Below are 60948 nucleotides of genomic sequence, written 5' to 3' on the forward strand. Positions count from 1 at the left end.
TTACAGGTACAGGATTATCATCTGGTGTTAACTTTGCAGTACCGATCGACACCGTTGTTCGAACCGTGCCTTACCTTATTGTGTATGGAACATCTTATAAAGACAGGTTTTGATAATGTTTGTGAATTATATCAAACAAATGCTTCAGGTGGTCCTTGAGTTTGACTTCTTGCACAAAAAGATCCTGGCATAAAAATTCATTACCCTAGATAATTTGGAAACAAGCTCCAAGTTCCAAGGCTCAATAGGAACTAGTTATAATTTTCTCTTTTGTAATTAGATAAAGATTTAGTCGCAAGTTTCTGCAACCCAAAGTTTCAATCCTTCACCAAATTGTGCCTAATTTAATTGACACATGATGTGGCCTTTAGGCATTGTAAAGAATCATAGCTAGTTGATGAACTGCAAATAAGAGAAAAAATTTCTAGCACTATTTTTGGTGAATCTTGATATCTTCTTCCCTTCTCCTCCAAGACTATTGTTTCCCTCATCCAAGCCCATTTGTCCAGAAATTGAGGACTGCAATATGACTAATATTACCACTCATAATGTTTGAACTCTGGATGAATAAACACTGAGGTACTAGGGGTCTGTTTGGATTGGGTTTTTCAGATTAGCTTGTATTTGTTTCTCTGTTGTAATCTCTTTTGATTGAATGGATGTTCTTACCCAAAAAAAAAAAAAAAAACCTGCCAAAGTTCAAGATGCACATTAACCCAAGCTGCAGTACTTTGTGGAAAATTCAAGAGGGGAAGAGATATTCGTACTTAACAGTTTGGTCATTGTCACAAAAAAACTAATATTAGCCAGTTTTCCAGTGTTTGATCAATAGCATGCTCTAAATATTAAAGACTAATTGAAATTGGATAAAATTGATAGTAATTCGGACAATCCTATAGAAAAGGGGCTGCAGGATTCACCGTTCACTTGCCCTAAGTAGGTGCCCAAGGTAGGGCTTTTGGCAGATGAGCCTTGCTCGCTCACTCTATGAAGGTGCCGACATTCAAATACCCAAGTGCAACAAATCCTCATTCCAATGCAATATGTTATCATACCTATGAAATGTTTTCAGTGAAAAAGGAAGTACACTCACTGATAGTTTTCATCAAGCTCGTTTACATATAATGATAAGGTGATTTTTCTTTTCTTTTTTTGAGAAATAATCAAAATATCATTAAAAATGTAAGGCGACCCGTAATAAACATAAAATATATAAGAGAAGCTCACCTAGCTAGTAAGAGAAAATAAGAAAATCATGATAACTAATCACTAAAAAAATAAACAAAAGCAATTGCCAAAAATACAATGTGTTGAAAAATAAAAACTTAATTTCCTCTAAAGTCCTCTCATAGTCTTCAAAATTTCTATCACTACTTTCCTTTCATAGACACGAAAGTTGAAAGCACCATCTTTCACATAGTAACACACTAAATGTTGCCAACAATCTATCGTCAAGCATACAAATCGACTACTCATCTAGACATGACCCAAGACAACCCAAATTGGCTGAAAAAAAACATTTCAAATGGCACAAGCAACCTCACAATGATAAGGCGGAAAATAACCACCAAGAAAAATGTAAATTTAAGTGTCAACAAGGAACCCTTCAATTCTTCTCTCTTCAACGACATAAAACATGAAGTCAAATCATTATTTCAAATTCCTGCTTTTCATTGTTGTTTAGGACATCCTTTTTTAGTTTAATGATATATTATCTTCAAAACACTAAAACTGTTCCAAATATGAGACAAAAACCAAATCAATGATTTTCCTGGAAGGTGAATATATTTAAATCAAATTACAATACACACTGTTATAAAGATCAAATTCAGAAACTCAATTATAGAAGCAACTTTGCTTCAAGTATAATAAAGTTCACAATTAAACCATCGCTTAAGATACAAATTAAAACTCTTAAACACTCATATGCACCTGACCACATATGGAAAAGCAAAAGATAAAAGAACTAATCCCTCACATGCATGCAAACAGAGAACGCCTGGACAATCATAAGTTGAACTAACTCCCTGATTCATTACATCATTTCAGGCAAAAATTTATGGGGCAAAAATTTCTGAGCATTTGCGGTCCGATTAAGTTGAATTGTAGGAATGTTCATGACACGTGAATTCTCATTGTGAACAGTGAAGATTGGATTCTGAGCATTCTATATCAGTGTTTGAGCCTGTGGATAGCAACCTCTGCATTTTGGAACCGAATTAAGCCAACAAAAACTAACAAATAGGATTAATCACATTTTCCAATCTTGAAATGCAAAGTGTCTTATGGAGATGCGACAATGGCCCTAGTACTTTTTCCCCATAACAACTAGCTTTTTCAATAATTAGATGAGGCAATGTCTAGAGACAAGTTAATTTACATATTTGCGGAGACATTCCTTCCGATGCATTTGCTCCTCCAATGTTGAGATGTCGTAGGTTGACTAAGCTTCCAAACGTTGAAGGCAATTTCTTTAGAGAAGAACAATAGACCACTATCAATGTCTGAAAATTGTAAAGAGTGCCTACTGATTCAAGCAAGCTTCTTATTTGAGTATGAGAAAGGTTGAGGAACCTTAGATGCTTCAGATCACCAATTGATTCTGGTAGCTCAGATGTGTAATCTCTATTAAGAGAGCACCCTTAATCGTCTTAATTTTGGCAACAATTTAAGAGAAACATTATTAGTCAAGTAACAGCCCGCATATGAAAGCATAAAAGGCAGGAAGGTTCGTAAACATGTGAGATCATAAAAAACTTCAAACTTTTGAATGACTTAGTATATGTATATTTTAATATCAAAACTATTTTATTCCACCTTCTTCAATTTGTAGCTAAAGTTATTCTTTTTTCTAATGGAATACATATTTCGGGTAACAAACACACCCTAAATTTCAGTTGTTTTTAATTAGAATCTCGTACTTGTTTGTTTTCAATTGCAATTGCTAATTTTTGGGGGTAGAATCTGATGTCTTGATGCCAAAAGCTGAGTAAGCATTTTAACTTCTACGTGTGTTGTTGCAGGTCACATGGCAAGACAATGTTGATCCTGATAACATGACTTACGAGGTTGCTATATATATATATATATATATATATATATATAGTTTGTCATATCATTTTACTTACAATGTCGTTTATTTGCATTTTTTTAACCAAGTAATTGCAATTTTGTTTTTTTGTGTGATGATATTCTATTATTAAGCAGTAGAAGCACTTTCACTGGGCCTTGGTTTTACTGGATGAAATAAATTTGTTAGAAGTAGGAAAGTGTTCTCCCCTTCCCTTCCAAACCCCTATATATATGCAGTCACACACCAAACAAATGAAAGTTTCAACACTAAACTCATTTATGTTTATCTACTTAACTTAATTCATTAAATGATGAAAATTCAATATTCATGAAAGTTTTGAAGTTGAGAGTGAGACTATTGATGCTTAAAGAGCAACCACACCTGGTTGATTAAGATATGTAACACAAACTCAAAATATTGTTGAAGTTTCATGAAAAACAGATGGAATCCATACCCTGTATTCAAAATATTGCAATCATGGTAAGTGCAATATTTTTTTTCAGATATACCCAATTTGCAACACAGGAGTATTTGGCGAGGAATCAAGGCATTAAAGCATCAATTGGCAAAATTATTCAGAATCCAGAGTTCTTTAATCCATCAATTTTCATTTTTTTTCCTTTCTCTTTTGTACCCTTTTTAGGGATGGGGGTTAAGAACCACACTAGCTTCTTATTTCTTCATGCAGGTTTTGTTTTCTAGGAAAACCATATATTTTGGCTTCTTGAATGATGCAAGTTAGTGCTTATATATAACAATATAGCTGAGGATTCCTATTTAACATGACATTGGTCTGATCTTCTTTGCTTGTAAGCACATAGAATAGACAAGAATCAGAACTGACATAGAAATTTCATATTTTTGATACTTTCGTCTACATGTAACATTTAATTTGAAGACAAAACTCCTTATTTTTCAAATTAAACTCATGATGGTTGGAATATCAAACAAATTAAAGCATGTATATAAACTATAAAGAACAAAGCTTGTGTTCATTAAAAATTGTTGTTCCATTCTATCGAAAGCTCATTAAAGTCTAGCATACCAAGTAAATTAATGTCTCTTGGCATACATTCTCCAATTTTGACATGCAGAATATCCCTTGGAGATGCATGCCTTGTAATGAAGAATATCCTATCACTCATACTCTATTTAATTATTTGCTCTCAATTCATTTAAATCTCCGAAAAGTATTTGCAAACAAATAATCAGATTTTTTTTTTTTTTTTCTAATAGCAGAAGTTCTTTTGATTTCAACAATATCATTCAAAGAGTTCAGGAGAAGTCAAGATGGGCAAGCCCTTTGTTTATCTGATTGAGTAATACTTTTATGCAGATAAAAACATTGTACCACCACTGACAAAAAATAATTCACCAAAAAAATGTTTACAATATTCCTTTGTCCATTAATGCATCTCTTGGTTACTGAGAAAACAATACAAAGAGGGGGAAAAAGGACTAGAAAAACATACCAAAATTGGAAACCAATATTGCAAAATAAAGACAGAAGACAACACATTAGCAACAGAAGAACAAACAACGGTTCCACATGGGTATATCAGGTAGCACTTAGAAAGTTGTAAGAATTTGCACCAGCATTTTGAATCATCTGCAAGCATTGAAGATGGAGAAATAATCATTAGAGATGTACCTATAGATCAAAACTTCGTACTCCAATTATTGTCCTAGTGAGAATCAACAATGAAGAATATTTTCCGGATCAATTAAAATAGAATTTAATAATTTATGTATCTATTTGGATGCAAAAATTTCTTAGAAATTATAATAATTGAATGAGTAGTAATACATGCCTTTTTATATTCATAATAGGGTCAATTTGTTCGTGGGAATACAGCGTTAGGATCCTTCATTTTCTACTTATTCATCTAGAAAATTAAATGAATGAACATTAGCAATCCTGTTACTGAATATATGTGATAGTATGGCTGCTGTCACAACATGGATGCCAACATTAACAAATTAAGAATCAAAATCAAGTTGCATACCTATGATTGGTAAAATATGTAATAACCAGCAATATGCCAATTAGTAATGAAAAACTCAATATTTCTCCTTTCTCTTCGTGGTCACTTGGACATTTTATCAAACACCTGTGATCCTGTTGTGCAAACCTAAAAAGAATAGCAAGCCAAAATCAAATTAAGAACCCAAAAAGAATAGCAAGCCAGAATTAAGAAGAAGAAGAAGAAGAAGAAGAAATAAACTGACCTTTGAATTTATTTGATCAATTTATTTCTTGAAACTTGACTTGCATCTAAACGAAACTTGGATTCACCGACTCTCCTCTTCTAGTTTGTAGAAGGATGCATCATCAATCATAACATGAGGGATGTGAGCTATCTTGAACCACTCTTGTCCTTTGTAGCGTTCTGTCAACAGAGGACACTGACCAATATCAAGTTGCAGGAGTGAGAAAGGCAGTCCATCCTCTGGAAAGGATGTGAGCTTTTCACAGTGGTGGATATAAAGATACGTGAGTGAGGGAGAGAGGCCAAACTTCGGAAGTGACGTGAGCTTTTCACAGCTGTGGATAGAAAGATACGTGAGTGAGGGAGGCAGCCTAACCTCTAGAAAGGACGTGAACTTTTTGCAATTAGAGATAAAAAGACTTGTGAGTGAGGGAGGCAGTCCAACCTCTGGAAAGGAAGTGAGATTTTCGCAAAATACAATAGAAAGACTCACGAGTGACGGAGGCAGGCCATACTCTGGAAAGGACGTGAGGTTATCACAAAATCTGATAGAAAGACTCGTGAGTGAGGGAGGCAGGCCATCCTCTACAAAGGACGTGAGCTTTTCACAACACTCAATACTTAATTCTTCAAGAGAGGCGAGGAATTGAAAGCATTTGGAAGACATGCATTCCAGATCCGGGAAGTCTTTAATGGTAAGGCTCGTTAGAGAGGCAGGTAGCATCACCTCAGGAAAGGACACCAGATGCGAAGAGTCACCATGAATTACAAGTTCTTTAAGAGAGGCAAGCTCAGACAATTCCCACTCAAAAATGGCCTCATTAAACGACGCCATAGTATAGATAGTAAGTGATGTTAGGTTGGTGGGGAAACCTACTTCCGGAAATGATAAAATGCTTGGACAACCCCATATTTTCAATTCTTGAAGAGAGGTGAGGTTGTGCATGCAGTTAGGCAAAGCTTGCATTTTCTCACATTTGCGAATCGTAAGTGCTTTCAGGTTGGTAGGGAGCAGCCAGCCGTCCGGGAAGGAATCAAGAATTAGGCAACTTTCAATAAAAAATTGATGGAGATGGCTGAGGTTGTGTATGCCCATGGGTAAGGATTTAAGGCCATTACAACATGAGATCTTAATGACTTCAAGAGACGAGTTGTCATGGAAGCTCTTCGCTATCGACTCCAACGAACTACAATAATTAATTTTGAGGTGTTTAAGTGTTGCAGGTAATTCTCCACTTGAGTTTAAGGATTTGAGGGATGAACAATCACAAATATCCAAGTACTCAAGAAGAGATTTGCTGCTGCTACCGCATTTGTTGATATCTTCCCCATCCACCAAAATCTGCATGTTGCTGCACCGCTCTATCTTTAGCTGCTTTAGAGTTGGAGGTAGTTGCCCTATTGAAAAGTGAGTCAGTGAATCACATGATGAAAGATAAACCTTCTCAAGATGCATGCTGTTGTCCATCATTGCCTTGGGTAAAGATTCTAAGCCCTCGCAACTTGTTATCACAACTTCTCTCAATTTGGATGGCAAACTCAGGTGTAACTGCTCTTCTACTTCTTTTTCCACTAAAGAAACTAGTTTGGGACAATCATGAATCTTCATAACGCTAAGATACGGGAGATGTTGTAGTAATGCCACGTCACTTAACCACACATTTGTCAACTTCATACAGTTACAAATACATAAATATTCCACTTTTGTTAGTCCTCCCATAGTGAACTCTTCTATTTGACATGCAAATTCTGAAATTGTTGAAAGACATGAGAAGTATAGTGTGCTGAAGTCAACCTTATTTCCACGCACCACCCCTTTCGAACCCCCAATGTCTAGTTCACAAAGCTCTGGAAAGTTGGAAATTGAAAGCATCAATTGCCGACAATTATATATCACAATACTTTCTAATAGAGGAAGATGGTTTGGTAACTTATTCATCAATTTTGGACACGAATTAAAAGAAAGCTTATACAGTTTTGGGAATTCTTCACAAGGAATCCAGTTCTCCCACTGCTGCATATCCTCGAAATGCAAAGTTTCCAAGGATCTAAAAGGTTGTGAGCAATCTTCCCCATAAAACTCGGGACCAATTTTTTTCACATTGCACATGCCTTTAATGAAAACCTCTTTGAGTGATGGTAATTTGCCCACTGCTGGCAATGATGTGCACTTTGCACAACTTTCAATCTTCAAGAGAACCATATTAGAAAATGAAGGAACTCTTAGCCACATTGGAAATTCTGTACCACCATAGTTGCTGATGGTGAGCTCTTTCAACCCCTCATGAGGTTTTAACATGTTAAGTACTTCTAATCCTTGTGCTCTGTCGTGTGACTCATCTATGTTCTGATTCCATTCAAATGACACCCCAGAGAGATTTTTCTTTTCAAATAACTTAGCATCCCTTGCATCCTCATGATCAATCACATTTTCCAATCTGGAAATACAAAGTGTATCTCGAAGATGCAACAAAGGCCCTAATAATTTTACCCCAGAACAACTATCTTTGCCAACAATTAGATGAGACAATGTCTGGAGACAAGTTAATTTACTGATTTGCGGAGGCATTCCTTCCAATGCATCTGCTCCTCGAATGTTGAGATGTCGCAAGTTGAGTAGGTTACCAAATGTTGAAGGCAATTTCTTTAGAGAATAGCAACTCTCCAATATCAATGCCTGTAAATTGTAAAGAGTGCATACTGATTCGGGCAAGCTTCTTATTTTAGTGTGAGAGAGGTCGAAGAACCTTAGATGCTTCAAATCACCAATTGATTTTGGTAGCTCATATATGTCGTATCCATTCAAAGAGAGTACCCTTAATCGTCTTAATTTTGGCAACAATTTAAAAAGAACATTACGAGACAAATTTCCATTTGAAACCGCAAGAGGCAGGAAGGTTCGTAAACACGTGAGATCATTAAAAACCTCAAATTTTTTAATGCCATCATATTCACTACCCAAGTAAGATGAATGCCGAGCCTTTCTAGAAGGTTTCCCTTCATTATTACCCCCAACTTTGTCTTCCATTCTAAAGCATACGTCTCCTGCAACCTGTTGAGCCAAATCATTGATGAGGTCATGCATTACAAATCTTGATTCATCGTTGAACAATCGTTGGAAAAATGACCTCGACAATAGATTGCGAAAATCCTCCCTACCCAAATCTTCTATTTGCTTTCTCCCTTCCCGCGGCTTAATTAAACCTTCTGTCATCCATAGTAGAACCAACTGCTTCTCTTCAAATACGTAGTCCTTGGAGAATATTGAACAATACGCAAAACACCTCTTTAAATGTGAAGGGAGATGGTGATAGCTCAACATAAGAGGTGGAAAAATTTCATTTTTCACTTCTGTTACATCCCATATATTGCTATTCAATACGTCTTCCCACTCATCACGATCTACTTTATTGCGTAAGACGCCTCCAAGTACCTTCGCAGCCAAAGGAGAGCCTTTGCATCTTCTAGCGAGTTCCTCACCAATATCTTTGAGGTTCACATGTGCATTGAAATCTTCTGTAGCCAATGCATGATGGGCCAATATAGACAAACAAAAATCATTTGACAATTCATTCAAAGAGTAAGCTGGAATGGTACCCGTCTTTGATGAAACTCCATGATTGCGAGTAGTGATGAGAATCGTACTTCCCGGAGCCCCTGCTTCAAAAGGAGCACGTAGACGAGTCCAGTCTTGGTAGTTCTCATTCCAAAGATCATCCAGAACAACTAAAAACTTCTTTCCTTTCAGTTTCTCCTTTAGATTGACTTGCAACAAATTCAGATCATGGTCATCACTGCTTCCTTTGACAGATTGTAGAACTGTTTTGGTCACCTTAATAGCATCAAAATCTTCTGAAACACAAGTCCATGCTTTGAGCTCAAAAAAGCTTTGCACTTGTTCATCGTTGTACACAAGCTGAGCAAGAGTAGTCTTACCCATACCACCCATACCAAGTATCGCAAGCACAGAGAGTTGAGCATCACTACGTTTTTCGCCCACCAAAAATTGAAGTAAAGCCTCTTTATCTTTTTCCCTGCCATAAACATGAGCCTCGGTCACTACAGAAGTTGGGGCCACTGTCTGACTTCTTGCGGATGACCTCCTACTAACATTTTCACTCAACTTCAGATCATCTTTTTGCTTCACCATGTTGTCGAATTGAGCAGTGATCCCCTCCATCTCTGACCCCAGCCTCGTGTTGATCAAAACAGCACTTAGAGTGAAACTAGTTACTAAAGAAGCAAACTTGCGTTTGATTCCCTTACTTGTGGTGGCCTGATCATCTCCTCCCATCACCTTGCGTCGCAGAGCTTCCGTTGCACACTCATCCAGTACGTCGTCCGCATCATAAGCCAAGTCTCTGAGATCATCGAGCCACTTTTTCACTGCCACGCGATTATCTTGCTTCTCCTCCGCATCATCAAGCACTGCTTCAATTTTGGACAGCATTTTTCTCAACTTGTCAACCTTTTCTTCAAGTCCCTCTCGGCGAAAAAAGTTGAGCAACTCAGGAGACGCCAGACGGTCAAACAGGACGCCGAGTAACGCAGAAAAGACGGCCTCCGCCATTTTTTTCTGAAAGAATCAAGAAAAACGATGAAATGTGTTGCCAAGCACTCTCAAAGCAGAAGTATTTGGTTTCTTCTGTGAAAGCTTGATGAGATTGAGTGGTACTCTCAAAACTTGTTTTACTCCAAGACAAGTCAAATTGCTTTGACGAACATGGGTTGTTTGTGGGACCCTTGCTGGCTGTTTGGTGTAAAAGCAAAAGATAGACTGTTCACCATTATTATTTTTTTTCAAATCACCATTATTTCACTCTTTTTTTTTTAAAGCATGTTCATTAGATTATTATCCAGTTACTTTTTTTCTATTTTCTTTAAGTGGTAGGCCATGAACGACTCTATTTTTTTTTAAGTCTAATGGATAAGTATCTTCTACATCTCATATATTCATGATATAAAATAGAGCAATGCTAGAGAGAACACGCCTGTGTTTTTTAATATTAAAATAATATATTTTTTAATATTTTAATTATATATATATTAAAAAAACACCGGCGTGATCCTCTTTATCACCACTCTATAAAATAATATTATATAACTTTTTATTTATATAAAGACAATAAGTATGATAGAAAAACATTAAAGTAGGCACAAACTCAAATAAATCTTACCAGCAATTATAATAAATGAAAATAAAAACATTCTAGCATAAAAAAGATAAAAAACTTATTAAGAGAAATATCAATACAAATATAAAATATTATAGGGGAAAGTCCACTTAACCCCCTCAAACTACCACTCAATTGACAATGTCCCCCCCAAACTTTCAATTGTGACAATGTCCCCCCCCAAACTACCAAAAATTGTCAATGTTCCCCCCAATGACAAAATTACCCTTAGTAAAATAAAAAAAAAAAGAAAAAAAAAAACTAAAACTTATAGAAAAAACCTAAAACTAACAAAAAAGAAAAGAAAAAAAAATCCAAACGATGGCCAATTTTTTTTTTTTTTTTTTTTTTAAAAAAAAAAATCAATTTTATAAGAAAAAAATTAAAAAAATTTCGATTTTTTTTTTTAATTTATAAAAATTGAAAATTTTCGTTTTTTTTTTTTTTTTTTAATTTTTTTTTTATAATTTTATTTAAATAAAAATTTACGTTTAAAAAAATAAAATTTTCGTTTAATAAAATGAAATTTTTTGTTTTTTAAAACTAAATAAAAAAATTAGTTTTTTTTTTTAAGAATAAAAATTTCCGTTTAAAAAAAAAATAAAAAATTTTGTTTAATTTTTTTTTTTTTTAAATATTATCTTTCAATTAAAATTTTTTGTTTTTTAAAAAATCAATTTTTTTTTTGACTTTATAGGGGTATTTTTGTCTTATTGAGAAATCTATAGGGGCATTTTTGTCCTATGGCTAGTCTTGGGGGGACATTGACAATGTTTTGGTACTTTGGGGGGAACATTGTCACAATTGAAAGTTTAGGGGGGACATTGTCAATTGAGTGGTAGTTTGAGGGGGGTATGTGGACTTTACCCAATATTATAACTTCTTAGTTGTGATATGATATAAAAATAAAGAGATATGATAGAATCTAATAAAAATTTCATATTTTATTCATAAAAGTTCATGTGGCAAGATGCCACATCATCCTCTTTTTGTTTTGTCTTTTTTTCTCCACAAAAAATATGATGTGGGATCTTGTCACATGAACTTTGATGGGCAAAATGTGGAGTTTTTATTAAATTTTAACATTTCTCAAAAATAAAAAATAAGTTTTCGTATTTTGTATTTTGAGTTATTTGTTAATATTTTTATTTTTTTAAAAAAAATAATAATAATAACTTCCTTAAAAAGCATTGGCGAAGGAATCAATTCATTGTTTTTGACCATGCGTAGACTTTTTTTAAAAAAAATAAAAAAATAAAAAAGGTTGGAGTAGAGGTTAATTGTAGCTATTTTACTTGGGGTGACTATAGTAGCACTAATCCATGGAGCGCCGTTCAGGATGGGCCTAAACGGTAAAAATTACGAGTGCTCCCTTAAAATCGATTAAGAGTGGGTTCATTAGGAATTCGCACATAAAAAAATGTGATTTTAAATCAAATAAAATAAATAAATTATTTGAGATTATGTTTTTAAAAAATTACTATTTAAAAGGTAAAAATTTTGCGTTTCAAATTTTAAGGAACTGATGTATTTTTAAATATATAAATATATATATATATATATATATATATACTTTTAAAGGCTAAATTATAGCATTTTTAAGAAGCACCTTTTAAAATAGTAAAACCAAACTTTGTATTTCTCTCCATTAATTATTATTATTATTATTATCTTTTTGTAGGTTCTTCGATGAAATTGTTGGTTGCACACTTGCACGGTTTTAATGGCCTCGATAGACGAGATGTTTGACTAGGATGGTCGTTGTGTGCTGTGGACATCTTTTCATTTGTTCATTTTCTCCGGCTTATTCTTTGGATTCTCTGTTCTTTGGTGTTATCTCACTTCTCAGACTATGGATAGAACAAATAAATATTGGATTGAAATCTCTTAAAACTTTCTTTAAATTTCTAAGTAAATTTCTAAGAGATGTCTGTGTTCACTTATTCTTTGGATTCTCTGTTCTTTGGTGTTATCTCACTTTTCGGACGACGGATAGAACAAATAAATATTGGATTGACATTTCTTATAATTTTCTTAAATTTATAAATCTTAGTCATTCATCTAATTTAAGGATTGAGATTCCCTATAATTTCTTTAAATTTAAAATTCTCAAATTTATAAATTTTAGCCGTTTATCTCATCTAAGAATCTAAAATAAGTCATGTTTTAACATTTAATGAAAAAATTTAATGAGCAAGTTATCTTCAAGGAATTTAATAAACCATGTTTTCTCGTTAAATGCTGAACCATGACTTATTTTAGACGCTTAGATTAGATAAATGGTTGATATTATAAATTTGAGAATATTGAATTTAAAGGGAGTTATAAGATATCTCAATCCCTGGAGGAGTAATGTTAAAAAAAAGATTATTAAATTTGTGATAGATGATTATTGTCATCATCTCAAATTACTGTATATAATTGAATTTGTGATAAATAATTATTAAAATCAACTAGGGTGCATCACTTGATAGTGGTGGGCAAAGGATGGGCGTGGGTTTGGTAGTTCGGACGCATGAGGATGTGATACTAGCAGTTAAATGCACAACTAAACTCGGACGCATGAGGATTGATACTAGTAGCTAAATGCACAACTAAACGACTGATTACAGTACCCATAGCGGCAGAGGCAGTAGGAGCTTGGCTTGCGGTGGATATGTAACATCGCTGTTCCAAGTGGTATAATATTGTTTATTTTGGGCCAAATCTGTTCATCTTTTTTATACTTAGGTAATGTGGAACGTCACAATCATCCTTCTTAGGACCCAGCGTCCTCGCTGGCGACCCTCATGGGCTTGTGCATGCTCCTCCCATCTTAGGTTGAGCTATGACTTTGATACCATTTGTAACACCCCTGCTCCAAGTGGTATGATATTGTTCGCTTTGGGCCAAACTCGCATGGTTTTATTATTGGATTTATTCCAAAAAGTCTCATATCATTTAAAAAAATATATTTCATATAAACACATTATTTTTTTCATGCTCAAACAATATGAGACGTCACAGGATATGTGCAAGCAACTGGGCAAGAGTCGTGTCATATTGGAAGGGGATTCCCTAGAGGTGGTGAAAGCTGTCCAAAAAAAGGAGATGTGTTCGAGTAAGTATGGGCATTTTATAAATGACACTAAAACTCTTCTACAAGGGGCACACTAATGGGAGATTAAGCATGCAAAGCGATTAGCTAATAAAGTTGCGCATAAGTTAGCTCGCTTGGCCCTAGTTATTGGTGAGGAAATTCTAGATTGTAAGCCACGAATAAAGTTATTTTGGAGAAATGAAATCTGGGAATACCAATTTTTTTAAAAAAAAAGTAGCACCTTTTAGAATAGAATAGTAAAACGTACCTTTGTATTTCTCTGCCATGAATTATTATTATTATTTTTCTAGGTTCTTCCATGAAATTGTTGGTTGCACGGTTGTTGATGGCATCGATAGATGAGATGTTTGACTAACAAGGTCGATATGTGGTTTTGGCCATTTTTTCCACTGCTTTTTCTTCCACTTTTCCTTTTTCCATTTTCTCCACTGATTTTTCTTGGGATTCTCCGTTATTTGGCGTTATCTCACTTTTCAGACTATGGATAGAACAAAGAAAGATCAATAATGTGTGACACGTTAGCCATCACTGCACTTGCCCACTCGTTTCCAATTACTTTTCTCCCTCCTTCCTTCCTTCCTTCGTGTCCTTCAATTAATTATAAGTCATCTATTTATTGCACAATTATTTTCGTTTTATAGAGGAACGTCTACGGGGAAGGAGTAATGTTAGAAGAAAGATGAATCCGTGATAGATGATTATTGACATCATCTCAAAATTAATGTAACTTTTAAAAGTATTATTAAATTTGTAACAAATGATTATTAAATTTTAATTTAATAGTAATTTTTAAAAATAATATAAATTTTGAAAAGATATAAGGAGGGCATAAGCCTTCCTTCTAGCACTACTCAAACTATAAATATTGACGGTCTCACTCTCATATTTTTAAATATATATTCTCTTATATGAGCATGTACATAACATCTAAAATCACCATTGAATTCAAAATTTAATAAGAGAAAAATAACAATCAAGAAAAAGAGAAAGCAAACCATAGCTTATCTCGCAAATTTATTATTATTATTTTTAATAAGAGTTGATTTAAAGGTGAATTAATACTATCATAGTAAAATAATAAAGAGATAATGGTGTGATATATAATATTAGTAATCCGAAAAATGCAACTTGCCTAAGAAAAAATAGATGACAAAAGTCGCAGGCATTGCTCAGATAACGAAGAAGCCGGTCCCATGGCCGGCACACCCCCAATCCCCAACATCAAAACCTGTAACTCGTGTGCCCAGGATTTGTATGCGGGACCTTTAGAATGATTTTGGTGATAAATTGAATATTAAGTGTTTTGCTGATTGATATTTGTGTGAGATAACATGGGGAGTAGGAATGTGATATGAAACCAAACTGCTTAAGCTTGGCTTAATATTGGCTCAGTAATAGACCAATGCATGTTCACCTTTAAAGCCAAGCTCTAGATGAATGTGAATGTTTTAATAGGCTTAGCAGTGCTTTTAAGATTTTCCCAATGCAGTAATATTTGTTTTGTGATGGCTATTCAAACAGATGCCGCTATTAATGCAGGTAAATTTCATTTTCCTGTCAAATATATTTCATTCTTATGAACTTCTTGATTGTCGTCGTCTTTTCTTTCTATTAAGTGGAGAAGATCATATGCATTCGGTTCGGGCCATCATATAAAAGTATATGACCATTAATTTTTGCTATCACTGAGGGATGTTTGATGCTACCCTGCAAACAGTGAGGCATTGCAATTTGTTAAACTCAAACAAATTGTATTTATCAGACAATTTTCAAGCTTCTTTGATGGAATCTTTACAGGTAATTCAGGTGGGCCGTTAATTGATTCACACGGCCATGTTATTGGAGTTAATACAGCAACTTTTACTCGCAAAGGTGAATAGATGCTTCTTCATTTATTTGTTTCTTTAATTGTATTCTAGAAATGGAAGCCATGCATATGATTTCTCTCTCCTTTAGACATGAGAGTTAAAATTACATATATCATCAGAAAACTTTGAAATTATCAAACCTTATCTTCATGATGATATAAAATATAATGAAGATGCTGAAGCAAACCACTTTAGGTCAAAGTTTGAATGCTTTTGATTTTTCATTGTATTATTATAGGGACAGGATTATCATCTGGTGTTAACTTTGCAGTACCGATCGACACCGTTGTTCGAACCGTACCTTACCTTATTTTGTATGGAACATCTTATAAAGACAGGTTTTGATAATGTTTGTGAATTATATCAAACAAATGCTTCAGGTGGTCCTTGAGTTTGACTTCTTGCAGAAAAAGATCCTGGCATAAAAATTCATTACCCTAGATAATTTGGAAACAAGCTCCAAGCTCCAAGGTTCAAGAGGAACTAGTTATAATTTTCCTTTTTGTAATTAGATAAAGCTTTAGTCGCAAGTTTCTGCAACCCAAAGTTTACATCCTTCACCAAATTTGGCCTAATTTAATTGACACATAATGTGGCCTTTAGGCGTTGTAAAGGATCATAGCAAGTTGATGAACTGCAAATAAGAGAAAAAATTTCTAGCACTATTTTTGGTGAATCTTGATATCTTCTTCCCTTCTCCTGCAAGACTTTTCTTTCCCTCATCCAAACCCATTTGTCCAGAAATTGAGGACTGCAATATGACTAATATTACCACTCATAATCTTAGAACTCTGGACGAATAAGCACTGAGGTGCTAGGGGTTTGTCTGAATTGGGGTTTTTAAATTAGCTTGTATTTGTTTCTCTGTTGTAATCTCTTTTGATTAAATGAATGTTCTTACAAAACAAAAAAACACTGCCAAAGTTCAAGATACACATTAACCCAAGTTGCAGTACTTGTGGAAAATTCAAGTTTTGTCATTGTCACATAAAAACTAATGTTAGCCAGTTTTTCAGTGTTTGATCAGTACGATGCGCTAAGTATTAAAGAGTAATTAAAACTAAACCAAATTGATAGTAATTCGGACAATCCTATAGAAAAGGGGGCCGCAGGGTTCACTTGCCCTAAGCAAGTGGCTAGGGTAGGGCTTTTGGCAGATAACCCCTACTCGCTCACTCTATGAAGGTGCTTGAATTGTTAGCAATTTGAGCACCAAGTGTAACAAATCCACGTTCCAATTCTTTCAAATTGCAGCGAGTTTCTAGAGCTAACTGCTAAATTTTATCAAGAACTCGATTCTATACTGAAATTTGTCCAACTAGCAGCCGAGATTTTGACAAAATGCTCCAAAAGTGATATGCAAGAATGCCTAGGGAAATGTCAGGTCTCAACAACTCCATTGTTAAGTTCTCAACAAATCCATGTAGTTTAATTTTGTAAATGGCTTCCATTCATGAGCCGACCACGTCTGGTTTCCATCATCTTCAAATATTCTATAATAGCATAGATGATCAGGATTTTTTGTTGATAAAAGTATATAGATGATCAGGATTAGTCATCAAGGAAACCCTATTTAATTAATCAAGCAATTTAGATCTCCATCAACCTTTTGGATTGGTATCATACCTATGAAATGTTTCAGTTAAAAAAGGAAGTACACTCACTGATGGTTTTCATCAAGCTCGTTTCCATACAACTATAAGGTGAATTTTTTTTTTTTTTTTTTTTTTTTTTGGAGAAATAATCAAAATATCATTAAAAAATGTAAGACGACCCTTAATAAACATAAAATATATAAGAGAAGCTCACCTAGCTAGTACGAGAAAATAAGAAAATCATGATAACTAATCACTAAAAGAGAAACAAACGCAGTTGCCAAAGATACAATGTGTTAAAAAATAAAAACTTAATTTCCTCTAAAGTCCTCTCACAGTCCTCAAAATTTCTGTTACTACTTTCCTTTCGTAGACCCCACAAAAGACACGAAAACTGAAAGCACCATCTTTCACATAGTAATATGCCGAGTGTTGTCAACAATCCATCATTAAGCATACAAATCGACTACTTATCTAGGCATGACCCAAGACAACCCAAATTGGCTGAAAAAAAATTCCAAATGGCACAAGCAACCCACAATGATAAGGAGGAAAATAACCACCAAGAAAAATGTAAATTTAAGTGTCAACAAGGAACCCTTCAATTCTTTTCTCTCTTCAACGACATAAAACATGAAGCCAAATCATTATTTCAAATTCCTGCTTTTCATTGTTTTTTAGGACATCCTTTTTTAGTTAAATGATATATTTTCTTCAAAACACTAAAACTGTTCCAAATATGAGACAAAAACCAAATCAATGATTTTCCTGGAAGGTGAATATATTTAAATCAAATTACAATACACACAGTTATAAAGATCAAATTCAGAAACTCAATTATAGAAGCAACTTTGCTTCAAGTATAATAAAGTTCACAATTAAACCATCGCTTATGATACAAATTAAAACTCTTAAACACTCATATAAACCTGACCACATATGGAAAAGCAAAAGATAAAAGAACTAATCCCTCACATGCATGCAAACAGAGAACGCCTGGACAATCATAAGTTGAACTAATTCCCTGATTCATTACATCATTTCCGGCAAAAATAACAATTATAATGTTCCTTCTTTTACTCAAAGCGAAACTATTCAACAAACAAAAATATAATAATCACGTACAAGGAAAATGTAACATTTCTTATCACATTGATTCAAGCAGAAAAATTATCAAATTCAGAACTGCTCTTGATCCCTAAACTTTTAGCAGTGACAATTGCTCTTCAATAGAACAATCCACATGACATGAGGAACGACAAGAGGAAGGGATGAGAATAAGACCGAGGCACCGCTGTTCCATTGGAGAAGGAGAGGAGCGTCTTGTGCTACGATACTCCACGGTATCTTGGAGAATGATGTTTCCTTGCTTGTCAATGCAGTGGAAAGTGCCCAAGAAAAACCGTCCATCTTTAATTCCCACCAGCATTCGGCGATACAGCAGATTCCTTACACGAGTTACAAGATCCGAACTGTTTAAGTTAGAACCATCAGAACTTTCTGCCTGAACCATGGATTTCTCTGCTTCTTGTTCCATGTCCATGAACTTGAATTAATCACTATATCTGAAAAACAAAAAGAAAAGAAATTGCAAAATCTGTTGCTTGCTGATAAACCAAGTTCAGTAACTAATAACAGCTTAAGTTGTGTCACAAAATCAACAATGCTAATGTCCTGACCCCAAAAACTACCCTTCCAAAACAGATTATAGAAACCAACAAGTTCTATGATTTACTAGGACAGTACCTTTATTTTTTTTTTTTGATGAAGAAGTAAAATTTCATTCAACACTAGAAACAAACTAAACAACCCGCTAAAACAGCTTACACACAACAAAGGAGCCTACAAACAGGCTCCTTACAAACCCAACTAGAAACTCCTCAACCAGAGACCAACTAATACAAACATCCAGCTTCTAAACTCAGAAACTAGGACAGTACGTATCTATAATCTTTATGGAAAAAAGAAAGGTTCCCCTATTCTAAGATGCAAGCAACAAATTTACATTTTGCTCCTCATATACTATCCTTCCATGCAACACAAGAACTTAAACTTAAGCGTCAATTCAACAGGGATAAGGATGAACTTGGTTAAGGACAAGCACACACCAATGAAAACTTCATGAGATACAGTGGCTGACAGAAACTGAATAAATGTTGACATATTAAGAATAAGTTTTAAGCATACAGCCTCCTTTGCCACTCACTCGCAGCCACCTCAATTGAACAAATCTCATTTTTACAGCACCCTAATAAGCTAAACCATCCTGCACCATATAGCACAACTACCACAAATCTTCTCCTTAAACCAACACATTTATGGAAATTCAAACATCCAATATAACCATCCCCTACTACACGGACCCAGTTCTATTCCCATAGCAATATCCTCTCCAATCTCATTTTTACAGCAGCCTAATAAGCTAAACCATCCTGCACCATAGCACAATTACCACAAATCTTCTCCTTAAACTAACACATTTATGGAAATTCAAAAATCCAATATAACCATCCTCTACTACACGGACTCAGAGTTCTATTCCCATAGCAATATCCTCTCCAATCTCTCCCTCACTGGGATCTTTTCAAGCTGAGATAACATTGACTAAAATTTTTAATTGTCAACTTTTAGTGTATTAAGCAAATCCCCGTCCAACAATAAAAAGCTTAGATACCCAATTCACACTGAAAACGAAAACACAGAATGGTATAATTTTTAGAGTGCATTGGGCAAAATCTCCACTAAAATATACAGTACAAGCAGTGTATCAACCACATACTATAAATATACTTACCAATTAACAACATAAGAAACAAAACATACCCACAAAGCCAAAATAATAAAAAATTGTGGGTTTAATCCTATCACTGGTAGAAATTTAAAATTTAAAAGTTAAAACACATTAGGATAGACTTTTATACCTGTAGTTTTTGTAACGATAAGCCCTCGTGTTAATCCCAGAGAGGAAGAAGAGCCGGCAGAGTTTCGGTCATTCTAAGATATTTTTGGCCGACGTTTTTTTGAGTTGGCAAAATATCGTCGTCGTCGTCGTACCATCAACCTAGTATACCCGGTTCCACACGTGGAACCAACCGTCAGTAGGAGGTAACTACACGTGGAGCTATAATCCTCTGCTTTTTGAACAAAAACTGTAAACAGCCTTGAGGCTCTTAACTGTCTACACCTGTCAGATTTTGTAGGACCCACTAAGCCCATCACCTCAACGGTCCTGATACGTTGAACTTTGAACCAAACGACACGACCATGGCATCCGATCCCATAAAAGACAGTCGTAGAGAGAAAAAACAAAAGTAGGGTATCCAAAGAGGTTCATAGAAGAAGGCACGGCCTTTTCGCTATCTCTCGGATTGGGATTTTTCTTCGCCGTAATCATATTTACAAGGTATGCTTCTCTGAGAATCTCTGTAATTGGGTTTTCACAATTTTCATTTCAGTTATTTTCTCCTGCGAGGAAATATTCGAGGTAATAAACCCTTGGGAAAACCCTAATTACTCTCTTTTTTCATGGAATATAAGTTATTGAAGTAAAGATTGGTTCTTTAGTTTCGTGTAAATATTTGTGGGAAAGTTTTGTTTGGAAAGCTTTTGAGGTTTTCTTTGCCATTGATGTTCGTTTAGTCCCCTTGATTTCTGATTGTATTTGCTTACGATTTTTGTCAAGATTCCTCTGGTATTTGTAGATGTTATATTGGGTCTGTGTGTGTATGTGTGGACATTAAATTTGTGAAATTGTTACTCATGATCAATTAATTTGTTGTTGGTTTTCAATCGTTCGTGTTTGAAGCTTTGTTTTGATGCTGAGAAAAAGAATAGGAAAAAAACCTGTACGTCTATTGGACCCAGATTTTTTAATACTTATCAAAAAAGAAGTATTATAAATTTTGGTCCAATAGAAACTTAAGTTTTCACTAAAGTGGACTTTATATATCTGAATAAACGATTGTGCGTAATAAATGGAAGCAAGGGAAATTCGTAGTTCCATGATAATTTGTGAATTTTTTTTTTTTTTTAAGAAATAGACGATTTGAATATACCAAGTGGCTTGGGTGCATTTAGGTTGAGGAGTTGAGAAAAGGTTATAAAGTGCATACTAGTAACTGTGGATGTAGTTAATTTTGACCTTATTTTTCACTTTCAGGAGTTAATTTAAATTTGTAAAAATGGGTGAAACTGGGAAGCGATCTCGTTCCCAGAGGGGCCATGATGACAACAAGAATCAGAAGAGACGGGTGAACGAAAAAGATGACAAAGGGAAAGATGAACTGGTTATTTATAGAATACTATGCCCAGATGGGGTTATTGGAAGTGTCATTGGTAAGAGTGGGAAAGTGATAAATTCGATTAGGCAAGAGACGCGGGCGAAAGTGAAGGTTGTGGATCCATATCCAGGTGCTAAGGACCGAGTTATAACCATCTACAGCTATGTTAAGGAGAAGGAAGAGGTTGAGGTTGACGATGAGTTCAGTGACAGGGAACCTTTATGCGCTGCTCAGGATGCACTTCTCAAAGTTCATGCTGCCATTGCAAATGCTGTGGGTACTGTAGGAGATTCTGACAAGAAGCGGAAAGATAAGGAGGAATGTCAAATTCTTGTTCCGTCCAGCCAGTCTGCAAATATTATTGGTAAGGCTGGGGCCACAATAAAGAAACTGAGAAGCAAGACGAGAACTAACATTAAGGTCTCAGCCAAGGATGCCACTGACCCAACTCATTCATGCGCTATGGACTTCGACAATTTTCTCCAGGTTAGCATCTACTCTACCTTGGTCAATTGATTTTTATTTTAAGTTTATGGTAGATTGTTTATTTGACATATGTTGTCCTGATTAGTATGTACTATGGAACACTCATATTACATTTTTGGTTGCACATCACGGTTTAGTTCTGGTAATTGGATCTTATGCATAAAATAACATATATGTTTAGGATCTTCATATATTTTTTCACTATTCTCTCATCATGTGAATAGATTAGTGGTGACTCAGACTCCGTGAAGAAAGCACTGTTTGCTGTTTCTGCCATTATGTACAAGTTTACTCCTAGAGAAGAGATTCCTCTTGAGACGACTGTACCAGAAGCTCCTCCAAGCATTATCATCCCATCAGATGTCCCTATTTATCCACCTGGGGGACTATATCAAAGTGCAGATCCTATCATCCCTCCTAGATCCGTTCCTCAAATAATAGGTGCTACAAATGTACAGGATCTCCAGGGTTATGCAGATACGGGAAATACATGGCCTATTTATTCATCCGCCCTTCCCATGGTGTCTGGGTTTGGTGGTGCCTCACAGTCTGAGGAGTTAGCTGTAAGAGTATTATGTCCCTTTGACAAGATTGGGCGTGTCATTGGCAAGGGTGGGGGTACTATCAAAAGTGTAAGACAGGCTAGTGGTGCTCGTATTGAGGTGGATGATACCAAGAATGATCGTAATGAGTGTATCATCACGATTACTGCAACAGAGGTACAGTTCCGTTTTCTGGCCCTTCTTTTTTATTTTCATTGATTCTTTAAAAGTACTCGGACTATATGGAGCAATGGATGATCCACTTCTTTTCTGATTTATCTGGTTTTCCTTTGTATCATTTTAGAACTCTCATTACTGATGCTTCTATTGTATTCAGTTTGCTCTATCAATGTTTGGTACTTAAATGAAGAGGTTTTATGTTTCGATAAAAATTCACAGGAAAACTTGTGGAGGGCAATTTTTGGCAGTTATCTGTTATTCATATACCTTGCAGAGGGCTGGCACCTTTGTACTTTTGAACTTCTATTAGGCCAAACAGAAAGTAGCTATCTGCTGTATCCTATATGCGTCTAGTATCATAACATGATTAATCTTCTCTAATCTTAGTTAAATTACATCATAATATTTGGTTTATTGATAAATTACATTCACTCCGTTCTGACCATATGCTACACAATGGTATAATCTACTAATGCTTGTTGCTCATGCTTGCTTTTCAATTGTTTGGCAGTCGCCCGATGATTTGAAATCCATGGCGGTTGAAGCTGTTCTATTGCTGCAAGCAAAGATTAATGATGAAGATGATGACACTGTTAGTATTAGACTCCTTGTTCCATCCAAGGTCATTGGTTGTATCATTGGAAAAAGCGGCTCTATTATAAATGAGATCCGTAAAAGGACTAAAGCTGATGTCCGTATCTCGAAAGGCGAGAAGCCCAAGTGTGCTGATGTAAATGATGAACTTGTTGAGGTAAATTAAGTTTGGTCTTTTACTATTTCTTATTGATATTCCATACTTTATATTGAATTTGTTCCTCAATTAGGTGCTTGGAGAAGTTAGTAGCGTAAGAGATGCGCTTATCCAGATTGTTTTAAGGCTCCGCGATGATGTCTTGAAAGATAGGGATGGTGGCCGCAATCCTAATGTTGGTGCTGATTCTCTTTTCTCAACTGGTCTCTCAGTACCATCTGTCTTGCCTTCTATTCCCCCTGTTGCTTCAATGGGATATGATCAGAGGGTTGAAAGTGGAAGTGGCTTGGGCATGCTTTCTTCGGGCAGCCTCTATGGATATGGATCTTTGTCGGTATGTTGACACTGTTTGCTGTATTTTTATCATCACTGCCACTAACTTTCATCATCAGCAAAAGTTATGTTTATCCTTATTGCTAGTAATGATGAACTTTGTGATTCTCTTGGTGCTGATCTAGGGGTTGACAAGTGTCAATTGTTGGAGGGAAGTGATTATTATAAGATCTTTCTAAATTGATGTTTATCTTTTTGACAGATGACTTGCTTTAATGACATTTTACTCTTCTGATTATAACGAGCCATCAGTGATTTTATTAGTTCCTACTCCAACTTCATCTTGTTTTCTATTCAGTAGGAGATGATATCAATGTCTTATCAAATTCGTTACAGTGGCATCTTCAGATCTTTCTACGATACTCTAGAGCTTGTTTAATATTATGTTTAAGTAGGCTGTATAATTGTTATGGTAGTGAAAAACCTATAGCATGAGCTTTGAAAGCCCTTGCATCGGTCTTTCTCCATTTCTCTAGACTGCTTTTTGTTTTGAATTGGTTTTATCTTAATTTTTGGCCCTTTTTTTTATTCAGTTGGTTGGGCATTGACAATGTTTGATTTAAAAATAAAAGCTTTTTGCATTTTGTTAAATGATGACTACTGTGGCTCTGTATGATGTATATTTTGGGCCCTAATTCTTCTTCCTGCTGTTGTTAGCATTAAGTTTTCCTTTTCTTTTCTTTTTTCTTGTTGATAGATGGGTGACAATGGCTATGGATCAATGCCTACATATTCATCCAAGCTGTATGGAGGGTTAGTATATTATTTTCGTGAGATCTGGTCTTGAAGATTGTCTCTTTGGCCTAATACCTTCTATCTGTATCCACTTTTTAATTCCATGACTCTATGCAGGTTGCCTGCCCCTTCAACTGTTGAGATTTTGGTCCCTGCTAATGCAGTGGGTAAAGTGATGGGTAAAGGAGGGGCCAATATTGCCAACATTCGGAAGGTTGGTTCATCTTCCTACATCAGATTTAATTTTCTGATTGTTAGTAAAGCATACCTGAATCAAGATAAGAAATCTGAATTATTATCACCAATGTCCATTTCCATGAATTTGTATAACTTGATACGTCATGTAAAAATGTTGCATTCAACTCATGCTTGGCCATTCTCAAACATGACCCTATATAGAAATTTTGGTCTCATACTTTGTCAAGTTGAAATTTTAGAATTTTGACTGAGGCATCAAAAAAAAAAAAATATCAAAAAGAATTTTGACTGAGGCATTGAACTTTTTATTTTTATTCAAAAAAGAATCAACAATAGATAACTACTGATATGATGGTGGGAAAGAGTGATAAAATGCTCATGGCATCAAGTTATTGGAGTTGTGGAATAGAAGTTATTGCCAAAAAAGAAAAGGTGGCATTTGTTATAAAATCATATTTTTCTGAGATATTTTGTTGGATTTCTGGGTATTGTCTTGTTTGATGCAAATTGCTCATGATTCCCATAAAATCTCAGTTTATAGGAATATTGATTCCCTTCAAAACAGATGGGCATTCACATCTCCTGGATTCGGGAAGTTCTACTTTTGGTATAATGATTGTATTAACCCCCACTTAATATCCTTTCTTCATCATTCACTGGCTTTAATTGTGTGGTTACTCCTCTCTCCTCAATCCACTGAAGCTAGCACCACTGCCAGCAACTTAGCCGACCATTTTCTCTGCCCCTGTATGGATCAATTTTTTCGTTCTCAATTTTGATGAATGTCTTTCTTTAGTTTTGTTTTTAATCACAATCATCAAAATGCACCGTTTGTCTTGTAGTTGTCAGTGGCCTCAGTCTTGAACTGGGTTAGGATATTTCCTTGAACTGAGAGGAACCCAACCCTTTCTTTCTAGTTACTAAAACCTCTTTTTTCTTTCACCTAATTTTCCTAGATTTTTTTTGGTAGCCATGAGTCTTTTTTTTCCCACTATTTTTCAATCAGAGTTGGGGAAAAGTTAATTTTTCCATCATTAGTTTTTTCCTAAACTTGTTGCCATATTATGTTCTCAGACCTATTTTCTTGTCTCAATTTGTGAAACCACAACACCCAAATCCCTTTCATTCTTTCATCCCTTTCCAATTTTGTTTTTATGAAGTCGAAGCAAATCAAGAGGAGAAGTGGTTTTTTGTTTTTGTTGAGAATGGTAGACATGAACACTGCAAGGTGTTTATGCTATGCCTTCTTTTTTATTAATTTATGTAATACTTTGTTATCTTTCTTTAGCCTAATTTTTGACGCTCTCGCTAGGCATCACTCTCTTTCTAAGTTATTCCAGCTTCATGATTTTGTGCCGCAGTGAACAACCTAAAGCAAAATTTGAACATCAGTAATTCAAATTTATCCTAGACAGGAATATATTCTAAAAATAAATAATTCTTGTATGATTCATGTGAATAAGCCAAACGCTGGTATCAGATTCCTAACTAAACCAAACATGGGCATAATCAGTGTATGGGTATTCAGATCACCATGCATCACATTTCTGAGAATCTGGATACTGGGGGGCTTATTGGATTTACATGAACCGAACGCCATCCTATAGTATGCTGTGACTCTTCGTACTGATGCTATTACATGTGGTCGTATTTGCTACACCATGTTAACATTCTTAAATATGTATCTCAAGATACTCGATTGTGTCCAAGATACTTGTGTTTCTCAGTTATTGTTTTGTAGACCATTTTTAATATGTAATGATCATTTTGGTATTACATCAACAAATGTAACTTATAAAACATAAATAGACAAATGTCTCTATGCTTTGATGTCTCTGCAATTTATATCTGTCCTTAAGGTCTAATGCTTTATATTTTGTTTCTCAAGTCATTTGTTATTTGGATCTGCTATGGAGCCTGGTGTGTATACTTCACTCACCTTAATATATTAAAGAGTTTTCTGGACTGAATGACATTGTATTTTCCCTCCAGATATCGGGTGCAATGGTAGAGATTTCTGATTCCAAATCTTCCCGGGGTGATCGTATTGCTCTTATATCAGGCACTCCTGATCAAAAGCGTGCAGCGGGACACTTGATTCAGGCATTTATAATGTCCGTTTGACTTTCAAGGATGCTTCTAGGTAGAAGGTGAATAGTTAAAATCTTGGAATTTTCTCCGTCATGGTTCCTCTCCTTAGTTCCTTTAGGTTTGGTTCTGGAGAGGGCTTCATTTCTAGGCTTCCTCAACTGGACTTCTCCTGTTCTTCCATAGCAGTGCTATCAAGATCATCCAGGAAGATTTGCTGCTGGCTTTATGTTTAGTGATATAGGCTTCCTTCTTTGTCTCTTCATCTATTCTTCATCAGCAATATCTTAGAACTGTTAGGATCTTTCTTTCCTTTCCTGTTATTTTGTCTGGCGATGTCTTTGACGAATTTGTAGTCCATCTTATTTCCAATGCTATCATACTCTATGAATTTGATGTTCATGTCAGGTAATAGTTCCGCAGATGACCATAATTGTCAAACTTTAATATATGTGTTGTTTTCTGGCGATTAAACCTCACTCAGATTCTTGGTAGAAGAATCTTTCTATCAATGATGCCAGTGCAGTGCGGTTGGTGGTGATGTCTTCTCTCAATATACTCCTTGGTTTACAATTTTAATGCAGTGGGAAGAGAGGGAAATCATCTTCTGCGGTTAAATGTGCTCTCCCTCTGCACATTAATTCTATCTTGTGTCTTATCCTTGCTAGACAATAAGAATTTGTAGCAAAATGAACCATGAAATCATCTTCTCTCAAGTATTATATTATTTCTGAGCTTATCAAAGATGCCCTCTTACGTATATTGCAGTAAATTTCATGTCTCAGAAATCTGCATATGCTCTTGTATCAGAAAACCCTAGAGGGTGTAATTTTTGTGAATTTATTTCCTCAACACTATATCTTTCACTTCTTATTCTACTATTGATACAAATCATATGATACTAAACTTACCAATGACCATGGTCACTGTTTTTACTCCTTTATCTTTTTTTTATCAACAATTCTTTAATTCTTCTTGGTCCTGACTTAAGGAAGAGATGTCCGGTTTAAGCGGCTATAGGATTTCATATGGCCAACCCTATCAGTTACACTAGTGACTGTCACTGTTCCATCTGACTGAGAAACTTTTGGTATCTCAAATACAGCTAAGCTTTAGTATTAGGTTTGACTTGATTCTGGAATTGAGCCATGCAATTACTGTATCCTTGCGTTTACAAGAAAAGTTAACGTTACATCAATAAATTTTTCTTTGATCTCTTTCTAGCGACGAACACTTATGTTATTGCAATTTTACTTTCTAGGAGTATATTCGGTTCTCTTGCCCTGATCATATCATGTCCAAATTTGCACAAGTATCCTAATACATTAGCATCATTATTGTTGATGCTGCGTTTCAACCGCACTTCCTCTCATGTTCCCAGACTATCATTTTCTGCTGAAACTATTGTGTTCAACCTCAGATTCTCTGTTGCAAAAGACTGGCAACAGTGTGCTTACCATGTTGAGACAACCTTTTGACTTCTGGTGTGGATTATTTGGATCATTTCTTGAATATCATCTGCAATAGAGATCCATGAGACAAAAGGCTTCATAGATAGGTTTCTTTAACATGAGATTGATAGACATTGTTGATGACAAAGCAAAACAGTTCTTCTTGCTTCCATCTCTATAATGAATAGCAAAAGATAGGAGAAAACATCAGTTTTGCTTTTGCCTTGAACCATTATTACTAGGGGGCTTTTCCAACCCAGATTATCAGAAATATATCCTTTTTTATATTCTTGGCCTTCTCTTCGATTATTTCTTGGGTGAATCTCTATATTCTGTGTGTTTAATTCAAATAGTATCATCAGCATGGACGGTCAGATGACAAATGAAGTTGGGTTTTTTTGGTAACATCGAGAGTTTGGTTGTATTATTAGTTCAGTAGTCTTGGCAGCACATTGTGTTCCCTACTGATATTGTTGGAAGGTAATATGTTGTTAATAGTAGCAGTGAAATTTATATTTCTTGTGCTTGTAAATATTGTTGTAAGCTAATTTGACAGTTGAGCTTCTCTGTTTTTTATTTCTTTTTCTTTTGTTTCTAGTTGGGTTCTTAAGACACTGTACATTTGCTATTTTAAGGGATGGAAAGATAAAGAGTTGCTCATTGTTCCTAAATGATAAGATGGTATCTGGGTGCATTGTTTCTTGCACAAGTTACAAGAAGGCTCAGAAATCTCTGGAAATGAGTGGATGTGAATTTTTCAATCCATGATGGTGTGAATGATATTTGAATATGGACAATTAACCATAACAAAAAGAATACATAAACAGTGAGGAAGACACATTATAGTGGATATTGTAGCCAACCAATCCTCATCTGATGATTGGCCTTAGGCTCACAGGTCAGCCTACCCGTTGCTCAAGGTGCTCTACTTGTAACCAATTGCATATACATGTCATATTTGAATTGGTCCATGCGTATGCATGGATGAATCCATGTGGTGATTACCCCAACTTTTATCCCTTCATTTAGATAAAAGTTCAACCTAGTTTCTAGATAGAGAGGTTCTCTCCTCTACCCTATGAGGGATTTTTTCTTCTCTTATGAGAGTTGTAACAACTCAGGAAAAACACTAGGTAAATAAGCGCTATCATTCTAAAAGAACTAGTTTAGGTATAATTGAAAATCTCTAGAATTGCTTATAAAGTTTAGTTTTATTTATTAAGAAACCAATGCTTGACATTTATGAGCATCTTTATGGTTTACTTACTCAATATGAACATATCATCTTCTTAACGTGGGACTAACTTTGGGGCTTGTTACAATCTCTCACTCAAATCCATAATGTCTTTATCATGGCCTATGTCATGCAATGCTTCAACGCTACATGGTGTCACTAGATTGATCTTATACTAATTGTAATGACCTTTTGGGAGTGTGACAGTCTCCTCTGATCAAATCCTTGACGTCTTTGTCAAGGCTCGTGCCATGAAATGCTTCAACACCACATGGTGTTATTAGGGGATCAAGATCCTCATAATTTTTGAAAATTCAAATTCTAAAAATTGTTAAGTCATGTCGATTTTAATGAGTAGGTTTTGTGGAGGATTGTTAAGGGGAAGTTGTGTCCGTTTTGGGGGAGAGATGGTGTTGATAGAGTTGAGAGCATGGAGCCAGTTAAAGTGAAGCTATGGTGGGTTGTTGTTGGAAGTTAATTGGTTTGTGAGAGCCTCTATGAGTGAGTGTTGGGATTGACTTTTGTTATTATGTTGCTTTAATACCATGTGTAATGACCCTAAAAAAACACTAACAACATTTATTCTATCATTCCAAAAAAAAGCTAGTGAATTACACTTAGAGCTATTTATAGTCTAGTCTCATCTTATGAAAAACCAATTTGAAACTTAACGTCAATGAACATTGTTATAATTTGCTCACTAACTTTTTATGATGTTATATGAGTCATCTCCTCTTCTCCTAGTAGAGCATTCACAATGAGCTCTTTAAATGCTACTTTCAGTCAAATTTGGACTAATTTACAAGGAAAACGTGGTACACCAACTCCCTACTTAGTTTTGTCATAAACCTCCCCACATTTGAAGAGCCAAAATTCACTCCCTACTTTTTTTTTTTTTTTTTAATGTTATTTCCTCTCACTCTCTCTATTTTAATGCAACACACTTTTTCTTGCAACGCTATATCTTGCTATAATACACTTTAAAACTAATAAAAAATAATATTTAATTAAAATAGATAAATATATAAAGAGTTTGCTATTTGGTTCATTTTTAAACTTGCTCTTCAAAGTTATATATATATATATATATATATATATATATATATATATATATATTCTCTTTAAATTTAATTTTTATTTGAAAAATTCATAGTGAATGCTTTATAGTGTGGAGGAGGTAGGGAGCTCTCTCTCTCTCTCTCTCTCTCTCTCTCTATATATATATATATATATATATATATATATATATATATATATAATATTTATTTGTATGTTGTGTACAAGACTACAAGTGAAGTGATGATTTACAAAAATTGTTATAATTTTATTTGTATTATATGTTGTATAGATTCGTAGAATGTGACCAACAAAGATTTTGGTATATGACAATTTTTAATGCTAAAATGGCCATGAAAAGGAAAAGAAAAATTATTTAAAGTGAGCAAAAAACGTTTAAAGTAAGCCCCAAAACCAGCCCAAAAAAAAAAAAAAAAACTCAATAAAAGACCCAAAAAAATGGTTAGTAATAAAACGGTTATTCGGATGCGATTAACCGCTAACCGGGCGGTTAACCGTCTAGCGGTTAGCGGAGACCTCGGTGATTGAGGTGTTGCGGTTAGCGATTTACGGCAACCGCCTTTTCACCGGTACTTCTCTCCTTTTCTCTTCTCTTTTCCTTCTTTTTTATTTTCGAAAGCCAGATTTCAGATTTGTTATCTTCTTACTTTTGCACGTGCGGCCCATGCGCCGTCGATCTGGAAAACAAATTTATGGCCTTCACTATATATATATATATATATTTTTTTTTGTAAGATTCACTATATATTTTAATTTAATATAATCTTTATCTTAAAAAATGGAAAAAGTTAAAAAGCACCCAGTCCCATACACATGATAGTGGTCCCCACAGGCAAGACCTGGGAAAAGGTTGGCAAAATGACACAAAAAAAACTTTGGCAAAGTGGAAAGTGACGTGTTGGTCTGCTATATCATGTATAGGTGCTTACGTGTACTCCACTTCATTTCCTAGAAAACAGTGCTTACAACTGTCTAAACTAAACTCCAGCTTAAACGATCTTTAGCGGATTTCACTAAAATTAAGCCACTTAAGCATAAACAACCTTTAGCAAATTAGCATCCGGGTGGCGGCTCAATAGCCTCAAGATCATTTTTATGTAGTTAGGAAAACTATTAAGGTATCGGTTTGATTTTCGCAACAAAAGTTCTCATGACTAATGAAAGCAAACCGTCTTAAATTCTATTGATGTCCTGATATGACTAAATCAAGCTATGGCATAATCGACTTTTAGCGAGTATTTGTTACTATAATTACGTTTAGGTAAAACTGTCACTTTGATTGCCCTTTTTGCCTTCTTTTTTTAGGCTTCCTATTGGATTACCATTGAATTCGTAATGAATTACTATTAAATTTTGATTTAATGTTTAAAAGTGTAAGAACAAGAGCGTAAAAACTAGAATGTGTAATATTTCTTAGCCTAAATATTTATTACGATAATTTCTATAAAGGAAATATCAATATTCGATTTTTGTAAAAGAAAAAAAAAATCTCACTTATTCCTCGGGTTTTTTTAATTATTTTATTTTATATATATATTTAAAAGAAATGTTATGGATCGATATTTTTATTTTTTATATTTGGTTCATATTTTCTTATAAATTTAATAAATAAATCATTAAATTTGTGGAGTCTACTATTAACTTATATAAGGTTTACATTTACAAATCTAATAATTAATTTGTTAAGATGAGATGGGCTAAGTATGCATTTCTCTATATTTAATTAATATCTTCCCCTTATGGAAAAACCACAAAAAAGAAAAAAGACAGGTTGGAATTTTGAATGATAATAGTAGGTGGACAAACATGTACATATCCCATTGTCGTATAGAGTCACGGGATATACTTTCGGATGCGTATTGCCGACAACGACAGTCAAACTGTCAAAGGAAAGAAGAGAGAGAGAGAGAGTTGTTTGTAATTACTAATTTGGTTAATATAATACAATATTATATTAACCTAATATTGGTATTATTAGGTTAATATAATATAATAGAGTATCTTTTTCTTGACACCAAAAAAAAAAAAAAGTAAAAAAGGAGTATATTCTTCAAAAGATAAGAAAGAGATATATATAGCATGCGCAATCTGTACTTAATTGAATAAACACTCTCAATATTCCTTCTTTCTCTACATTTACACGTGAGGGAGCGTGGGTGAGAAGTGGAGAGAATTGAGCTGAGAGAGTGATTGGTATCTCATCAATGGCGACCAGGAGATGTTTGCGGTCATTGTCGAATCGGCTTTGCCAGGGAACGAGGAGTTTTGGTGCTGTTCCTGAAGCCACCGCCACCGCCTCTCCTTCCGGCTCTCAAAAGCTCATCAACTTGGAGTATGAATGCAGTGCCCACAAGTGAGCTCCCGTTTCTCTGCATCAAAAAACTGTGGTTTTGATCCAGTTTGATGTTTTGGCTTCTGGGTTTTTCTTATTTTCGTCTAATCCTCTCTCTCTCTTTGGATTCCATGTCTTCTGTTTCATTTTTTTTTTTCAGTGCGTGTTACTGTTGATTGGATTCTTGGAAATGTCTACTCTCTGAGTCTCTTTTTGATTGATGTAGACCTTGTTAATATACATAAAACTGAACATATAAGTTATATCGAAGCCATTAGAACTATTTGATTCAATTCCCTGAAGACCTGAATAATTAAAAGCGATTGTCTACAAATTAAATTTATCTCGTTATATGTCTGTGAAGGATGGAAAGACTTAGACTTTTAAGCCTCAAGGTGGATGAAGACGGGAAATTAGCTAGAAATTGTCAGCTTCCCACACCACCCCCACCCCCCCCCCCCCCCCCCCCCCCCCCCCGGCTTTTCTTGACATGTATAATCCAAACACGGTGCTAGGCACTTGGCAAAAATATTGTCCAGATGGTGTCTGGCAGGTGGCTGCCCTCCTTTGTGGGTGGTAGCTCACAAGGCAGGGCCTTCTTGCTGTAGGTGGTCGGGAGTTTTCTTGTTGCTTTTAAAGTTGCCTCTCTTTCATTGATGGTTGTAGGGCAAATGTTGTCCTGTAAGTCATTTGGGTTGTTGAAAATTACAAGTACATGGTGTACGGTGAATATGATGGATGCCTAGTCGGTGGAACATTTCTTTCTCCATTCTGTGGTTGCTGATGGGTTGTGGAATTTTAATTACTTTCTTTTCAGTGTTTGTTGGTCACCACAGAAGTCCGCAATGGAGTTATGTTTTGGCTAGTTTTCCTGTATATTACCCTTTTGTTCAAGTGATATATAGAGCGTTTCTTGCTGAGAATGTCCTTAACGGAGCCACTTTCCTGGTTCAAATGCAGTTACCATCCGGTCCCCATTGTATTTTCAGAAGCAAAGGGATCATCTGTTTGGGATCCAGAGGGCAACAGATATCTGGATTTCCTCGCAGCTTACTCGGCAGTTAATCAGGTTAGAAGAATGAAGTTATGATATAATATACCTCCTTAGCTTTGCAACTTATCAGTGAATTAACAGTGCTCTATCTCTACTATTTCAACCAAAAGCCATCTACAAAGTTGAAAAATGGAAGCTTTCATATGCCTCTGTAACTTATCAGATGACATGGATTTTTCCTTGCCAAAAGTGATTTCTAAAGTTGAAATATGCTAAAGTTTCTGTAAAACAATCCATGGCAGTATCATTTTCGTACTTTGTCTATCTAAGTCCTACTTTTTATGCTATCTTTTCAAGACACTGGGCGGGTTTTTCCTTCTACCCCTGAATAACCTGCAAAGCCAGCAAAGGAGCTTATGAAATTTATAAGTACTTAAGCAGACTTGTCTCTGTGATCAATGTCTTACTTTATTATTATTATTTTTTTCTCGGTATTCATCATAGCTTCACTGCTGTAGGGACATGGTCACCCAAAGATCATGAAAGCATTACAAGAACAGGCAGAAAGGCTCACCCTCAGCTCTCGAGCCTTCTACAATGATAAATTTCCAATATTTGCCGAGCGTCTGCGGAACATCTTTGGCTATGATATGGTGCTTCCTATGAACACTGGTGCGGAAGGTGTGGAAACAGCTCTGAAGTTGGCAAGGAAATGGGGTTACGAGAAGAAAAAAATTCCCAAAGATGAGGTAGATTCCAGGCAGAATTATACTTATTTTGAAAATATATTTTAATATTCTACTTTTGGGATTTCAAATTATTGTATATGGAGTGAAGTGAACTTCTTTACCTGAATTAAGGGCAACGAGTACAATAATTGTTGTTGAATGTCCTTACTTGATTGCTCATATATGCCTAATGTAATCTCTACCAAATGGGGGAGTGATGTGATGTATGTTTTCAAGTAAGAAGCTTAGAATAGAGTAAATTTGAGGCTCTCCTCTTTCTCCTGCTAGTGACAGTAGATTCATAGGACAACCAGTGTTGACAAAGTATCTTAGGTTAAGCCAAGGAATAAGATAGAGGAATTTCAGATTTTAGTTGGTAGAAGTTCTACATACAGAGAGTAATTAGTTAGGAACTTCTTGAATTAAATACTTACCGTGTTTCATGTGTCTCATATCATTAAGTTAGAGGAAACTTTCACAGGCTTTTTATGAAGAAACCTACTTTTGAGAAAATAGTTTATGGCAATTAGAGGTGCAAGAAGTCTTATGTATTTTAACCAGCTCTTACCAGTATCTGAGATTTCTTACACCAGTTGTAGGGAATTCTAGACAAATTACATTTTTTTTGATAATTACAGGGTAGTAAATTGAGGAGATTACATTGCGACTATGGAGCTATAAATCCCCTTTTTTTCACCTATAAAGGAAGATAATATGTTGAATTACAATAGAGCTTCTTCAAGTCTAGTTGCATTTGTGAATGAGTGCAGTGCTAATTTTGACACATGAAATTTTTTTTTTTATGACTTTTAAGTTTTAACTGGCGGTTAAAGCTCCTCATTTTTCTCCCATGTTTGTACATGGGGGCGCCTTATGCTTTTAATGATATATTGATTAATTATAAAAAAAAAAATCTCCCATGAAAGAAGTTCATATATCAAGCGAAAGGTGAGCTTCAAGGTATCTTCAGGATGCTTCACAATTTGATACATGGGCCCAGGGGTTTTGTTCTGAAGATTGTGTCTTTTGGCATATCTCAATCTATCCTCGAGTTGGGAACCTCACATTGTTCGTAAACAATGATTATGAATCTTACAGAAAAGGATTCTTTTTATATGAGAACTTCATTGGTCGCTGCATAACTGGTTCCATAAGATTTAACTGATGCCAGTGGACAGCAACAGGAAACAGTATGGACTACTTGAGGATTTTAGCGGTTGTAGAATTCAACTCTGGACACATTTATATGCCTGCTCTTGTGCTGTAGCGCCTTCAATGATAACCTCCTCATTACAGCTGCTATCATTGATCTTTGTTCTGTGTGGCGAAAACATCTTTGCTGACTTTGTTTTATGTTGTTCTAGATTGGCACTGCCTCTCTGACTACTAAAAATGCATTTCTTTCTTTATTTTTTTCTTTTCTAGTCTTTTATTAATATGAACTTCTGGATTTTGTAATGGTTGTGAAAAATTCTAGGAATTTTAATGTTCTATCATCTGCTGTATTTCTGTTCTAAATATGAGCTTTATAGATCACAAGTTATGTGAGGTAAGCTTTTTACTACATCTCATATGGTTTTATGTTAATCTTCATTTTGTGAACATAAGTATAGGTATTCATGATATGAGATTAATAAGCCTGAACTTATTCTCTCATCAATTGTGTAGATTTACTTCAGAATGTAGTTGCTAATGGCTGCTTAATTGTTGCCGTCTCTATTTTGTGAACAGTTGAGTTTATGACTTCAGACAGTTTAATCAAAGTGAGCCATATGCAGGCTATTATTGTCTCATGTTGTGGCTGCTTCCATGGTCGTACATTGGCTGTCATCTCCATGAGTTGTGACAATGAGGCTACCCGTGGTTTTGGGCCATTGTTGCCTGGCCATGTAAAAGTTGATTTCGGTGATGCAGTTGCCCTTGAGAAAATCTTCAAAGGTTAAAATGCACTGAAATTTATTTTAAAAGTTATTGTTCTTGATCTAGTTGTACTGTGGCCTAATTTGAGTCAAGATATTGCATTTGTATAAATCATCACATAATTCATGCCAGATTTTTATCATCCATCCAGACTGCTTGAAAATTGGTAGATGAGGGTATATCTAATAATTTTGTGTTTCTGCTATTGGCTGCAGAAAGTGGCGATCGAATAGCTGGATTTCTGTTTGAACCCATTCAAGGAGAGGCCGGGGTATGTGTGCTTTGGAATTGAATATTTGATGATTAAGGGTATGAGATGTGTTACAGGGACTTGATTATATTGGTTGGTGCACACGTGGGAATCAGTATTAGATCTGTCTAGTTTTTAAACCTTAAAACGACAGGACATGGCTGAATAGTTGTTTTGTCCAATTTCTTTTTCTTTTCTTTTTTCTTCTGTGCGCTTAGGTTAAAAGTAACTGTTTTATGTATAGCAGTAACATGGCCTGTAATACAGACACTAAGTTAGCAAGCAGATTGGTGAATCTCTACTGAACCAGGAAGGCACTCTTCTCTTCCTTAGTTTTACACACTTAAAAAGATGATGTGCTTAATTACTAGAATATTCAATGTATATCCTCCCATGCTCATATTATTTGAGTTCTGTCCCTAATTGCTACTTTCCACGAGTGACTCATAACATAGGCCATGAGAGGTAGCAACTTTCTCTGAAACCAACATTTATCCTATATCCTATTCTGTCAAGTTATGTCCAAAACCACACATAACAACCATGTAATACAAGCATTGGGTAATAACTAACTTATTTTTAATAAGGTTTGTGATTCTTGATAAGGAGTTAAGCTTTCTTAGCTTGTTTTCTTGTTCTATGTCGGCAGGTCCGTTTTGATAATTTACTTTGAACTAAAACAGTAAATGCTTCCTATTTGCTTTCAGGACTACCTCCTTTCTTCTTCTTCTTCTTTTTTTTTTTTTTTTTTAATTTTGTTTTTCTCTTTTAGAGGGTGGAGAGTTTGTGAGAGTTGCCTTTATCAAATCTTTAGTTTTGATAACTAATCGAATTTCATTAAGAAGTGCAAGGACACAATCCAAGTACACAATGTATACAAGAGAAACACTTAACCAGAAAAAGAAAAAAAGGAGCAAGAAAATTGTGAAAACCGTAAGTATGAAAGTAATCAATAGGCAGCCGCCAATAGTATAGGGTATTAAAGAAAAAAGCCTTTAAATCCTCAACTGTCATTTCTTCCTCTCTAGATAAACCACATTATGTAGGATGGAATTATCTTCCACAATGTTGCACTGTGAGAACTACCAAGATGACCTCTCCAACAAGCAAAGAGACCTACCACTCGTCAAGGCATGACCGAGGCTAACCCAAAAGACTAAAAATAGAATTTCATAAGGCACTAGCAACCTCACAATGGAGTCAAAGGTAATCAATGGATTCTCCACTCTTCTTACACATACAACACCAATCTACCACTATGATACACCACTTCCTTAGATTATCTGTAGTGAGGATCTTCCCTAACACAACTGGCAAAGCAAAGAATGTCACTCTCAAGGGAACCTTATTCTGCCAAATACTCTTCCAAGACCTTTCTCAAATCTTGAATCAATGCTTTCTTTTTTTGTTCCCATTTCTTTATTTTCCTAAGAAAAATGTATTGATTTGTTGGTAGGTTGTTATTCCTCCAGATGGCTATCTAAAAGCTGTCAGAGATCTTTGCTCAAAATACAATGTTTTAATGATTGCTGATGAGGTACAATCTGGCTTAGCACGAACAGGAAAAATGTTGGCTTGCGATTGGGAAGAAGTGCGTCCAGATGTAGTGGTAAGCACCCCCTCTCCTTCCAAATTATTTATGGTTGTCATGACTTTTACCAAGTATTTGATGTGAATGTAGTGAAAGTTTGGTTAATGATGTTTACATGAACCATTATGCTACCGTATGAATGCAAGTTACATTAGGATGATTGTGGGAGTCCCCTTTCTTTGTACATGTTAGCCTCAATGCTGCATTCACAAGGGACATTACACTCGTCTGGTCTTTTTTTTTCCATTTTGAATGCATTTTTACATGCTGGTCAATAATCTTTACAAAGCTGGGTTGCAAAAGAAGTATTGATACATTACCCACAACTCAGCCTCCAAATCAAATATTTCAAATGTAAGCATGTGTGTACATCTGTACGGTTGATGTTGGGAGGCCTCCATATCTCTCTCTTTGAAGCTTCGAGAATTGCATTGTCTATTTTCAGAAGCTTCTTATACCCCCACAATATTGCCCTTTATGATAGCTATAATTTTTAATGGACTTATTTTTGTCCACCTAAAGTTGTCAGATGAGGCCGCATAAGAAGACTTTGAACTTGGTTATTTCCAGAAGGCCACAATTGCCATCTTTTGGACTTGTATTTGAAAGTAAATTTTGACCATGCATTGCCTGTAGCTTTTATACCAGAATTTTGTTATTTGTCATAGCTTTGAATTCTAATGGATTTCTCTCTATCCCCCCCATAGCTGGCCACATTTGCCAAATGCAAAATAGGACTTGTACTTGAAACAAGTGAAGAATACTTTTATTAGGATTCACAATAGAGTCTATACTTGTTTCCAAATTTTATTAGGATTCACAAGTCTTTCCAAATTTACGTAACATTTACATTCTTTGTTTTCCTTTCCTGAGAATATTCTTTTCTCTTGCATTCTGTTCTTGATGTGTCTTGCATTATGAAAAGGAGATGTTGATCTGAATAAATTATTTTGTTGTAGAGGCTAAGTTTGAGATTGTATAATGAAATTTGCAGGTGAAATCTGTGTAGCATCTTCAGTTCTTCTTTCTTATGTTTGGGAGACACTTTTTGTTCAAACTGACTTTACAATCTTAATTGACTGCTCCAATATGATACAATACAGAAAATAACTTTTTTTTTTCCCTCTTATTTCTGTTTTATTCAGATTCTTGGAAAAGCATTGGGTGGTGGAGTGATACCTGTAAGTGCAGTGCTAGCAGACAAAGATGTAATGCTTTGTATCCAACCTGGAGAGCATGGAAGGTTATAAACTACTTGCATTTCCTAAATGATTTATTTTTTTATGTCCTCACTGTTTTATGTTAAGAGCCTTTAGTCACCAACACTTGTCCATCTTGATCTGGAAGATTTGCCTCTAACATCAATTTATATATATATATCGATTTGGAGACTGTTACCAATACTTGTGACTCCACTCTTTTGTAAGGAAAGGTTTTTGCATATGACTAGAAATGGTCGAGTTTGGTTTAGGCATAGTCAGTTTGTTGGTTCACTTGGAGTTATATGGCATAATAGGAAAAGATGTAGATAGTGCATTAAAATGCGTGCACAAAAAAAAAAAAAAAGCCCAAACGGGATGATGGTGCATCAACATCTATGTAGATATTTTGATCAGTTTTGATTGGTTCAACAGTAATGCACCTTACATTATGACAATGCATATCCTTCTTTCCTATGGCAGTATATCCTTACATTAATTCTAGTTCTGTGGTTCAACATGCAATGTGTAGGAAGTTGTGCAAATAGACTTGTAGAGTTTTGTAGAACGAAGTACTTACTGGGAGAAACATCATAACCGATGTTGGACATGATTTATCTATATACTTTGTTTCTGCTGAGTAATGATGCATATGGATGAGTGAAGTTGGGATGCTACTTTCATCTAACCTAGCCAATATGTGGAACCATTTGTTTGTTTTTCCTGAAACATGGCAGGAACTTGACGTTTTTTCTATGTTGAGCTCCTGTTACCATGTTTTGGAGTCTTGTGGAAGATTGCCTTAATCTATCCATCTGGTACATATTGGTAGAGAGGAATTGTACCATTTTGAAAGAAAAGTCTGACTTGTATCATTGTGTCAACAGCATTTTCATGTTTACTGCTTGAGCTATATAGAACTGCAGGTGAGATGGCTGATAAACTAGTAGTAGAGTGAGGAGCTATGATCATGGATTATTTCATTGGAAAATAATACCCAGATGGAGAAGCTTCTGCCTGTCAATTTTCTTTTTGTCTCTTCTGTCAGTTAAAACAGGTTTTGTATCTATTTTTGCATATGGAGACTTCTATGTTCCATAATTGTGGTACTTTTTTTTTGTCAAAAAGCTTTGTTATGGTTTCCCAAAAGGAAGGAAAAAAATCAACTTCAAATAGCTGTTTCTGGTTGGGTGATTCTCGGAAGTTATTCCTTAAGTTGTATATATTATTATTACACGTACTTCAGTTCTCCCCCTTTTCAATATTTTTACTTTCACTTTAAGTCTGCCATTTTCTTACTGTTGCTGATGAAATATATCATATGAAAGCTCACATTTCTCCTATCGGTTATTGTTCTCAGTACCTTTGGGGGAAATCCATTGGCCAGTGCAGTTGGCATTGCCTCGCTAGACGTGCTCAGAGATGAGGGACTTGCTGAGAGGTATCAAATCCATTGCCTAATGATGCATCATTGAGGTGATATAATAAAGTTGGAAAATAACAGCTAAGCTGTGACTTAATGATGGATTTTTTTTTTTTTTTTCTTTTCTTTATGTTACTTAAAATCTGGAAACTCAGACAGTATTAAGGTTTCAAGAAAATTTATCACTAAAATAATGAAGACCTGATTTTCTATTTACCAGAAATAATATACTGCCAATTTAAGATTATGCTAATGATGCATTGTGATGATTAAAGATATTTTCTCTATCTCTCACTTATGCAAATTATATTCATACTGAGATTGTTATTTTTAAGTATCTGAGTAACCTGAATTTCTCATTTACCAGGTAAAAAAAGAAAAAACGAACATTCACAAATGGTCTTAGTTAGGATGACAATGGGGCGGATCCGGAAAGGGTCTTCCACCAACCCACCCCCACTGAAGGACTAATCAACCCAAACCCATTTGTAGCCCTAGGCAAGGCAGGCAAGACAGGTTGCCCGCTCAGTCTACTATGTATGATAATTTAAACCTAAATCATTAAATTTTTTGATCGGTAAGTTACACACTTCAATTTTTTTGATTGGTAAGTTACACACACCCGGTGGGACTTGAATCGATGACCTCGCCTCCCACCTTGCTACAAAGGGAGGAGGTTCCATTCATTGGTAAATCTAAATCATTAATTTGGCAACTGTTGTTTATGCAAATATATCAAGTACAGGTGTGACATCTTGGTATATATACACGGACATCACTTATCAAAAAAGAAATATATACGCATACATCAATGTGCATAAAAGAGAATTAACATCTTTTACAACTAATATATTTAGTGCAAAAAGTCAATTGCAAAGCTAATGATTATAAATTAAATAAACAGGGGGGGGGGGGGGGAGTCGACCACATTGGCCTCAAAAACCCTAGCCCACCCGGAACTGTCACGGTTGATGTTATTCAAAATAAAACTCACCCCTAGCTCATTAATAGGATATCCTGAACCTGTCCCATTAGGGGCAGGGCCCCAGGGACGCCCCCAATGCCATCCCTAGTTCCTAGCAATACTGAATTTTGAGCTTGAAATAATTTGTTAAGTGCATCTCATCACTGTTATAGTTTGAGATATACTACTTTGGTTTTACTTTGTGCAAGACCTCATCGAATTTTCCTTTTAGAACTAAAGCCCAAAGGTTTTCGTAGAGCTGTCTGTCCTTTCAAATCAAGCAGATTACAAAGTAGGGTTTTCATAAATCCAATTTAGATAAATTTAGGCTTCGATATAACCATGCTTACTACCAGCTTCATATTGTATATCTACGGCTACCTTCATTATTTTCCTCCTTTAATCTTTTATCCCCCTTTGGTGTATAAATGGTGTCTCATGATAATATTTGATTCTATAGATCTTCCCAAGTGGGACAGGAGCTAAGGAACCAGCTACTTAAGATTCAGCAGCAATACCCAAAATACATAAAGGAAGTTCGAGGAAGAGGTTTGTTCAATGCTGTGGTGCTCAACAGCAAGAGTCTATTCCCTATTTCTGCATATGATATCTGCCTAAAGTTGAAGGAGAGAGGAGTTCTTGCTAAACCCACCCATGATTCTATCATCAGATTAACTCCCCCACTCTCAATCAGGTAAGGAAGCATGCTTGGTGCATACTCAACATTTCAAGTCTTTGAAACTTAAACTTTGACTTGCATAACAATGATTCTTGGTGCTTTTCTCCAACATTTTTAACATATTTGTGACCGGGAAAACAAGTTTGGTAATTGTGGGACTTTTTGGTACCATTCACCTAATAGAAATTACACTAGAATGAATAGCTGCATTTTTATAACGGAAATTTTCCAATAACCCCTGAGTTTTTAGCCTTGTGATATAAGGACCTTCTAATTTTAACAATGAAGGACTGAGTTTTGACCATGGGACAAATAGGTTATTTCATCAATTTTTTGTCTAGTTTTTTTAACAGTAGAAGTGATGGCATCTTCACCACATCAGATGGCTTTTGATACACGTGACACGATTTTATTGTTCTTACGTGTAGAAGATGTCAGCTGACACTTCAATGGTTAAAAAAATTGATGGAATGACCTATTTGTCACATTGTCAAAAGTTAGATCCTTAATTGCCAAAATTAGAAACCAAGTTATTTATTTGTCACAAGACCAAAATTCAAGTGGGGTATGGGACAGTTTTCTTTTTTTTTTTTGCAATTCTATGACTTATGTTGCAATTGAATTTTTCAGTTTGGATGAGCTCCGAGAAGGCTCAAAAGCGCTGCATGATGTTCTTGAACTTGATCTGCCAAAGATACAGAAAGCAAAGCCAGAGCATGTCTCCCCAACTAGTTCTCACATATGTGACCGATGTGGGCGAGACTTATATGCTTCCCCAGAAAAAGATGTCTGAATGATGTGAACATCACTTTTCTTCTGATGGCATTCACTTGTGGAATTCCTATCTTATGTCTTTCATTTGAATTTTCAGAAATTATGTCTATTTTCATCATGTATGATTGTTTCTTTGGTCTAATCACACCACCAATACAGTGATGAAGGATAACTATAACAATATAAGAATATATCTCATTTAATCTTGTTCACTTGCTTGTCTGTCAGATTTTTTCCATTCTATATTATCTTTGTAGTTGAGTTTTTAAGGTGAACTACAAACTAACCCATGAATGCTGGTGTAGAGACTAAATGCAAATGAAACTTGTTTGCTTTAGATGTTTCCCTTGGAATATCTTTGCAAAACTGTGGAAAACTAAGTTGGCAAGTAAAACTGTTGTACAAAGAGGTCTAATTTAGTATATGTCAGTTGGCCTTCATTTTCTGCCTTGTAAATGTAGCTTTGTAAAATTAAATTTTCCTTATTTCAAACTTCATCTTGAACTTGTCTTGTAGCATCTTGGGGAAAACATTTTCTTTCCCTTCTTTGCTAGTTCCCCTACTCTTGGAAGTTGTAATGGATTTCAAATGCCTTAATGTATGAATGGGCTTGGCTTGAAACATGAGCTGATGACAGCAATTGGTTGAAAGCTTTGCCATGGGAAAAGAGCACTGTTTGCATTGTTTTCTTCTGCTTGAGAGAAAAATTTATATGTTTTTACAATGCTTTTATTTATGCTTAATGAAAAAGAAAGATGGATGCTTTATGTGTGCAAGCGATGGGTTGTTGAGCTTGTGGGGTTGCAAGCTCATCTTCTCAGGAGAGAGTGGTACGATTAAATCACTTGTCTCTTCTATGATTGTCACACACATTAAATATCTTCTTTATGGTGCATGTACCCATCCACGTGCCCTTCTGACTTTCCATATATATATATATATATATATATATATATATATGGTTGAAATTACAAGTATATTTATTATTGTGTTTTGGAGGGCGTTTTTTGTTTTTTGGTCGAAAAATATTGACATAAATGTGAAAATTATTTTTGTGTGTTTAGGGGTGTTTTGTGTTTTAAGTTGTTTATTAATGTTTGGAAAAACTTCTTAAAATTTTCCCTGAATTTTCGCTCATTTTAACACTACTATCCAAAGTTTAAAAACTCTCAAAAAGGATATCGAATTTTCAATTTCTTTCAATCATTCAATTCCGTTAAATCTTTTCGAAATTTTCAAAATACTAATTTTTTTTTTAATAAAAAAATAAATGTCTGAATCTTTATAAGGGAAAAGTCTACATACCCCATCTCAAATTACCACCTAATTGACAATGTCTCTCATAAACTACCAAAATATTGTTAATGTCCCCCCTATAATGAAACTACTCTTAGTGAAATAAATAAACAATAATAATAATAATATAAAAAAAAAAAAAAAAAAAGGTCTAAAAAAAAAAAACTAAAACTAAAAAAGCTACTAAAAATTTCCGTTTAAAAAAAATAAAAATTTAAAAAGAAATATTTTTATTTTAATTAAAATTTTCATTTTTTTTTTTTAAAAAAAAAACTTAATTTTTTAAAATTTTGTTTTCGAATTTATAGTAATATTTTTGTCTTATTGAGAAATTTATAGGGGCATTTTTATCTTTTTGGTAGCCTTGAGGGGGACATTGTTTTGATAGTTTGGGGGAGACATTGTCACAATTAAAAGTTTGGGTGAAATATTATCAATTGAGGTATGTGGACTTTACCCTTTTTATAATAAAAAATGAGGTATTTTGGAAATTTTGACAATATTTAACGGAATGGTAGTAATTAAAAAAAAAAATTAAAAGTTTAATACCTTTAATTGAGAGTTTTTGAACTTTGAAAAAGTGGTAATTTCCAAACGCGTGGAAGTCTTGGGAGGATTTTTCTAGATTTTTCCTTTAATATTTTTGTTTTGAGAAAAGAAAAGAAAAGATAGAAATCAGATCACAGCTTAACAAGCTTACCCACTTTTTTCTTCCTACTATTATTCTATGTTAAAGGAGACATGGTGTAGACACAATGAAGCAAAGCTTTTCGTAGATATACCTTTTTCTTTTTTTTTTTTCTTTCTTTCTTTTTTTTTTTATTTTTTAATTTTCTTTTATATTTAAAGTTTAAGATAGATGGTCATGTTAGCTTTAGCCTTTAGGAGCTTATTAAAATGAGATATGGTCTAGAAATTTTGTATTAACCAAAGTGGATATATTACTGTAATGCAACAGATGTTGGAAAAGGCATAGCTGTGTTGTGATTATCTTATTAATCTCTTTATTATCGTACATAAATATTATTATTATATGCATAGATCGTCAAATGTTTCTAAACTACATCTATTTCTTCTATGTAACAAAAAAACAATTGTAGGTTTTAAGAAATTCAAAGAAAATATCAGTGAAGTTAGGCCTCTCAGTTTGTGAAACGGGAATCTAAGGCCATGACACATATAACAAATGTAAAAGGGAGAGGAATGTAGATCATGTGGGATATACGTGTGAGTATAAAATGTTTAAGTTTTATATCGGAAATATGTCACGAGTTGAACGGTTAATATACTATAATTTTTTAAAAACCGAAAACAAGGTGGACTTTCCAACAACATACATAAACCGGAAATACGACAAAAAAAAAAAAAAAAATTTAATAGAAAATGACACGGTACTCTGTATCTTGGATACAGCCAAAATAATGGGCCGTAGAAGGCGGTAACTTAAGCAAAAATGGCACTGAATGAGACACGAACCTCGAAAGGTCTCTCAACTCTTTTGGAACCCCCACTTGAACACAACAATCCAGAAGTTGTTGAAGAAGAGACATTGAATCCCTATCAGGAATAGATGAAGAGAGTAACAGTGCTCCGCTTTCACAAGCAGTGACGGAGGAAGGGGGGACTAGCAGTGGCCAACCCCACCCCCCCCCCCCAAATGACCAAAAAAAAAAACAAAATTAAGGTAAAAAAAGAACTTTATGGTTTTTTTTTTCTTTTTCTTTTGTTAATGGGCCCTACCAGCTAAATTTTTTAGCCATGGGCCCCATCCCATTTTCAGAACCGGCTTCGTCCCTGTTCACAAGTCTTCACAACAAGATGAAACCACAGTTACACAAGGAGATAATAACCCACAAAATCTCATACATCACATTAGAAGCAAAAATACAACACAAACAAAATGACAATACACAAAACAGTAACTTATAAAAGGAAATAAACAATCATACAAATATAACAAAAAGCCCTACAATAGCTGCAACAGTGGAGTAGATCGGTGATGGAGTGATGCCCAAGGTCCACGTGTCGTCTAGTGAGATCCACCACACTTTTAGTAATGTCGGTGGTTTGAGCAAAAACACTAACCAAGAAAGGGAACAGAAAACATATAGGTGTAAGATTTTGAATAATGTTATATACCACATTTTTATTTCAGTTTGTTGATGTGGTACTACCAACAAGCCATTCGATACATATATTTGAAACAAAGGTTAATTAGCAGTAACACATCAACAAAGTTAAAAGTGTGCTATATAGCATTTTTTAAAGATTTTTAATTGAGTGGTCTCTAGGGGCGGAAGTAGATATTTGTGTTTAAGGGGGCAAAATTCTAAAAAAAGAAAAAAGAAAAATTGGGGGGTCAAAAATTAAATTTTATAGGAATTTTATAAATTTTTTTTTTTTTTTTTGGGGGGACTACCTTGGGCCTTGGGGATCATGGTTCTGCCCTTGGTGGTGTCTCAACATGCTATGTTATAATCTCACTAAAAAAACTTCATATATAAGATATTAATCTCATTAACAAATGATATTAAAGCCGATAGTGCTGCAATATGATAGATGATAATGGACCCTTTTGCTGTTAGAGCGAGGACGATGTGTATGACACTGACAAGTGGTTCCTGAAATAGGGGTAAAGGTGTATATCACGAGAAAGCCTATATAACACACAAAGTGATTTTGGAGATAGCCCATAAAAATGAGACATTATTGAATATATACGTGTGAGTATATTAAAAAGATGTTACAAGTATAAATGATTAATATGGCACAATCTAGGAAGATTGTGGCAATTTTTTGTTGAAACGGTGCCTATGTATATAGATGGAGAAGGAGAATCATTTTGAAGTCATGTTTGAATAGAAATTCTAATCTGGAGCTATGTTTTCCAAGTGCATCAAATACTATTAGGAAACACTTTGTGGGAAATGATGATGATTATTTTATCTTATGTCCCCCTGGGGATTCCTCATTTGTTTACTCTTCATGTAAAAATGAGCTTATGGTTACTTTGTTGACCAGAAAGCAATCAAGCAATGGACTTTTTAGAATATATAAATTGTGCAGTTACAATAGTATAACAGTTTGGCTTCAGAAGTTACTGAAATCAATGAAATAATTATTTACAGTTTGTTGCAATTGCAGTAGGTGGATGAGACAACAAGGTATTCTGTTTAATTTATTATTGGGATTGCTTGGCATTCCAAGAAATTTACTTCATTAGTTAGCAATAGCTTCTTTACATTATTGCTTATATGCCAAAATTTTAACTACAAAGTTTCCCCCAAATTGTGAGGATTTAGTGTCTATGTATAATTGTGGGCGTTGAAGTTGAAAAAATATAAAGAAAAATAGTAGTTAATATATATAAGTGGAGTCAAGCTAATTAGCTTAGACTTTTGGGTTAAAGTGGTGTTTAAATATGTATATTATTGTAGTCTTCGTAAAAACTTACAAACTGTTTATCTCCCCAACAACTGGTATCAGAGCCAAGTTTAGTTTCCTGGGACGAGTGTCTGGATGCGTCTGGTTTGGAGTTGTGTTCTATGGCATGCTGTTTTAACTCTTGTACTCGTGACATTCTTGAAAATATAAAAGGACTCACAAACGAGGGGGAGTTGAGCCAATGTGGAAGAAACTTACAAGTGAGAGAGAGATTGTTGTGAGTACACTTGTGAGTATTGAATACCACATTTAAAAAAAAAAAAAAAAAAAAAAAAAAAAAAAAGTAAAGATACCTAAGTGAACCCAAGCCCATTAACTTAAGCTTTTGGGTTAGTGTGATGTCTATATATATATATTAATGTACTCTTGATAAAAAAACTCTCTCTGACCACTTATCTCTCAATATTTAGTCTGTTAAATTAAAATGTGCTTAAAATACAAATTACATACTCAGTTTAAAAATGCATACCAAATGGGCAAAGGATCAAACGCTTCGACTTTGTCTCCCAAGATCCGCCACAAATTGGGTTCAAGAGCCGTGTGATGGGTGACTTTTAATTGATTGAGTTGGAAAAATTTCTTGCAATCCGGTTTAAAAGGAAACTTTGCCCTAAATTTCAGAAGTTAGATCAGGCAGCTTGTCCAATTGCTAAGGTCATCAACAAGGGTTCAGAGGTCAAAAGTAGAATAAGTTTGGTAGCTACTTTGAACTGATCATCATATGTTATCCAATGAATTGTCTCAAGGAGTTTCTTTCTTCCTTGAAGTTAACCCCTTTTTCACTCTTCTAACGATATTTAATTGCCCCAAATATTAGCTAAACTAATTACAACATTGAAAGGTGGAGTTTGGAGACAATCCGACAAGGCCAGAACAAACTAAATATATGATTTGGCCATGTTTTTCAAAGCTCATTCTCATATCAGTCTTCCATGTGATCCCAACTTCGGTGAAGTTCTAGCAGCCCTTCTAGCTGCCTCTCTAGCAGTGTCTTTGCAGCTCAAAAACTTCACCATTGAAGGTGACTCCCTTACTGTCATCACATCATTACAAATTCCATCCATCACGCAAGATTGGCACATTGAAAGAGTCATAGCAGATTCTTTGTCCATTATTCCAGCCTCCCTCTTGAGAGGCTAGAAAAATTAATAGAAGTGCTAACTTCTATGCCCACTATGTGGCATATTGGACAGTGACAAGAGTTCACTCGAGCTGCATTCCCACCTATTTTCTCCACCTCTATCCACCCCTATTTGTAGTGGCAAAGATCCACCTTTTATTTCCTCTTCCTCTTGAGGGGTTGTACCGTCACTTTGTTCTTAATGCAATGTTTGTTAAAAAAATAAAAAAAAAAATAAAAAAAACACAAAAACAATTATTTTTGTGGGATAATCTCTTACACGACATCACCTATCAAGTTTAGTTGAATACTTGAATCTCATCTATTTTGCATACAATGATAATATAGACTATTATATAGTCATAAAATGGATACATTTCAAATTTTAATGGAATAAAACAATTCATATTTTATTTATTCTTGAATGATTAAAAGACTATTTAATGTTCACTTTGGTTATCTTTCATATAAAAAGGCCTTTAATCTTTTTCTTTTTCTTTTTCAAGGCATATAGAGAAGAATCTTTGATCCCTTCAAATCATGGGATGAAAAGAGCACCACTAAGCTCTTATTCAATGGTCTTCTATCAAACTAGAGTATTGTCTCATTAGAGAATGTCTTGTTATTATGTTTTTAACAGAAAACAACAATAAATAGAAAAATATCCCCAACTTGCAGAAAAATATCACCAACAATTAATAGAAACCCTTTATGTGCAAATAATTTTTTGGGTTCACGCCTACGGCAAAATTGAGTCTTACTCGATTCGTGTGGGAAAATGATTTGCGCAGGTAGGAAAATGCTTTGCACAAGTTTGAAGTTTACCCTTCAGAGATGGATACACGAAATGACGCTAACTTGAGTTTTTCATCATTTAACAAAAAAAAAAAAAAAAAAAAAACTTAAAAAATGTATTAAAGTATTAATTAAATGATTAAATTTAATTTTTTTTTATCAATTTCAATTTTTAAAATAAATGATAATTTAATAAAAGTTGCATTCCGGAGTAAACGGTGGAAATTCTCTGGTCATACGTACGAATATAGAGGACAGAAGGGTAGGTGTAACCGATCTGCCTTCATTGAACCTATTGCTGTGATACATGTCTTATATATTTTCCATTTTCGATGGATTCTTTTTTCAAGCATCACATTTAATAAATAAATAAATAGAAAGAGGCAAGTCATTATCAGATTTTGGAGCCACAAATCATCCTAAGGAAACTTCCTCACCCCCCTCCAGAAAAGAGAAAAAGACAAGACACCAATGCTTAACTTTGTCAATTAGGGACACGGGAAGTGATGAGTAATCCATATAAAGATATTCACTCATGAATGCTAATGGTTGGTTTGAATTTGCAATTTTTAAAAATGTGTAATTTAAAAATGTAGCTAAGGGTTTGTTAAATCACAGTTTGGCCTTTTAAAACTGTGCATTTTTTTTAAAAAAAATTATTGTCAGCTTTTTGAAAACATAGATTTTTTGCTTTTTCAAATTGCAATTTTTTTAAAAAGCAGTCTTAAACGATCAATTTTCTACGATTTGATTTACAATCACACTTTTGTGTATGAAATCGTAATTACAAACACACCCTTAAGTCTCATACCCGCTACTTAATACTTACTAGGATAGCGCGCAAATGTAGTTAGTCGTTTTGTGAGTCATAATACTACCACTTACTCAAAAAAATGAAGTTAATAAAAAAAATAATAAATATACCCATTTAATTAATATTCTCACACTCATAACCCTATATAGAGAAATTAAAGTATGGTTTTGTGTATATATATATATATAAAAGGTTAGCGATATTGAATTTTAGAAGAAGTCTTTGTTGAGTTAAATATAATATTATTTAAGCAAAGAGCAGTAGGGTTTGAAAGGTGGGGAAGATGTTGCATATTTTGCATCATTTTGTCGTAAAATGGGTTGGAGATGGAGTTGAGTATGTTTGAAGGAAATGCCTTGTGTGTCCCACTACCCACCATTTTAGAGAACAATGTCGGACAAATGTTGAATTCCTCGAGCTTTCCCAAGACAATTCTAACAACTACAACTTCGTCTAAATTTTGGAAGATTCACCTTCACCTTCAACTTCAAACAAAAGTATTCTATCTGTCACACCCTCAAAAAAAAAAAAAAAAAAAAAATTGTGATAAATGATGATATTGTTATCGTAATGTTTGGAGAATTTCATAATGAAATGGAAAATTAAAGAGGAGCGGGAGAAAGAGAGAAAATGTGTAAAAAAAAAAAAAAATTTGGGTGATTCGGTATTAAACACTTACGTAGGTCCGCCGGTAGATAATTGCCCTAAAGGCTACATTTTGCGATTATTACTTAATTCATCTTTACAATAAAAATGATCAATATATATTGTTATACGACTTTCATATAACTTGATGATGTAGCAGTGAAAATCAGCATGTAGATACGCACTTGTAAAAAATAAATCAATGGTTAATTTTCACTACCACATCATCCTAATTATATAACAGTCGTATATATAACAATTTACTAAATAACACTACCTATTAAAAAAAAAAAAGTGGCAAATAAAATATATATATATATATATATATATATATATATATATGTGTGTGTGTGTGTGTGTGTGTGTGTGTGTGTGTGTGTGGAGAATAATCTAATAAGGAAACATATTCCAACAATATTAGATTAATAATCTCAATGAAATCCAAGCTAACATTTAGTTGTAAATATATATCTTGTTGGCACAACATCTTGGACATCTTGGACCCACATGTAATGAAAAGAGGCCCTTGAATTTTTGGTCTTTTGGGGTCTCAATCTTTGATTAATTAGATGATGATGGGAGAAGATAATGTGGAAGGACCACTTGGTGCCTACCAAAAGCTTTCCATAATTCAGGAATCAGCACTAAATATATATTTCTTTGCTAGGGTTTTGAGCCTTCTAATGATATGATTATTACTTGAACCCACGTTTTCTAACACGTATCCCTTCTTTCAAAGGCTTTCATTACTCATGCATTTCCCCCAATAATGTCTCACTTTTCTACTCAAAAAGAAAAGGGTGGGGTGCTTTTATTGCCCATCAAGACCTCAGCTTGGAGGCTTGGACCTTTGTGTGTATAATGTATAGTTGTGTGTGTGTTGGAAGAGATAGGAAGGACCACTCTTGGTACTCACTTTTAGGACCATGCTTCTAGTTGTCTTTACTCGGGATAAGGATTTTCAGTAATTTTCTCTAGATTGTGATTAAATTAGACGGTATAATTAAGAGAGTTCATACAAAATTCATTTATTGAGCAAGTAACCGGGATAGGATTGCTGGAGATCTCAATCCTATCCCTATGCACCATTCTTTTTCTTTTTGGATGTTTCAATAGATCGAACGTTTAGTATAGTATTTGACCCAGCCTAGATGTGTTTCTTAGCATATGAAAATCAGATGAATTTTTCATTTGCATGGGAAAATCACATGCTTAAGAACACATGACAATATATAGACTGAATTAGAGAAAATTTCTCCAATCCACCTCGAATTTTTTTTTTTGCGTTTATGCATCTTCACCTTATATGTTATGTTAGTACTTAGTAGCATCACCTATTCATATAATACTTGAGAATTTATTTTCTATAAAAAAAATCAAGTCTTATTTAAAAATTTAAGTTGATAGGAATGACTAAATTTAATCATTTAATTAATATTTTCACACTTTTCTTCAAGTATAAGTTGATATTTTTTTCTCAATTATTGAAGCCTAACACATAAAATATTTAATTAAAAATGTAGATAAACTTCGCTACTCGAATACCATGTTAAATCACCACTTATCCCAAAAAAAATTAAGCGCATATCGTTCCATTTTTAATAGATGTCACCCGAAAAATCTTATTTTCCATCAAAAGTCATTGTTAGTCAATCATAATAAAAAGTAGTGTATATATATAGTCAAAATGGTCCTTGTTCGTTGAATGTTGTATTAAATTTTTCATGTTTGTTGAAATTTTAGCTTCTAAATTTGTTAAAAATATATATATTTAGGATTTTTTATTATTATTATTAATGATATTTAGGATTTTTTTTTTTTTCCTAGTCATCATGCAATGAAACATCACTCACCACCAAATTCATTATAGGCTTGAACAATACGAAGTTGGTGCCACTTTAGCAAATATTGTAAGACAATCATGATGCCTGATGCCAATATACAAGGTATTGCATAGCCTCATTAGTTTCTCTTTTTTTTTTTTTTTTGTAACAAGCCTCATTAGTTTCAACTAAAGGGAAGAAGGGACCATTTTACAAGCCTATCATCATCCGCGGACCTAGGTGTGAATTTGGGAGTCTGAAAAATTTTAAAATTTATATTTTTATAAGATATATTTAAAACTTAATTGCTTTTTTCCTAAAAAAAAAGAGGGGGGGAGGGGGGGCGGGTGTTTTTAATAGTTATTCCCCCACATTAAATGTGTCTAGTTTCGCCGATGCCTAAGGGTGACAATTGGTGTTCGTGTGTTAATTTTGAGTCGTATCAAAGTATGAGTGTAACTATATATGTAACGCACCATCCTAATGACACAATATTGTTCACTTTTGACTTCCCGGAACAAGACTTCTCAAGAGGTCATCAATCTTCATACTACTGTCGTATAAGCACGCTTAACTGCAAAATTGTGATAGATTCATGCACATTACGGCTTTAAAACGCATTGTGTCAATAAGGGTGCGAATATACATAAGCATATCCTCATCTTCATTCTTAGGCGGTGTGATACGCCACAATATACGTCAACCATAACATGACCTATTTAATTAACTAAGTTAAACCTCTTAACTCTAACTCTCTAATTATGAACTGAGTTTGTGTCGAGTTTGTCGGTTATATCAAAAATTGTTAGCCATTATGTCGTGTATCTGGTTCGGTTTGTGTCGAGACATGTGTATAAAACTATATAAATCAACCATAACCCAACCAATTTAACTAAACAACCAAACTCCTTCATTTTAACCTATTAATTTTATATTGAATTCACTTATCCCGTTAAAAATTGCCGATCATAATTTCAAACCGACAAAATCTTAAAGCCTCAAGTTTTGTGAGGGTACGTGGGGGCTGAAAGTGGCAGTATTTCTGCCCGTGATGGGTTTCTTCCATTTGGTATGGGGATGTTATTTATCTTTACATTTTATAAAGGAGCTCAAAAGCACCTTTCAAGCTTGTCTTTTAGGTTCCCCAAGCATGACAAATTGACAGTATGATAAGAAAAGATCTATGTACCTACCCTAGCTAGATCCTACTTATGATCACAGATTGCCCTCTATTTTCCACTCTATATGGCTGTAAAAACAAAATAGACATAAAAGCAATTATTGATCTTGAAAGAAGCCAAATTAACCCATGTGAAAAATGAAATGCAGCACTTGGAGATGCATTTACAACATGATTCAATCCGGCTCAAATGAATTGAAAATTATTCAGTTAGTTACATTTTAAAGGTACTTTTATTGTTTTACTTTTTGAGATGATAAAAATATCTCATCCACTATAATTAATGGGATATTCTCTAATTCAAATAAACTTAAGAAGATCTTAATTCTGTTTAAATGATATTGATAATCTATGGATTAATTAAGAGCATTCATCTTCAAATAAAAGTTAAATTTAAGGAAAAAAATTTATTTTATTAAATATAAAGAGCCACTTTTAAAATGAATCAAACATCAAACTTTATATATATATATATATATATTTTTTATTTTAATTTAATATTATTTTTTATTATTTTTATACCAATAAAAGAGATGAGAGTAACAAATAAGAATAAAAAATTATATAACTTTTGCTTTTTAGTGAGTAAATTCGACGAGAGTTAAATTTAAAATAACATAGTGAGTTTGTTAAATAACTTAAATGGGTCATTTTAAGAGTTTTGTTAAATTTTTAGAGAAAAGTTAAATATCAAGAGCCTATTGTAAATGCTCTAACATTCATGTCATGATTTTATTAAAAGAAAATAATAGGCAACACTAATGCAGAAAGAATTTGCTTCCGTCATAAGTCGATACGAGTAAATACCAAATAAACAAAATCAATATGAGAATGTGTGTTTATATATGACAAAACATAGAGAATAAAAAATAAAAAATAAAAAAAATAAAAAACTCAAAAAATTAAGGTGCTTTAACCTTAAACACTAGGTCTATAGTGCACAAATATAACAAAAAGATGACTAGTATGCTGCTACCATGATTACTATAAACATCCACACATCAATTATTATGCAATTTGATAGTATGACGGTAAAAATAAGTTATTTGATTGACACTTAAAAAAATAAAAATAAAAATTTGATTCTTAATGTCACATCAATCCAATTATATGATAATCATATGCTAGTTAACTAATCATCAATTGTGATGGTTTACTGGTCCGAAGGAAATCCTCAAAGTGATTGGGCATGTATTAGGGTGAGAGTTCGACTCTCTAAATGAGAATCTTCTATCATATTAGTATTAACGGTCTTGAGTCCTATTAATGCCCTGATAGAGCTGGATCAAGCTATGACTCAATTAGACTCGATAGAGCCTGTAATTTTCACTACCTATGCCCTTCTTGTACGCAAGTGCTACTATAGTTACATCCAATTATGACTCAGTCAGATTTGATAAAGCACCTATAATTTTCACCATCTAAGCCCTTATTATACGCAGGTTACACCCAACTAGATAGCTAAACTAGATAGCTACAATTAAACTCTCCAACCTGCTTTTTTTTTATTTTTTTATTTTTTAAGAAAAAAAAAAAACTTTTAAATCTATGATTAGAGTTTCAAGTAAGTAAATCATCCATCTATATATGGATGACACATCTATTTAGAGGTGAGGTGGAATAGTCATCGATGTCAAAAACTATAAGAAAAGGGAAAAATCAAGATATTGCTTTAGGAATAGTATATAATAATCCCCAACAAATCCTAGGGCTTCTCATCCACTCAATTTCTTGTTGACGTGTCTTTAATTTCATTCATTAGAAATGACACTGGAATTCATATATATTTTTATAATAAGTGGTCCTAAATCAAATCAAAATGTAGTGAACCCCAAACCTCTCAAAAAGCAAGCCAATAGCAAATAAAGAACTTAATTATTTCATTAATATATATTTTTTCACGTATGAGACTATATAATACTTAAAATATTTTTAATTAAAAAATGAAGATAAATTAAAAAAATTAGGGTTCAAAATCAAGACATAAGGTTGCTACCAATAGGACTATAATCAAGCCAAGTCAAGTTAGGTATTGAATATTCAAGCTCAATTCGTTTAATTTTGTTTTAAATTCGAGTTTATCACCAAATTAGATAATATGTTCAAACTTGGTTCATTATTTTTCAAACGAACTCAAACTTGTTCACAAACTACTTAATTAACTTATTTATTCCTTATATAAAGTTAATATATATTGTGAGTTTTTTTATTTTTTTATTTTTTGATAAACTCATACTAATCATGCAAATTTTAGAAAATGGCTTTGTCACTAAGGTGATCATAAATAATCTCAGATGGGAAGCCCCTAAGAATGGCTTTGTCAAAAAATTAGGATGCAGCTGTAGACAAAAATAGAAGGAATGGGGATCAAGGTGGTGGTCAGAGATGGTAGGGGAGAGGTTTTGGTGACTCTGTCATCACCTAGAAACCACATCACTGAGCCAGATATTGCGGAAGCAGTTGCGGCAGTGATAGCAGCCCATCTATGTCAAGAGCTGGGTTTTTATAGGATGATCTTAGAAGGTGATGCGCTCCAAGTGGTGCAAGCCCTAAAGAGAGACGGGAGGAGTTGGAGCCAGTATGGTCATCTTATTGAGGAAGCTCGAGGGGTTCTAAATTGTCTTCATAGATGGAAGGTTAATCATATTAGAAGACACCTTAATGAAGCTGCCCACCGCCTTGCGAAAGAGGCGCTTTCACTCATCGTGGAAGAAGGGTCTTTTGAAGAAATTCCTCTTTGTATTTCAGATATTATCTCTGTAAAGCGATGTGCTTGATTTTGGTTTGCTTTTTATAAGAATCACCCTATTCCTTTCAATATATATATATAGGATCTATCATTTGAGTTAGATAAATTAACTCGAATGTTAAACAATCCAATCTAACTATATGTTTAGGTTTTATAGAATGTATATAAATTCATTACACCCCACACACATGCTTATATATACATATACGCAAACACACACGTGTACACATCAAGACTCACTATCACAATAATTCAAGTTATATTTATTACATTATAAAGACAATTCTATACACAAACACACACACACACACCAAAACTCACCATCACAATAATTCAAGTTATATTTATCACATTATAAAGACAATTCTCTTTTGTCTTTGAAATACTTAAGATGATTGCATTATATATATATATATATATATATATATATATATATATAATAAAAATAAAGTTATACCATCCACGAGTTGACTCTATATGAGTTTGACTTATTATTTTATTTCAAAAACAGCAAATATGAGTCTAATACAATCAACATCAATTAACCTAAATGATCAAATGCAATAAAACAACATATCAGTCATGTGATTCAACAACTAAATTATAATTATTTCTAAGACGAGGTTGTGGTAAATTAGGTTGTCATTAATTTGGGTCTTGTAGTACTATCAAATTAGTACGGACGTCAAGGCATTATATAAGTTCTTGTCCCTTCACCCTCTGCATGAAAGAATGTGAAAGACTATTCCCCCCATGCTTGCTTGCAATCCCATTAACACATGCCACAACGTGCCTCTGTTTTCTATTTTAATGGTGGTTTTATCAGATCTAACCTATGCACATGTTCATGATAAATGATACCTGGAAGGGATACAGTTTCTTTATTTTATATTGTTTGTGGGAAATCATGCGCTTGTTTAGATATAATATTAATTTCTCTAGGGAAGGAAAGACGCTTTGGGAGTCGGTATGGACAGTTGAATGATGATGCGAAGATGGTGCTCGCAGGCCGATTGTCAATAGTGACTGAGGCACCAAAAGGAAAACAAACATGGTAGCTTATCGTTTAACGAAGACTATCTCCCTATCAAATATAGATTAAAGATTATTTGTTTTTATCCATGATATTTTTTTTTTTTTTTCTTAAGTGAAATCTTATTCGTTCATTCTTAAAATTCAGAGATTATAAATAATCAGACATCATGCAAAAAATAAGGATATTATACTTCCTGGCATTTAATCATACTTCCTGGTTAATTAATGCCAAGAAAAGACCTTCCTTTTGTAGTGCACCTTTGCGAAAGCATATGCTGCCATATTTGCTTTCCTTCTTATGTGCTCTGTTTGGAGAAGGGGTGAAAAGATGGGTAGTTATTAACCGTCCGTTAATCGTACTAACCGTTAACCACTTTTGAAAGCAGTTTGAAAAAACCGCGAACCGCCTATATAAAGGAAATGACGTCATTTTTATGTTTATATATATATATATATATATATATATATATATAAGAATCTATAAACCATGTCGTATGTATGTAGTAGGATATTATCGTATTACCATAAAAACAACGTCGTTTGATTTTTTTATTTAATTTTTTAACTATTTTTATAATAATAATAAAAAAATATATATTTTAAAAAGCGGTTAGCCATTATTAAGGTTATTAAATGCTAACCGCCAATTAACCGTTTAGGCGGTTAGCGGAGTTTACTAACCGCCTAGGCTGTTACGGTCAGCGGTTTTATCCGTAATAATCTTTTCAGCTCTAGTCTGAAGACTATACAAGATAATTTTTGCATCTTCAATCAAATTATCATACCTCTACACTTTGCAAGATACTTTATCATGATTTATTTGAAAGTTTGAAATTTTACATTAAAAAAGAAGAAGATATAAGAATTATAAGATTAAGGTGATTAAACCAATTATAAATCTGGCATTTAGTGCAAAATAATTGGATATTATTCCATTCAATATCTATTTGATGGGCACTCATCGCCCAACTTATTTTATCATTTATCCTACAAATTCCAGCTACACCCACATTAAATCATTCTATCATTAGCATCCTGCCTTATTCTAATCGTGATTTACTCAAATCAAATCCATCAATCTGATTATTTTAAGTGTTATTAACAGGTTGTATTAACAGCTCATTATAAATTAAGTGATGGTTGACTCCATGATATCTAGTTGTCATGGGGGATACAAAATTTTGGTAATATCTCAACAAGAAAAAGTATCAAAGAATATATAATGCGCACCAAGAGCATACCTTTTGTGCATTTTTTATTATATTTTTACTAAAGATGCAAACTGTGTCTAATCTTAGGCAAACATGATTTTAAATTATTTTTTTCTAATTAAAAAGGGTAGGAGGAGGCGACAAACGGTGACTACTTTACTTATGAACCAATGACAAAAGGGCCTAGACGGTAAGAAACTGCAGGCGTTTCATCAAAGCCAATTGAGCTATAGTCTGACCCAACCCCACCAAAATATCAGTTAGACCTAAGGCAGCTAATTCTAATGAAGTTATTGTTTACATAAAGAAGAGAAAGATGAGATCCTTTGCTTGTTGATTTTGTCAATTACTAGGGTTGTAACACTTTAATTTACTATTAAATAAAAAAGCAAGATTCCTCTTTTTCAAAAATGAAGAAAGTAGGATATTAAATCTGGACATTGACAGTAGAATCAATCCTACATTCCTATCAATATCATGCTAATCTTGGTCTTCAAAGGTTACGAAAAGTCACATGCTAGTTACATAATGTTCCTATAGCTAGGTAGCTCACCTTTTATCAATAATAATCTCTGTAAAAACAAAGACGTAAATTATTTCTAATATAGAAAAAGTGGGATTGTTGTTCTAAATCTTCTTATAAGATTCATAATAATAATAATAATAATAATAATAATAAATCTTTTGAATTTGGAATTGGATTGTTGAGCTGTTACCCCTACCACAAGTGGGCCAAAGGTTGGTAAAATGTCATCAGCCTCAATGAAGTGGTTAGATACTTCGGCCGACTTGCTTCTATGACTGCAATTTGAGTATGAAAAGTTTGAAATGATAAGAGGAAGACAAGAGAGAGCTTCTATAGCCATAGGAATGGGAATCTTAGAAGAGAGAAAAGGGCAGGCTCTTTTCTATTTGTTTATTTATTGGAGAGGATAACCGATCCTGTGTTGAGAATATGAGTAATCTGCATAGAAAGTTGGTGGTTTATAATAATGTTCGCGCATGTTAAGTTCCACATTACTTATTAAGTGAAACTGAATTTTATAAGTTATTTTAAGAAGCCTCCAAATTGATTATTTCTTTTGGGGTAACAGCACATATGTTTTTTTGGCTTGATAGTACAGATGTGGTTCTTGAGTTGTTATAAACGGCATCAAAGCTACATCATAATGCCATGTACTATTGTCATCACCGTATGACGTGACCCTTGTGAGGAAGTCAATAATTTAAGAGGAAGAGTTTGTAATACCTTGATCCCATATTGAGAAGATTAGTAGTAGCCGACATAGAGAATGAATAGTTTATAAAGACACTTATGGGTGCTAAGTTCTATGTTGCTTACTTACTAGGTGAAACTAAGTTTTGTAAGTGATTTTAAAGAAGCTTCAAATTGACTAGTTTTTTAAGGTAATAAGCTAATGTATTTTTCTTGGATCGTTACAAATAACATCAAAGCTACCTAAAAATGTCATGTGGTACCATTAACATCGCATGACATGCCCCTGATGAGGATGCCAAGGGTTTAAGGAGGAGAGTTTGTAATACTCACATATTGGGAAAATGAGTAGCCCATGTAGAGATCAAGTGAATAGTTTATAAAAAAACAC

At 34.2% G+C, this 60948-nt stretch overlaps 6 protein-coding genes and 1 long non-coding RNA gene across 8 annotated transcripts in view; 5 read left to right on the top strand and 2 right to left on the bottom strand.

Moving 5' to 3' along the window:
• Positions 1–633, top strand: part of DEG5 (DEGP protease 5) — a 5986-nt gene extending 5353 nt beyond the window's left edge. Inside the window, exon 8 of the mRNA XM_059582465.2 lies at positions 7–633. Within this exon, the coding sequence (XP_059438448.2) occupies positions 7–113 (107 nt within the window). The 3' untranslated portion in view covers positions 114–633. The remainder of the gene's footprint in view (positions 1–6) is intronic.
• A 3718-nt stretch (positions 634–4351) lies between these two features.
• LOC132172842 (putative disease resistance RPP13-like protein 1) lies at positions 4352–9989 on the bottom strand. Its single transcript, XM_088511599.1, has 3 exons — positions 5303–9989; positions 5080–5205; positions 4352–4682 (listed from the first exon to the last, which is right to left on the bottom strand). The coding sequence occupies exon 1, from the start codon at positions 9851–9853 to the stop codon at positions 5366–5368; it is 4488 nt and encodes a 1495-aa protein (XP_088367725.1). The 5' UTR covers positions 9854–9989; the 3' UTR covers positions 4352–4682; positions 5080–5205; positions 5303–5365.
• A 5076-nt stretch (positions 9990–15065) lies between these two features.
• LOC132169460 (uncharacterized) lies at positions 15066–16022 on the top strand. The gene is made up of 3 exons (XR_015909374.1): positions 15066–15096; positions 15355–15429; positions 15664–16022. It is a non-coding gene; the product is annotated as an uncharacterized LOC132169460 (long non-coding RNA).
• A 2009-nt stretch (positions 16023–18031) lies between these two features.
• On the bottom strand, positions 18032–20046 carry LOC132171477 (Small nuclear ribonucleoprotein family protein). Its single transcript, XM_059582798.2, has 2 exons — positions 19942–20046; positions 18032–18585 (listed from the first exon to the last, which is right to left on the bottom strand). Exon 2 carries the CDS (start codon positions 18561–18563, stop codon positions 18219–18221), a length of 345 nt encoding a protein of 114 aa, XP_059438781.1. The 5' UTR covers positions 18564–18585; positions 19942–20046; the 3' UTR covers positions 18032–18218.
• A 279-nt stretch (positions 20047–20325) lies between these two features.
• LOC132168757 (RNA-binding KH domain-containing protein) lies at positions 20326–27037 on the top strand. Of its 2 annotated transcripts, none has more exons than XM_059579789.2 (8): positions 20326–20423; positions 21180–21786; positions 22011–22505; positions 23020–23259; positions 23333–23593; positions 24290–24345; positions 24445–24541; positions 26518–27037. In XM_059579789.2, exons 2-8 carry the CDS (start codon positions 21202–21204, stop codon positions 26647–26649), a joined length of 1866 nt encoding a protein of 621 aa, XP_059435772.2. In that variant the 5' UTR covers positions 20326–20423; positions 21180–21201; the 3' UTR covers positions 26650–27037. The 2 variants fall into 2 exon arrangements, with proteins under 2 accessions (XP_059435772.2, XP_059435773.2); XM_059579790.2 differs by having other exon boundaries at positions 20416–20504.
• Positions 27038–32463: 5426 nt separating this feature from the next.
• Positions 32464–43441, top strand: DELTA-OAT (ornithine-delta-aminotransferase). Its single transcript, XM_059584086.2, has 10 exons — positions 32464–32728; positions 33668–33776; positions 34220–34450; positions 36208–36367; positions 36565–36620; positions 38056–38208; positions 39336–39433; positions 40750–40830; positions 42237–42470; positions 43086–43441. Exons 1-10 carry the CDS (start codon positions 32580–32582, stop codon positions 43246–43248), a joined length of 1434 nt encoding a protein of 477 aa, XP_059440069.2. The 5' UTR covers positions 32464–32579; the 3' UTR covers positions 43249–43441.
• Positions 43442–56706: 13265 nt separating this feature from the next.
• On the top strand, positions 56707–57123 carry LOC148588121 (uncharacterized). Its single transcript, XM_088514181.1, has one exon. It carries the CDS (start codon positions 56707–56709, stop codon positions 57121–57123), a length of 417 nt encoding a protein of 138 aa, XP_088370307.1.
• Positions 57124–60948: the final 3825 nt, after the last annotated feature.

The sequence above is a fragment of the Corylus avellana genome, chromosome 1 (assembly GCF_965113065.1).
Source record: "Corylus avellana chromosome 1, dhCorAvel1.hap1.2, whole genome shotgun sequence".
Lineage (NCBI taxonomy): Eukaryota > Viridiplantae > Streptophyta > Magnoliopsida > Fagales > Betulaceae > Corylus > Corylus avellana.

Bases quoted from the DNA above. Each gene is read 5' to 3' on its own strand.
- LOC132172842 (XM_088511599.1), bottom strand. From the start codon at position 9,853: ATGGCGGAGGCCGTCTTTTCTGCGTTACTCGGCGTCCTGTTTGACCGT.
- LOC148588121 (XM_088514181.1), top strand. From the start codon at position 56,707: ATGGGGATCAAGGTGGTGGTCAGAGATGGTAGGGGAGAGGTTTTGGTG.
- LOC132171477 (XM_059582798.2), bottom strand. From the start codon at position 18,563: ATGGACATGGAACAAGAAGCAGAGAAATCCATGGTTCAGGCAGAAAGT.
- LOC132168757 (XM_059579789.2), top strand. From the start codon at position 21,202: ATGGGTGAAACTGGGAAGCGATCTCGTTCCCAGAGGGGCCATGATGAC. The intron at 24,346-24,444 runs GTTAGTATATTA...GACTCTATGCAG, and splicing joins TCATCCAAGCTGTATGGAGG to GTTGCCTGCCCCTTCAACTG. The intron at 24,542-26,517 runs GTTGGTTCATCT...TTTTCCCTCCAG, and splicing joins ATATTGCCAACATTCGGAAG to ATATCGGGTGCAATGGTAGA.
- DELTA-OAT (XM_059584086.2), top strand. From the start codon at position 32,580: ATGGCGACCAGGAGATGTTTGCGGTCATTGTCGAATCGGCTTTGCCAG. The intron at 38,209-39,335 runs GTAAGCACCCCC...TGTTTTATTCAG, and splicing joins AAGTGCGTCCAGATGTAGTG to ATTCTTGGAAAAGCATTGGG. The intron at 39,434-40,749 runs GTTATAAACTAC...TATTGTTCTCAG, and splicing joins CAACCTGGAGAGCATGGAAG to TACCTTTGGGGGAAATCCAT.